Raw genomic sequence first — 60948 nt, forward strand, 5'->3', positions numbered from 1 at the left:
TAATATTCAAAATTATAAAAACTGATAATATTAAATTTGGTTTTTAACTATTTGTTTTGTACAAATAAGCACCAAAGTACTTTTACGTCTTAAGGAGCCTGAAACAATAGAAGAATGAACTACAGCTACCCAAAATAAAATGTTCCATATCCATTTAATAAATGCTTAATTAACATTAGTTGAATGCCCACATTAACCTTTTCATGTTGACACTCAGGATAACAAACGTATCTTAAACTCTTGCCTATTTTTCCCTTGTCAACATTACATATTCCCTTTATATTTGGATTATTTTAACAATACATATTTATTAACATTTTTAATTAAGAGTTGAGATTAAAAAAACATTAAATGCTGAAGGACCCATGGTTCATGTAACATGAAGGGGCAGTGAAGTTTTCTTGAATTTACTAATAGATATTTTTCCAGCAATGGTAAAGGTAAAAAAATGCAATTGCCTAATAAATATTCCATATCTTACAGTGATATGTGATATTAAAGTATAAGAGCCAAATCAGGACTGTGAAGGGCTGAATTAAGAGAGTTAAAAGTTGATCAATCTATATAAGCACTTTTGAAGATTGTTACGTTTTAGAAATTATTTGCAATATTTAATATGTCACAATTTGGGCCTTAATTATTCAGTTCTTAAAAATGAATGCGTGGATTTTAAACACTATAAATTCATAAAATCTTCACTTTTATAGTTTTATGTATAGGCTGGCTCCTTTTACTGAAGGCACAGTTCATACTTGGGTTAAAATAGACTAATATTCGATAGCCTATGCATGTACTTAAGAAATCTAATCATTTGGGTGCAATAAGCAAGAAGAATAAAACCTCATATTGCATGCACAGATTTAGATGCTCACTAGAAGCATTCACAAGTAAAATCAGGATTGCAATAGTATTTTCTAAGTAAAAGTTAAAACTGGGAGGTTGGGTCCAACTGACATTAAAATCTGCCATTCTTGCTTAAAATTTAGAATTACAGTACAGTAAGTTGGTTGTTGCAGATAATACCTACTTAACATAATGGTTTTTTAAGTATGATCCAAGAAAACATAGTTCTGAAGATTTTTCAAAAAAAGCCCCACTCTGCCCTATTTCAGATGCCTATCTATGGAAATCTTGCACTTTTATTGTCCTTTAAAGCTAGCATTAACATTAACACACCTAGTGAAAACAAAACAGCTGTTTTCTTTAAAAGTATATAGATGATCCCAAGGGATGCTTTGCAATTTTAGCAAGGGCAACAATAGTTGGGCCTGAGTCTCCTGACACTCTTGAGACACTCCCTCCCCTAGTTTCCATAGAGATGGTAGGAGCCACAAAGAGCTCCAGTCCTATTACTGACTAGGAGGGGGCTCAATTTGTATGCATGAGCCCTGCTGGGAATGAAAAAAATACAAAAGGAGGAGAGGAGAGAGAACAGAAAGGGGGGGGGGTAAAAGAGATTGGTTATAAGGAGAGAGGGGGGACAGGGAGAGAGAGGGAGAGAGGAGGGGGAGAGAGAGGGAGAGAGAAGCAATATGTTTAAAAACAAAGGAGAGATACAGTGAAGTAGAGAAAGAGAAAGAAGAAAAAAAAAGAAAGGGATTAAGAAAAGAGAGAATGAATTCATCTCCCCTAATACAGTATCTCTTGTCATTCACTGACAGGAAATGCTGTCCCCACAAGAGCTAATTCACAGGCACTGGAAATAGGAACAGCAGGGGTGCCTCCATCACATGACCTCCTCAGCAAAATCCAGAGGAAAAAGAGACATAAAAGGGAAGGCAGAGAAGTGAGTAAAAACACCGGAAATGAATGACACCAATTGGCTTATGATTAAAATGATTAGAAAGATTGATATAGTTAAATAAGAAGGTAATAATAAACCCTTGGATTTTCTTGCTGACTGATGAACCTGCCAGTTCAAGGCTAGGTAGAGCAATACATGTACACCCACATTCACCATCCTAACATTTTTGGGTCTAAGTGGCTTAGAAGTGGGGCTAGGCTCCTTTAGCACTTAGGAATTGACCCATATTCTAGAGGGATTTGAAACCGATCTATTCTTCATTATCATATTAATCAATCCAGTTAACACCTTCACAAATATAGATGGAATAAATCATCTTCCTTTCAAGATATCATTATTATTTAATGATAATAAAACCGTTAGCCTCTAGCACTTATAGAGCACCTTTTAAATGTTCAAAGCATTCTTCATATATTATTCCAGCAGTTGAATAAACTGTGCAGATTGGTATTATTTAAGTTGCATATCAAACAACTTAATATCATGGATAGGGGGATAATTTTGATTTCAAATATTTTGGGCATAATTATTTTTATTTAATTTGGTAAACAATAAAACATATTAAAACATATGACAAAAAATAAAAGTAAAAATAGATTATATAAGCAGATTAAAACCAAACCAAATAACTTCCTTCCTTCCTTCCTTCCTTCCTCATTCAAGTCAGTGTGACTTTTGGTAATTGTCTGAACAAGTTCCTGCAGTATTCTCAAGATTTTAAAAGTGGTCTGCCATTATCTTCTTTCCAATGCTGAGAGAAAATAATAACCCCAAGATCACCCAGCTGGCTTTGTGCTCAAAGTGAGACTTCAACTCACACTCTCTGGTTTCTAATTTTAACCACTACACTATGGGTAAGGTGATCAGATTTTCAGATTGGTAAAGAGGGACACCTTTGACCGGGGGGGGGGCTTGATTAAAAATTTTATACGGAGCAACAAAAATTTTCATATAAAGCAAAATTAGTATTGTAATATTTTTTTATTTCAACATAACTACAATTTACAAATATAAATTGTAACTGTTGCCAAACATCAAAATTTTGATCACATGACCATGAGGATGCTGCAATGGTCGCTAAGTGTGAAAATGGTCGCTAAGTGTGAAAAATGGTCATCAGACACTTTTTTCAATGCCATTGTAACTTTGGTCACTAAGCCCATTATACCACCTTCCTTGCCATAGTTCTTAAGTGAATAACTGCAGCTGATAAGTTAATAACATAAGTGAATCTGGTTTCCCCATTTGACTTTGTCAAAAGGTGATTATATGACCCCAGGACACTGAAACCATCATAAATACGAATCTGTTGCCAAACATCAAAATTTTGATCGCATGACCATGAGGATGCTGCAATGGTCGTTAAGTGTGAAAATGGTCTCTAAGTGTGAGAAATGGTCATCAGTCACTTTTTTCAATGCCATTGTAACTTTGGTCACTAATCCCATTATACCACCTTTCTTGCCACAGTTCTTAAGTGAATAACTGCAGCTGGTATTTTGTATTTTGGATAGAATCTTTTTTTAAATAGTCTAAGACAATTAAAAAAAAGAATCCACACAGAATAAAGCTATTTTAAAAAATCCTATGCACAATAAATAAAATATTATTTTGAAATACATTAAAAAAATAAAAGAAAAAAACCCAGCTCACTTACCAGCAGGCACAAGTCAATCCAGAATGATGTAGATGTTAATACAAAGAACTGATCAAATTAAAATGGTGAAATTAGTCAGGAAAATATTTTTCAAAGAAAATTTGCCACCATTTTTTCTTCCACACGAGCCGACCTCCAACCTCCATGCCCCTCCTCTCCGGAAAATCCAGGAAGTAACACTCGCGGCCCCTCTAGCCACGTATTTCCTGGAGCTCTATGGTACTTGGTCATTTTTTCTTATAAAATGAGGTAAAAGGGGCGGGGGGTCCGTTTTCTTGCTTTAAAGTTTTAATATCTTCAATGAAAGTACTGAGACAGAGAGAGAGGTTAGACAGGGTGTCTTTTGTCTTGCCCCTGTTAGGATTTCTTAAGCAAATCCACTGGGCTTTCAACATGAAGGCAGAAAATTGGGACTTTTTAAAAACGGCTCGGGACACGGGACAAATTGTTATAAAGCGTGACCGTCCCACTGAAATCGGGACATCTGGTCACCTTAACTATGGGTCCTCAAACTTCGGCCTGCGCGCCGCATGGGATGGGGCCCGTCAAAACCAGCCCACACAGGACTATGAGGATGCCCCACAAACATCGCCACACCCACCCTTCAGCCAATCACAGAACTTACCTTTGCGAGCCACATGGGCTGGAACTGTAATGTAAGACCAACAATTTTGGCCTGCAGAGACATTTTGGAGGCAATGTCTCCATTGGTGAAAAACGGGGTGCACAGATGCCCCGGGAGGCTAAAACACAGGCAAAAATGGCCCATGTGTGGCCAAAAAAATGGACCATTTTTGTCTTTTGGGGCCTGCAGAATGTTTCTGGAGGTGGGTGGATGTGGGTGGGTGAAAAACAGGGTGCACAGACATCCCAGGAGGCAAAAAAACAGGCAAAACCAGCCATTTTTCATCTCCCCCACCTCCAGAAGATAGATAAAGAGAGATAGATAGACACACAGAGATAGGGGGGAGCGAGACAGAAAGAGAGTGAGAGTGTGAGAGAGACAGAGACAGAGAGAGAGGGGGAGAGAAAGAAAGAGAGAAAGAGAAAGAGCCGAGGTGGCACAGTGGTTAAATGCAGCACTGCAGGCTATTTCAGCTGACTGCAATTCTGCAGTTCGGCTGTTCAAATCTCACCGGCTCAGGGTTGACTCAGCCTTCCATCCTTCCGAGGTGGGTAAAATGAGGACCCGGATTGTTGTTGGGGGCAATATGCTGACTCTGTAAACCGCTTAGAGAGGGCTGAAAGCCCTATGAAGCGGTATATAAGTAACTGCCATTGCTCCTTCTCCTTCTCCTTGGGGCTTAGAAGTATTGCTGCAAAACTGAGTTTCTGAAGTGGACCACTAAACTCCTAAACAACTGAAAAAATGATCTAGTAAAAAGAAAAGGCAACCAAAAGAGTAACATGCAAACAAAAGCAAACAATCCCCCCTAGGAGTAAAGCAAATTAAAGTTTAATTTGTGTGCATTGTTCAATGCTAAATTGGCCATGCCCACCCAGTCACATGACCTAGCCACACCCACACAGTCACATGACCACATAGCCACACCCACCCAGCCAGTCTGCCCCCCCAATGGTCTGAGGAACCGTGAATTGGCCCCCTGTTTAAAAAGTTTGAGGACTACACCAAACTGACTCTCACTTTGAATATATTCATTCATACATTGACTTTTTTCTAGATCCCAGCAATCCCATTCAAATACAAAGTAGTCCTGTCATCCAGATTTGTCATGACTAGGCTTCTATATAATCTACGTTATTGACTTTAATTCCAACCAATTTGCTATCATTGCAGATAATTCCTAAATCTAAGAATTCATTGTTGCATTTTAAAAATTATATTAGTTGAGTGATCTTATCTTTCTTCAGAAGATAAGCAGTATCAGGCCTGGTGGTTCTTGGCTGAGAAATGAGAATACCAGAGGTTTAGAATAATGGAATCTTGAAAAGGGTTAAGACATTATTGTGCCACAAGTCTATTCCATTGCACTTACCGAAAAGGGATGGAATGTGTAGGGCAGTGATTTAAGGTGTTATTAAAGTTAGAAAACAAGCATTCCACTCTGAATAACGCTAGAAGGTTAAATAAAGGGTTCTTTATTCATGTAAAGTTAAACATTGTTTTAGACTTCAAAACTTCCCACTGTTGAAATCAACAGAAGAGCCATTGAATTTAAGATAATTGGATTATTTCCTCAGGATAAGAAAAAAAAAGAAACCTCAAACCATCACAGACAAAATGATTCAGAAGTTTAGACATAACTCCTTTAACATCCAATTTTAAAATGTCTCCTATGGTATAGATCTTCATGCATGTACTTTTTCAGTTAATACTTTAAAACAATTTAACAACTCTGAATTAACTGTATCTAAATCCAACCTAATATTTAAAAGTACTTTTGTCTGAGTAAATCTGCATGCATAGGCATGTTTGGTGTGGGTGTGGGTGTGGGTGGTTGTGCGTGCACACACATGTATAAACACTAAGCACAATTTTTGAGCTCATCAGAAAGAGGTTATTTTACAAAATAGATGGTCAGAGGCAAACAATTACTATAGTTTATCCCAATTCAAATAAATGGAACTAACATTATGACTAAATATTCATTTACATAAATAAATATCCTACTTTGCTTAGAAAATAATGAAGATTCCAATATAGTTGTTTGGTACCTAATACATTTTAATAGGATGCATGAATATATTTCACAACTAACTTCTTTTAAACTGAAATGCAAGAATTATTAGAAAACGAATGTTGCAGTAGCATTAAATCCAAATAATAATAATAATAATAATAATAATAATAATAATAACTCCGCCGTTGCCGGTCCCAAGCCCGGATGAGAAAGGAGGAAGGTTGGGATCAGGTTGGCATCTGGTCCCGTAAAAAAAAACCCGCCAACCCATACAATATGGTGAAAAAAACGAATAAGAATTCCATACCGCATCGGTCGTCGCGCGGGTTAACAAGGGCCGCGGCGGATGTTGGGGTCCCTGGACATCCGTCGACAAGTGGGCTACAAGTGGACCAGCCAACAAAACGACAAAAATATAGTGCAGATGAAAACCATGCCATAATGGCCTGTTACTACAACTCAGAGCCAGAAAAAAGAGGATATTTAAAGCGAACGTATGAATTATGGAGACAACAATATCCAGATTCAAATGTTAGTGAACAATGACTAGCAGATCAAAGGCGATTTATTATACGGAATAAAGTGTTTAGTGAAGTTGAACATGAGGAAATTCAGGCAAATTGCAAAACCCAAAAAACAATATCACAAGCGGAAATAACTGATATTCAAGACACAACTAAAGACATTATAGTAGAACTCCCAGAAGAAGCTCTCGGGGAGGAAATAACATCACCACCACTAGAACCAGTTATCACTGAACCAACTGATGAACTAACTCAAAAACAAAAAGAATTGAAGGATAAGATCATGGAGCATTTTCTGCTTAATGAGGAAAGGCAACGTTTACCATCACTAAAAACTGTGCCTAAGAAAATTTTGGCCCCTATCATGAAAATGGTTAATGCAGTGTTTTCAACAATTGAACCGGGATCCATCTTGGAAACAAACCAGTTAATGTACAGCGCAGCTGTAATAGTCACTAATGAACTAGGCATTAAAATTAAAGTACCTAGTCACACAACAGAAAAAGCATCAAAGCCAAAGTGGAAAATCCGTCTAGAACAAAAAATCAAAAAATTAAGGGCAGATGCTAGTAACTTAAAGAACATGCATGAGCAACGGCTTAAAAACAACAAAATCATAGATCGGCTAATCAGAAGATATAGATTGGATACAAGAAACATCAATGAAGCTGTAGAGATTGTAAAACAGCAGATAACAGCAACAGCTAGAAAAATTGAAAGATATGAGGCACGAATCATCCAATATAAACAAAATCAGCAATTTCGATCAGACCAACGGCGTTTTTATCAAAGTCTTAATGTGAATGGTGACACCAAAAGTGAAAAACCAGAAAAGCAGGCCACAGTTGAATTCTGGAAAGAATTGTGGGAAAATGCAAAGGACTACAACAAGGAAGCAAAGTGGATACATGACTTTGAGAAAAGCATTGGCAACAAACAAATGCAAGTATTAGAAATAACAACTGAGATGATCAAAAATCGAGTTAAAAAGGTAAAGAATTGGACATCACCTGGAAAGGACCAATTACATGGTTTCTGGCTCAAATATCTGACCAGTTTACATGCAATATTGGCCAGGCAACTGAATGAAATTTTACAAAAGGGCCAAATTGATGAATGGTTGACAACTGGAAAAACATACTTGATTCAGAAAGATCCAACTAAAGGAACAACACCTGAAAACTATAGACCAATAACATGCTTACCAACAACCTTCAAATTACTCACAGGCATTATTGCAGATAACATGATGGATTATTTGGAAACAAACAACATCTTGCCAGTAGAGCAAAAAGGCAACAAAAGAAGGAGCAGGGGCACAAAAGATCAGCTTCTAATTGATAAAATGATATTAGAAAATTGTAAGAACAGAAAAACGAACTTGAATATGGTCTGGATTGATTACAAAAAGGCATTTGACTCACTGCCACATAGTTGGATCATAAAATGCTTAGAAACAACTGGCATTAGCAAAAATATTACATCCTTTACTGAAAAGGCAATGAAACAATGGAGAACTGAGTTGGCAGTAGGGAATGAGAGCTACGGAATGGTTAATATCAAGCGAGGAATTTTCCAGGGTGATTCACTTTCACCTCTTCTCTTCATCATCGCAATGATCCCACTATCAGTAATCTTAAAAAAAATGAAATTAGGCTACCAAACAGCCAAAAAAGCTGAAAAAATTTCGCATTTACTATATATGGATGATTTGAAACTCTATGGAAAGTCAGAAATAGAAATCCAATCATTGACAAATACAGTCCGAGTATTCAGCACCGATATTTCAATGCAGTTTGGCATGGAAAAATGCGCCACTGTATCCATAAAAAGGGGCAAAATCACTGCATCTGAGGGAATTGAAATGCCCAATGGCCAACTAATTAAATGCAAAGAAAATGAAGCCTACAAATACTTAGGCATTCTGCAGTTGGATAACATCAAGCATGGAGAAGTAAAAACTATTGTCAGGCGAGAGTACACCAACAGAGTTAGGAAAATTTTGAAATCTAAATTGAATGGTGGAAATACAATCAAGGGCATAAATACCTGGGCAATACCAGTTATAAGATACACAGCTGGCATAGTTAACTGGACACAAGCTGATTTGGACCTTTTGGACCGAAAAACCAGGAAACTAATGACAATGCACTACAGTTTACATCCACGTGGTGATACTGATAGACTGTACCTGCCCCGAAAATCAGGTGGCAGAGGATTATTACAAGTGAAGCAAACAGTTGAAGAAGAAAAACATGCACTGGCTGATTATTTAAAAGACACTCAAGAATATCTATTAATCGAAGTAAAGAACAAAAATCTACTGAAGGCCCAACAGACAAAACAAGAATACAGAAAAGATGTGATAAAATCAAGAATGGAGAGTTGGCAGAACAAAGCACTGCATGGTCAATTTCTGGAAAAAATAAAAGATAAAGTGGACAGTGAACAAACTTGGTTATGGTTAAAAACAGGTACATTAAAGAAAGAAACAGAGTCACTAATCCTGGCTGCGCAAGAACAAGCTATCCGCACAAATGCCATTAAGGCCAAAATCGAAAAATCCTCTGATGATGCCAAATGCAGACTTTGCAAAGAAGCTGATGAAACTGTTGATCACATACTCAGCTGCTGTAAAAAAATCACGCAGACTGATTATAAATTGCGGCACAATTCAGTAGCACAAATGATCCATTGGAATTTGTGCAAAAATTATAATATTAAAACAGCAACAAACTGGTGGGAACATCAGCCTGAAAAAGTCACCGAAAATCAGATGGTCAAGATCTTGTGGGATTTCCGTATACAAACCGACAAAATACTGGCGCATAATACACCAGACATCACACTGGTTGAGAAAAATAAGGTCACAATCATAGACATCGCAATACCAGGTGATAGCAGGGTCGCTGAGAAGGAACATGAAAAAATCGCAAGATACCAGGACTTAAAAATCGAAATTCAACGACTATGGCACAAACCAGCAGTGGTAATTCCAGTGGTAACTGGCACACTGGGTGCTATTCCAAAAGCACTGGAATTACATTTAAAACAGTTAAAAATTGACAAAATCACCATCAGTCAAATGCAAAAAGCCGCACTGCTTGGATCTGCATATTACGAAAATACGTTACGACGTCCTAGGCCCCTGGGTGGGGCCCGACTAGTAATAATAATAATAATAATAGAGCTTGTTTCATCTTGGAGTTGCTTGAAAAGTTTATGCCCTGGGAGATTTTTCTGTTGTACTGTTTCTAAGGAAATTACTGTTGAAATTATAAAAGAAGTTGTTAATATATATTACTCAGGATATGGCTGATCTTGGTTTATTAAAATATTAACCTGGATTGAATCTTAATAATATTGGATGGGAGATGATTAGGAAAATAGGATTGGGTTAAACTGGGGAATTAAAAATATTCCGGAAGAAGACAATACAAATTGCAAGAAAACTTTATGGGTGCATTCATGTAGTTTTTAGCAGCTGAAATTGATTCAAAGAAGCCCGTATCTTTAGATGGACTACAGTTCTAGAATTTCTTAGAAATTATTCTAGTAAGAATTTGCAAATAACTCTCAATAAATCTAAATAGTTCTCCAAACACCTCTTTTTAAACTGTCATACGTAGCTATAATGATGTTCTTAACATAACCCCCACTGCCTTATATTTCAAAAAACGTTACCGTCTTTTTACATTAAATTCCTAATTAATATATTTTTGATGGACCAAATAAAACAATGTTGATTTAGCAATTTTGCCTCTTGAAGTTTTATCAGGGGTGAAATACTCCCGGTTCAGCCTGGTTTGGCTGAATTGGTAGGGATGATTATCCCTGGTTCTGTGAAACAGTAGTAAAAAACAGCTTCCAAGGATTACACAGCTCAGCTGTGCAGCTCACAGCTGATTTGAATATATTCAATTATAAATTCATCTTTTTCTAGATCCCAGCTGTGAGCCACATGATCGTCGGAGGCTTCCCCCCCCACACACACACTTTTTAAAGCATTTTTTCCTGCCTATTCACCCGAACTGGCAGGAAAAAAAATGCTTTAAAAAGTGAAAAAAAGAACTTCCGACGATCGCGTGGCTCACAGCTGGGATCTAGAAAAAAGTGAATTTTTAATTGAATATATTCAAATCAGCTGTGAGCCGCACAATCGTTGGAAGCTTCACACACACACACACACTTTTTAAAGCATTTTTTTCCTAACTATTCACCTGAACCGGCATGAAAAAAATGCTTTTAAAAGTTTTTTTTTAATTGGCCACACCCACCCAGTCACATGAACCTCTCCCTGTTAGGGTCTGGATGGGGGTTAGCAAGCTTGTACTCAATCCGGATAAGACCGAGTGGCTGGTGTGTTTCCCTCCTACTAATTGGCCAAGGTTTCCATCTCTCAGGCTGGGGGGTCAAACAGTATGCCCCTCAGACAGGGTCCGCAATTTGGGAGTCCTCCTGGACCCACAGCTGACTTTCGAACACCACTTGTCGGCTGTGACCAGGGGGGCATTTGCCCAGGTTTGCCTGGTGCACCAGTTGCGTCCCTACCTGAACCGGGAGGCCCTCACAACAGTCACTCGTGCCCTTGTGACCTCTAGACTGGACTACTGCAATGTGCTCTACATGGGGCAGCCCTTGAAGAGCATTCGGAGACTTCAGCTTGTCCAGAATGCAGCCGCGCGAGCGATCGTGGGTGCACCTCGGTTCACCCACGTAACACCTATCCTCCGCAAGCTGCACTGGCTGCCTATTGGTCTTCGGATACGCTTCAAGGTGCTAGTCGTCACTTATAAAGCCCTTCATGGTATTGGACCTGGGTACTTGAGAGACCGCCTGCTGCCAATTACCTCCAACAGACCGATTAGATCCCACAGATTAGGCCTCCTCCGAATTCCATCTGCCGGCCAATGCCGGCTGGCGACTACCCGGAGGAGAGCCTTCTCTGCGGCTGCTCCGACCCTCTGGAACGAGCTCCCCGTGGAGATTCGAACCCTCACCACCCTCCAGGCCTTCCGCAAAGCCCTTAAAACCTGGCTGTACCGACAGGCCTGGGGCTAAAGAGCTTTTGCCCCCCCCCCTCGAATGGTATGGTTGTTGTGTGCTTTTAAATTGTGTATTGTTTTGTTCGTCTTTTTTATCCCTTATCTGTACCCCCTTCCCTGACTTGGATTGTGAGCCGCCCTGAGTCCCCTTCGGGGAAAAGGGCGGCATATAAATGCAATAAATTCAATTCAATTCCCTCCAAGTCATGCCCACAGAACCAGTGGGAAAAAAACTTAGATTTCACCACTGAGTTTTATGTGTGAGAAATGAACAAGTCCTAAATTCCTAGTCTTATGATGACTATAGAGAAAATATAAAATTAGAAACTAAAATAGCAAAATATGATTTGAAGTGAGAGGTGATTCACAATTTGGGTTAATAAAATATCTAGAGATAGGGCATTTACTGCAATCTGCATCAATGGAGAAACACCAGGTACAACATTTTCAACAAAACAATGAAAAAGAGTACAAAGAAATAACTAAATGTTTAATCTTAGAGTTTTAAGTAAAATGAAATCTACAGCAAAAGTTGTATTAAACTCAAAGAAAACTACAATATATCGGAAATTATACAAAGCACTATTATATTTTTCTACTGTTTTTTAATTTGGAGTAGTAAAATGGCATGATGCTCATAGCAGAATTCAACAAGAGCAATCAATAATCTAATTTACTGTATTGTAAATTACAAGTAGTCTTTATAGTCTTTATTCAATAAATGTATCTCATTGGGCTGAATCAAAGCATATTTAAATACAGAATAGAATTCTGAAGACTGCATTCTCCAATCTTCTGCATTTATACTGAGCTGAATTCAAATGCTTTTCCTCCCAAGCTAATGTGCACTAAAGTTTCTTCCAAACACATTGGGCATTCACCCTCATCATTCCTACCTATACAGACATAGTGGGAATCAATGCCCAACATGTATTTGGGATATTAGGTTGAATAAGGCTAAGGACTGCAATTTGAAATGAATTAGAACAATTGATATTGATCATAGTAAAATCTTGATGGGTGACATTTGTTGATCTGGAAAAAAGGTAGCTAATTATTGCCATGTCTGAAATGGATTTTCTATGCTTGAAAGCAATATATCCGAGATCAGCATACTCAAGAAAAAAATTGTGTCAGCATATCAATTTGATTAGCTTCCGGTTGGCAGGTGATGGCCATTTCTGGAGGCAAAAGGGCTGGATTAAATAGCACAGGCCTGCAGGGCACTTTTAATTGTCCAATATGAAATATGATAGTAAAGAAGTAAAATAATCTAAATAATCTAAAAAACTGGACTATGCGTAGAAAAAGTGAAATTATCTAAAGTCTTAGGTAATTGGGTTTGATAGTTCTATTTTATATATATACATAGAATAGTTGAAAAGCAGCAATACTAGGAAATTACTCTTAATTCATATGATATGTAAAGAACAACTTAGTTTTCAAAGGTTCTTTGATTGCAATATTTCACTTAAAGCTTTGTTTTGTATTTCTATGTCAAACCATTTCCATAAACAAGCTATCCAGAAAATTGGTTGAGTTTAGTTCTTAATATATTCTTTCTCTCCACCTTTCTCTTACCAGAATATTCAGGCTGCAACCTTTCAGTATGACTGTTTTTTTTTTTTAATGACTGTGTGGGTAAGAAAGGTTTTTCTTCTGGCTGTCAATTTGCAGATATTAAACCCTTACATTTACAGAGAAACCAATATATTCCAAACTGCCTTTCATAATTCATTTCCACAGATGTAAAAATAGAATGAGGCTAAATTGTAGTTTTACATTTATTTATTTTGAACTCAACTTAGCTATGCCTGATTTGAAATCATTATTTTAAAACTATTTTTTCGTAAACTATTCTAACAGGGAATTTCAATCTTTATTCTCTGACAAATGTTTTACAGTAAGTAATTGGCACTGCTCTTTTTGGCCTAGTGATATTAACCTTCAACATATCTTAGACTTTCAACAAGATATGGCATTTCAGAAAATTTTGAACTTGGCAACATATAAAGCCTTAATTTTTGATCTTTCTATACATTTCAAAGGGCCTTCCATCCATACTGAATCTTAAAACATTGTTGCAACTCAGCTGAGTTCTTTGCAGTCAAGCTCATGTTCTGTAAATGTTATCCTTATCAGCTTGTTACAAAGCACTATTTGTTATTTCTGAATTGAAACTTTAGATATAAAAACAGAAGAGTTTTCATATGCAGATTCTAATTGCTACTATTTCAGATACATTGTTCTTGTTTCTTGGTTTTTAAATTTTTAACATGCCATTGCAAGCTGAGTTGAATTTATTAAGGACATTAGTTACAAAATATGCAGATATTCTGGGAGCACACAATTCTTCATCCATAAGAAGTAAGAAATGTAATTTTCTTGTATTAACTGGGAGCTTGCATAGATTTTCACTAGTACTTTCTAGTTTTCACAAATTACAGTCCCAGATGCCAACACAAATGACATTCCTAGATAACTATGTAATTGGCCTTTATAATATCTAAATTTAAAAAAATTGTTCCAGATCAAACTTTTCAACCTGGATCTCTAGGGGCACGTCTAGATTGCAGGTACCATGTTCCCTAAACATGGTTTAATAAAATGCAGACATAATGCAGACCAAAATTTTGCACTGATAACAAGCAAATAACCTAATCATATTTGAACAAATATAAACTTTAATTTCTATTATGGTCTTGTGGGGGTCGGAATGCTCTGCATCAAATCTGAAATTCAAGCATCTGCAATTCAAATTTAAAAGAAATTCAGTTCATAATATTTAGCATTATATAAGATAGTGACTTCTAATTAGATGAAAATTTGAGGGGAAATCACTTTATAGCTATATTTGAACATCACAATCCTAATTTAAGGTGGTTTATTTGTGGCTCAGTTTTATGTAAATTCAACCAGAAACATTAGTTTATTCTCAAGTTGCTACACAATCCTGAGTGCCGGCTTATTCTCCAAGTAGGCAGAGACATCATCCAGGCATGGGTATGACTCCATCAGGATCCAATACAACTGGGTCTACAAGTATCAAAGACACGCCCACGAAGCTCCAAATTCCGCTCCTGATGCTGGAGCGCTTGACGGGCAGCCAATGGTCTGGCGATAAGCTGCCTTGTCAGCTCGCCACCTCAGCCCTTCCTCGGGGCCCTGTCTACCCAGACGGCAGTTGATTTTAGGCGCGAAATCTGTTGCGGCCATTTTGTTTGGGCGGGAAGCCTACAACAACACTTTGGAACGCATCGGTAACCATGAGTAATGGTGACCAACGAGACCATGGTTTCCCAGGAGGAGGATTCACCCATTCCAGTTGCTCCTTCTGTTCTGGTCCCCTCTGAATCTAGGAGCAAAAAGAGAGCTTATATCAAGTCTTCTGTTACCAAGCCTACTAAGGCCCCTAGGCCTACCCCTCTTCAGGAGGTCCAAAATGTGACTACTCCTAGTGCAGCTCTTGACAAGGCCTCTGACCCTGATCCACGAAAGGCCACTTCCAAAACCAATCATTGTTCTACTCCTATCCCTGCTCTTAGGGTTTCTCCTCCATCAAATTTCAATCCTATGGAGGATCTCTCCATTGATACTGATGGGGATATCTCCCCCCCCCCCCGGCTTCTCCCATAAATCCAGAGGATGGTATTGGATTTCAAGGGGATTCTGACTCTGAAGGGGATGGTAGCATCACTCCGGACATAGATGTGAGTTCCCCTGCCCCCAGAGCTGTCTCCATCAACCCTAATGATATGACTGACATCATAGCAGCTGCCATTGAGCGAGGCATCGCTGCAGGACTCCAACATTGGCCTCCGGCTGCTGCCACTCCTCATTGTTCCACTTCTAACAAATCAAATGATTCAGACGCATGCGCAAGGATGGGAATGGCAGCCAAGCTACATCGCTCAGGCTTGTGAAGACAAAAACGAACAAAACTTATGGAACTAAAGCCCTCGAAACTGTGCAAAAAGGGGTTCCTGCAAGAGACCAAAATTCAGAGGATCCAGGAAGGCAACTACCTGGGGGGGCGCCGCTTTTGGGCAGCTCCTGGACGGCGTTGCCACCCTTGGTGGCTCTTGCGCTGGTCGGTGACGGCGGCACTCTGACGGCGGCGATCTTGGCCCCACTGCCGTGGGGAGCCGTTGAACTTGTGCTGGGCTGTGCTGGCGCGGCAGATCGTGCTTCGTTCCTTGGAGGGGGTGATGAGTCTGCGGCGATGTGTGTTGAGACTGGGCGACTGGTTCTGTCTGCCACCACCGCAGCTCCTCCGGGCACCGCCCTTCCTTTCTTCTTGGCGCAGCCTTTCTTCTGCCCTGCCGTCGCCGCTGCGGGGCTTCTCATTGCCCAACACTTTGTCTGTTTTAACCTCGGCTCCTGGGTCTTTGCGCTTGGCCCCTTTTGCTGCGGCCATCATCATCCGCTGCTGCCCCAGGAGTGCCGCCTCAGACAGCCCCATTCTTTGGACCATCTTGCTTTTGGTGCCGCCAGTTTGCATAGGCGGTGCGCCTGGGGATTGAACAAATACCTCCCCCAGCGGCCACCATTTCTGGTCCCAGCTGGAGCCTCTGTCACCTCTTTTCTTCCATTTTATGCTTGTGTGGTATACATGAGAGGCTGAGAACGCAGCCTGGAGCCCCCTCCACTGAGTGCAGAAGCAGAAGTGGATGGGGGCCCAGATCCGCCTCTTGTCCTAGAATGAATGATATGTGTGGCCTGCCGGGAAGAATAGGGCCCATGGGAGAAGGGGAAGGGTCTATGGGGACAGGGGTGGGTCGGAGTATCTCAGTTACGACTGGGAGGGGCAGGTATGACTGGAGCTGCGCCAAGGTGGCGCAGTGGTTAAATGCAGCACTGCAGGCTACTGCTAGATCAGCAGGTCAGCGGTTCAAATCTCACCGGCTCAGGGTTGACTCAGCCTTCCATCCTTCCGAGGTGGGTAAAATGAGGACCCAGATTGTTGGGGGCAATATGCTGACTCTCTGTAAACCGCTTAGAGAGGCCTGAAAGGCCTATGAAGCGGTATATAAGTCTACTGCTATTGCTATTGCTATTGCTATTGCTGCAGAGCTAGCCATTACCGGGGAAGGGGGGCTCGCTACATCACAGCGATCCCTTGTTCCGGCCCTGCAAGCTCAACTCAAGGACCTAATGGCAAGGGAAGTCAGGGCCCTGGTCTCAGGTTACTGCTGCTAAATGCCAGTTCTATGATTCATAAAGCTCCCCTCGTCCAGGACTTAATATTAGACGAGGGGGCAGACCTGGCATGTATTACTGAAACCTGGCTGGGCCATGAGGGAGGAGTCCCCCTCTCAGAAATGTGCCCAGAAGGGTTTTAGGTGCTCCACCAACCACGACACCAGAGAAAGTGGTGGGGGAATAGCAGTTATTATCCGAAGGTCATTAGTTCCTCGCAGGATCCCTGCTCCAGAGATTGTGGGGTGTGAGTCTCTTCTCTTGAAGTTGGACCTAGGGGTTCAAGTGGGCTTGTTCTTGATGTACCTACCTCCCAGCTGCATCACAACAGCCCTGCCTGCGCTCCTAGAGACAGTAGCCGGGGTGGTGGTTGAGTTCCCCAGACTAATTGTACTGGGGGACTTCAACTTGCCATCTCTAGGCGAACACTCTGATGGGGCTCAGGAGTTCATGGCTTCCATGACAACCATGGACTTGACCCAGGTAATTCAGGGTCTGACTCATAGAGCGGGACACATGCTCGACCTTGTATTTCTCTCGGGGCAGTGGAGACGTGATCTTGAATTAAGGGGAATAGAGATCTCACCCTTGTCATAGTCAGATCACTCCGTGCTGAGGCTTGACTTTAGGAAGCTACTGCCCCATTGCAGGGAGGTGGAACCAATTAAATGGTTCCGCCCCAGGCGCCTGATGGACCCGCTGGGATTTCAGAGGGAGCTTGGAGAGATACCCGACTCCCTTGCCCACAATCCGACAGAATCCTTGGTCGCTGCTTAGAATACTGCAGCGACTGAGGCGCTGGATCGGATTGCGCCTTTGCGGCCTCTCCGCAACAGTGGATCCAGGAGGGCACCTTGGTTTACCGAGGAACTCCGGGAGATGAAGTGCCAAAAGAGACACCTAGAGCGACGCTGGAGGGCTAGCAACTCCGAATCGGACCGAACACTATTAAGAGCCTTTATTAGGACTTATTTAGTGGTGATACGGGCAGCAAAATGTGCACATTTTTCCGCTCTTATTGCGTCCGCAGAATCTCGCCCAGCCGCCCTGTTTAGGATAACCCGCTCCCTCTTGAAGGGTGAGAATGCGGGGGAATCCTTACAGGGAAGGGCTGAAGAGTTCGCTCAGTTTTTGTCGGACAAAATCACTCAGATTCGGGCAGACCTGGACTTCACTTGGACAGTACCAGCAGAGATGCTGAGGGAGGGTCTTGATCAAACTTCCTGGAATGAGTTCCAGCTTGTAACCCCTGAAGGAAGTGGACAAGGCCATGGGAGTGATGAGTGCCTCCACCTGTTTACTGGACCCGTGCCCCTCCTGGCTGGTCTTGACCAGCAGGGAGGTAACATGAGGCTGGCTCCAGATGATTACGAACACGTCTTTGCAGGAGGGATCTTTCCCGCAACCTTTGAAGGAAGCGGTGGTGAGACCCCCTCCTCAAGAGGCCTTCTCCGGACACAGCTATTCTTAAGAAATATCGTCCGGTCTCCAACCTCCCTTTTTGGGGGAAGATTGTTGATAAGGTGGTGGCCCTTCAACTCTGACGGACCTTAGATGAAGCAGATTATCTAGACTCCTTTCAGTCTGGTTTCAGGCCTGGATACAGCACCGAAACCCCTTTGGTCGCATTGACCGATGATTTCTGGTGAGCCAGTGCTTCTTGACCTCTCAGCGGCCTTCGATACCATCAACCATGGTATCCTTCTGCGACGACTGGAAGAGGTGGGAGTGGGAGGCACTGTTTTACGGTGGTTCTCCTCTTACCTCTCCGACAGGTTGCAGTCGGTGTTGGTTGGAGGGCAAAGGTTGACTCCTAGGCTCCTTAAATATGGTGTGCCGCATGGCTCGGTCTTGTCCCCCCTCGTATTTAATATCTACATGAAGCCACTGGGTAAGATCATTCGTCACCACGGGATTAAATACCATTAATATGCAGATGATACACAACTGTATCTCTCCGCCCCATGCCAGCTCAGCATAGCGGTGGACATGATGTGTCAGTGCCTGGAAGCTGTCAGGATCTGGATGAGAGTGAACAAACTTGCACTCAATCCTGACAAGACCGAGTGGCTGTGGATGCTGCCCCCGAAGGATAGCCCAGATAGTCCATCCCTAATCCTGGGGGGTGAAAATTTACACCCCTCAGAGAGGGTCCACAACTTGGGGGTCCTCCTGGATCTGCAGCTGACATTAGAACATCATCTGTCAGCCATGACCAGGGGGGGGCTTTGCCCAGGTTCGCCTGGTGCATCAATTGCGGCCCTATTTGGATCGGGAGGCACTTCAAATGGTCACTCACGCCCTCGTCACCTCAAGTCTTGACTACTGTAATGTGCTCTACATGGGGCTGCCCCTGAAAAGTGTTCGGAGACTACAACTAGTCCAGAATGCAGCTGCGCGAGCGATACTGGGTGTACCAAGATACATCCATGTTACACCTATCCTCCGGGAACTGCACTGCCTTCCTATTGGTCTTCGAACATGATTCAAGGTGCTGGTCATTACCTTTAAAGCCCTATATGGCTTAGGACCTGGATACCTGCGAGACCACCTACTGCCGCATACCTCTCAACGGCCGAGAAGATAGTGCAGGGTGGGCCTTCTTCAGGTGCCGTCAGCCAGACAATGTCAGCTGGCGGCTCCCCGGAGAAGGGCCTTTTCTGTAGCCGTTCCGACCTTATGGAATGAACTATCCCCAGAGATCCAGACCCTACCCACTCTCATGGCCTTCTAAAAGGCTATCAAAACCTGGCTATTCTGGCAGGCCTGGGGCTGTTGACCTCATGACTAAGGTCCAGCCCCGACCAGATTGGGTGCATGATGAGGTTTTAATCTATCTTCTCTGTTTTTTTTAATTCTTTATTTTTAAAATTTGTTTCTTTTCTGTAAGCCGCCTGGAGTCCTCTGGGATTGGGCGGCCTATAAATCTATTAAATACAATACAATACAATAAAAAGAGGGGACGTTCTAACCATGCCCAAGGGGCAACTTCTGCAAATGCTTCTCAGCCTTCTGCTGTGGACCCTGAGGAGCAGCAGGTCACTCGTGATTCCGACCTGTCAGAAGATGAGGACTTGACCTCTGCTCCTTCTGCCTTTTGGGGCCTGTTCAAGCCTGCCTTGTTTCGCCCCCTCTTGTTTAAGGCCAAAAAGGTCTCTGGTATTCCAGCCTCAAAACCATCTTCCTCCACAGAGGCTGACAAATCTGATACCACAGATCCCCTCTTTTTACGTCCTCCCATCGAAAAGGATATAGTTCCTTCCCCGAAACTATTTCTGGAGGTAATTCAAAATCAATGGGTTTCTCCAGGGTCAGGACCCCTCCCTTCTACTCTGGACATAAAGTTGTACAATCTCAACCCAGAGCTCTCTCAACCCAGAGCTCTCTCAACCCAGAGGTTCCTTCCATTGATCTTCCCATGGTTTCTCTGTCATTGCCTAACGTGGCCACCAATCCTACAGAGGACGCTCTCCGCCTGGAGGAAAAACGCTTTGAGCAATCACTGGTAAAGAGCCATCAGTCCACCACATGGGGGGTCAAGGCCGCCTCGTCTGCTTCTTTTTTCAACAGGGCTGCTCTTCGTTGGCTGAAGCAGATGCAGGACAGGATCCCTCCTGGCGATTCCCGCGCTTACCAGGACATCAACAACTCAAAGTGGCGATGGAATATGCGGCTGATGCCTCTCTGGATGTGGCACATTTCTCTTCCAGGTCGATGGCTTCTACAATTACCACGAGGTGTCTTCTTTGGTTGAAGCAGTGGCAGGCGGAAGCCAGATCAAAGTGGCGCTTGGCGTCCACCCCCTTCTCATCTGGTTCTGCTCTTTGGTCCGCCTTTGGAACCTCTCTTGGTAGAGTCCAAGGACAAACGCAAGGTGCTTCCTTCTGCAAACTGAAAGTCTGACCCTAAATCTTCTTCTTTCTTCCACAGATCGTCCTTTCATGGGACGGACAGGAGATTTGCCTACCCCCATCCTCAATGCCAGGCTCCCCCGAGACAGGGCCATCAGTTCCAGGACAGGTCCAACCTGAACTCTAGTGATTCTCCTATAGAAAGCCCTTCAAGGGCGACTCAAACCATACCTTTCGAAAGCAGAAGTGAAATCTCTGACAACCTCTCTATTGGGGGCCGCCTGTCTGCCTTCACTGATTGCTGGGATGACATCACCAGCAACTCCTGGATCAGGCGTACCATCCATTTTGGCCTGGCCCTGGAATTTCTTTCCAGCCCCCCACAGACTTTCGTACCTTGTCCCATCTCCAGGGACATTTCCAAAAAAAATCTGGTTGAATTAGCTATTAGTCATCTTCTCCAAATTCAGGCCATCAAGGAGGTGCCCCTTGAGCAACAAGAGTGGGAGTCTTATTCCCGTCTCTTTACAGTGCCTAAGTCTTCAGGGGGTTGGAGAACAATTCTCAACCTCAAATTTCTAAACAAATTCATAGTCTACTGGAGATTTAAAATGCATTCTCTGTTGTCCATTCTGGAGAACATCTGGCCCAATGCCCTTCTCTCCTCCATTGACCTCACAGAGGCATACTTCCATATTCCCATTCTTCCAGATCACAGGAAATTTATCCATTTTTCTTACGAAGGGAATCACTTCCAATACTGAGCACTACCATTTGGCTTATCATCGGCCCCAAGGGTTTTTACTGAGATCCTTGCTGCTCTGGCTGCCCATCTCAGATCTCTTGATGATATTTTGTTACTATCCAGGTCATCACATCAGGCCCACCAGCTCACCCTTCAGACCCTAGAGGACCATGGATTTCTGGTCAACTTGAAGAAGAGTCATCTGCAGCCCACGAGTTGTCTCATGCATCTGGGGGCAGTGATAGACACTTCTCTGGAACAGGTATTCTTATCTCCAAAAAGGCAGGTGAGCATTCGCGACCTGGTCTCATCCATCCGCGGCCAACAGACGGTTCCGCTTATTCAACTGCCTCAACTTCTGGGAAAGATGGTGTCCACTTTCCACATCGTGCTGTGGTCCAGGTTCCACAGTCGCCAGATCCAATGGTTTCTGCTCCCATATCAGAAGGCAAACTGCAGTTGCTCTACACAGAATTCACTGGACCTCGGAGGTAAGGCAATCCCTGCACCTGTGGCTCTCCCGACATGAAACTGGGATCTCTATTTCACAACACCCCCCCCCCCCCATGCATCATGCTAAGAGATGCAAGTCTGCAAGACTGTGGAGCTCACTCACCCACGGCCTTTGGTCACACTCCAACCAGAGGAACAGTATCGACTGGTTGGAGCTAAAGGCTGCATTTCTCACCCTGCTTCGGTTTGAATTTCTCGTGGCCAATGTGCACGTGCTCATCCTTGCGGACAATACCACCACCAAAGCCCACATAAACCAGTGTGGGGGACAAAATTATGGTGTCTAATGACTCTGTCTTTCCAACTGATATCTTGAGTGGAAACCCACCTGTTGTCGCTCTGGGACGAGCACATATCAGGAGCCCAAAACACTCAGGCAGACGTCTTCAGCCACATGCATATTGATCCAGCAGAGTGGAGCTTACATTGGCACATCTTCCAACAACTGATGGTCAGGTTCTTGACCTCTTTGCCGCCCAGGACAACACTCAGCTACCAAGGTACTTTACACAAACTATGCGACTCCATGGGCGGAGGGCGTTGATGCTCTGAAGAGTGAGTGGCCTCCGGGCCTTCTGTATGCCTTCCCCCCTACCCCACTCATTCAGAGAGTGGGGCGAAAACTGCTGATGGAAAGGACAGTACTAATCTTGATTGCTCCCCGGTGGCCCCGCAGGCCCTGGTTTGCCGACCTCATGAACCTCTCTGTAGCTCCACCATGCTAACTGCCCCAATTCCCCTCAGATCCCCAAGGGTCGTTCCAACATCCAGACCTTCTATGGTTGCATCTCACTGCTTGGAGGTTGAGCGGGAAGCTCTAAGGACTGCGAACTTGTCCGCCGAGGTCATTCGAACAATTCAAACCTCCAGGCGCTCTTCTACTAACCGCATTTATGATGCCACTTGGACTCAATTCTCTGTCTGGTGCCATTTAATTTCTGCAGTGGGGATTGGACCTAGATCTTTCACTGAATACTCTTTGTCGCCAGGTTGCGGCCCTGTCCTCAGTCCTCTCTCTGACTTCTGCTCAGTCTCTCTTTCATGAACCTCTAATCCGTCACTTTTTGAGAGGTGCCACAAACATCAAGCCACCAACAATACACAAATTCCCTACCTGGGATGTCTCCAAAGTCCTGGACTCCTTAACTCAGTCTCCATTTGAGCCTTTGCATTCTGTGTCTTTACATATTTTGACATTAAAAGTGGTTTTTCTTGTAGCCATTACCTCAGCGAGACGAGTTTCCGAGTTGGCAGCCTTGTGCATCAGACAAGATTTATGCATCTTTCATCTGGATAAGGTAGTCCTTCAGCTTAACCCGGCCTTTGTACCTAAGGTAAATTCTGTATTCCATAGAACCCAGGAATTGGTGTTTCCCGACTTCTGTCCTCAGCCATCACACAAGCTAGAACGTAAGTGGCACGACCTTGATATACATCGTGCTTTATGTATTTATATTAAATGAACTGCTACTTTCAGGCGATCTGAGGCTCTTTTCATCAAGTTCCAGCCTGGAAGTAAGAGGCTCCAAGGCCTCCTCTTTGGACATTGGTTGTTGGGTGCGGGCAGCTATTTCTAGGGCATATTCCGCCTGTTCCACCTCATATCATGGCACACTCCACATGCAGCGCAGCCACCTCTGCTTCGTTGGAGGAGAGTTGCCGAGCGGCTACATGGACCTCAATTTCTCCATTCATTCAACAAGCTTGATAGGTACGCCTCAGCAGATGCTTCATTCTGACGGTGGATGCTACAGCGTGTGGTTGCAACTTAAATTTCTTATCCTATTCCATTCCCTCCCAATGGGATTATTGGGCTTTGGTATGTCCCATGCCTGGATGATGTTTCCACTTACTTGGAGAATGGGCGTTGGTTCCTACCTGATACGCCCTTTCTCAGGACTGTGGAGACATCATCCAGCCCCACCCTGTTCCTTTGGCTTATTCCTTTCTTTTCTACTGTTTTCCTTGGGGAGAGATATTATCTATCATTTCAGATTGTTTACACAACGGTCTACAAGTCACTCCTTCATCTATTTCTGGGGAGAAGCTTCGTGGGCATGTCTTTAATACTTGTAGACCCAATCGTATTGGATCCTGACGGAGTCATACCCATGCCTAGATTATGTCTCCACTGTCCTGAGAAAGGGCATATCAGGTAGGAACCAACGCCCAATTCAGTGAATCATGGTTACATAAACCAGGTTTCACAGGCATGACTTATACTAAAATGGCTTTTATTCTTATGGGCCAACTGTGTGGATGCATAGAAATAAAAATATATCATATCATGACCAACAATTGTAGAATGAGAGAAAATTCATATTATAATTCTGTTAATATTAATTTAGCATTACAATACTTAATTTGAAGAGCTGCATTGCTCCTTTCAATCATTACACTTTGCTAACTGAATCTTTCAAATAACGGAATAGAAGCATTCCAAAATTAGCAGATCCTGCTTACTGTTAGAGAAACTGTTTATCATAAACTCCCAGATTTTTTTCCATAGGATTCATAATATATTAAAAAATGTTTATGAAATTGAGTAGGATAATGAATGCTGCAGGAAATGCTGGTTCTGTGCTCTGTTAGCTTCTCTCATACATTGGCAGGCCTGAAAGAAAATAATACTCAATGTGATTAGTTCATTTTAGAGATACTTAATTGAAGACCCAGTTATTTGTATTGTATTTCTGAAAAGAGCTCTACCAGGCCTTTGCTTTGCTTTGCCATGACTTTTCCTGCAAACCATTTGGTACGATAACAATGCAGGGAAATAGTTTTATTTTTTTTTATTTTCATAATATTTTTCGAAATGTTTGGTTAGATTTAAATTATTAAGTTTTCATCTGGCTGTGAATTTTGTTGTATATTACATGCACAGTAATAGTAATACATTTAATATTATTAAATAACATTTGCCTTATCCTAGGTTCCTGGGAAAGACTGGATAAGGGGACAAAATGCCAATTCTAAACATCTGGCTGACTGTACCACCAACCACAACAATGTATTTCATAGTACAATGCTCTCTGTCTAAAATATTTCCTTTCGTCTTTTCATTGATGGAGAGGACATTTGATTAAACCGCTTGCATTGATAACTGCCTGCTTCCACCCGTCTCAACAGGAGGCAGGACAAGGGAGTGACTGGCGACTAGCGCTGATCCACCGTCAGTTGGAAGTTGTTCCTGGATTTCGCAGCCCGAGCGATAACTTACTTTGAATAAGGCTCGGAACTTTGGAGAGAAATAGATCCCACTCCCCGCAACCAGCTTCCCTAGTGACTCTTCCGATCGAATTAACCCTGAGTCGCTCTTTCGCTAGGGCGCTCTCCTCTGCATCGCGGTCGCTGCCAGCTTCGGGAACCCCCGATGCTCGGCCTTCGGTCACGGTCCTCTAGGGTTCTTCGAGGCCAGAGAAATAGGGAGAATGGCTGCGCCGTTCCAGCGGGGAGGATTGGCAGAGAGAAACTGCCTTCTTCCCAAGGTTCTTACTCCTTTCTCGCCCACTTCTCGCCTTCTGCTTCCTTCTCATTTCCTCCTTCCTTCTCCTCCTCTCCACCCTCTTTCTTTTTTCTTCTTTTCTTCCTTCTGCTCTTTCCTTCATTCCCCTTTTTCTGTATTTCCTGTTTCCTTTTTCTTCCTTTTCTCCTCCTTTTCTTTTTACCATACTTTTTTCAGCTTTTCTATTCCCTTCCTTTGTTCCTTTTTTTACCTCTTCCTCCCTCCCTTCTCCTTTTCCATACTTTTTTCCTACTTTTCACTTTTCTTCTTTCTTCCTTCTCATTTCCTTTCCTTCCTTTCCTTTCCCTTCCTTTCCTCTTCTTCCTGGAAAGGGAAAGCTAGAATGAGAAGGCAGCAGATGTGGGAGATGCAGAGCTAATTAATGCTGGGGGTTACTATGCTAATAAGACTAAACCCTTGCTGGTCAGCAACCTTCCAACCTGTCTGAAGTCATCCATTCCTCCCAAGTCCATGCCCAATTTGTGGGAACTAGAACTCAGGATCTCCTTTAGTTCATATGTTTAACTGTAAAACGTATGAGGGGGGAGGGGGGAGAGAGAGGGAGAGAATAACACAATTGAGAAGAATCCTCAACCTTAGATCAGCTCGATTAGCCCAATTTTTCAATGGGTTAACCTACAATTCCCATCATATGCAGCTGTCTGCATCCAGAAGACACCAAATTAGGCAGAGCTGATCAAGGTTATTTAAAGTTGTTTGCTTAGGATCTTAAGTGCACTTAAGAGCAGTATAGAGAACTGAATGCCTCTTTTGTGGATGACTGCTGTACAATCTTCATCCCTTGCATCCTTGCCTAGTGTGAGAATTTGCAAGGATGGTATTCCTGTGTCAGAAAATCAGGAAGCAGAGAAGAATTTCAAGTCTTTTGAGATTTTGGTTTGGAGACCAAGACACCTGAAAGAAGAGGTCAGGAGGGGTGAATTTTGGGTATGTGTCTAGCTAGAAGTGGACAGATGGAAAATGTGATGAGGGATAACAATGGAAATGAATCAAGGGACACAAGAAACACAGACTTTGAAGAAGTCTCATGTGTATAAGTAGCTTTTAAACATTTCAGAACTTCATATTAGGCATCTCTGTTCCATGTCCTATAATGCTACACATGCTCCAGAAAAATATGAATATAATCCTGTCAGAGACCAGCATTTTCTCTCCAAAGTCAGTCAATCAAGAAAGGTGAACACTTCAGCAGCTGACTGTTTTGCACAATTTCTCTAAAGTGCCATTCTTTGCAGGCATTTATTAGAGTCTTAAAATAAACCTGTAGTCCTGTATAAAATAGGGATGAAATATCTGCTATAAAAATGAAAATGAATTCCATCCAAAAGCATTTTTCATCTACTTTTAGGTTTTAATAGTTCCTGGAAAATACATGTTTAGGCTTGACTCTTACATGTTTGAATTAAAAAATGCAGTGCCCTTGAGTGTAACATATTTTAAGTGAGTATGCCTTTAGGAATTCAGAAAGGACACAGCACTTTATGAATAGGGGGGATAATATAAATCAAATTAGGCATTTGAATGAATCTTCTCCAACTGGTGTTTGACTTCAGAAAGCTTATGTCAGCCTCCTCTCATGGCCAGGCACCTGTTCCATTCCTGCAATTTGGAAGCAAGAGAGTTACTTATATGTCACAAGTAGCTGACTCTCTTTTACCTAAAAAGTAAAGGGGGATAAATAAATACTTCTCTGAGAGGAACCACTGTGCCTTCTTAGGCACATCCATGTAATTTTCTTGCCAACAATACAAAGCAATATAGTGCATTTAATAACAAGGTATTATTAAATAGTGCTTTAATAATTTGTTATCTACTAGCCAAAGTTTACTGTTTTGATCTTGGAGCAGTTTGGTTGGGCAAACTGAGATGAGTAAGAAACACTACTATTATGAAAGGTATATTTGAGTCAGTTAAGGAAGTTTTGCAGACCATCTGCCATTAAATATATAAATTCTATAAAGTTACAGTACATCTGAATAGATTTTTTTGAAAATGTAGTATATCTTCTTTCTGGGCAGATTCTGGAAACATGAAGCCATTTTGTACAGATTGAAATATTTAAAAAAAGATTCTGAGCCAAAGTTTTCATTTTTAATTTTTAAAATATTTAAGATTCCCCCCCCCCCTTCCCAGCTAAGATGCGTTTTTGTAACAGGTAGGTTTCTATTTTAAAGACAGGTCCTGATTTTAAATGCATATGCATCTTTGTTTTAAGCCAAAGAGGGAGAAAATTAAGAGGCAGCTTGACAAAAGGGAAGAAAAAAAGGCTGGGTTGTGTGGGTAATCCCGAGTGCCAGAAACATTTTGGAAGAGGAGCTGAGTTTTTTCCAAAGATTGGGAATTATGAATTCGACGTTGGCAAGAAATCCCTGCCTCCTCTCTTACAATCACGGCAGAGTTATAAAATGGGATGGAAGAGTAGATTAGAGTCGGAAGGCAACTTATGACAGAGGAGGATTCGCGGGTCCCCCGCATTTATTACAAGGGAAAGAGGACTGGGAAAAGGCTGGACAATATTCGGTGGAAAGAGCCCTCTTTCCCAGGACGTTCAGCAGCTCTGCGGGCGGGAAGGAAGGGAGATGTTGCAACCGGGCGGGCCCTGAAAAGAAATTCAACTCCAGGGCGCAAAGTGCAGCCAGATCCAAGCTTATTCCGGCAGACAAACTAGAAGAGGGGGAGGGGAGGAGAAGGGAACACAAAACTAAAAGCCAAGTACAATTTTGGATCTGCCTCCCTCCCGACGCTGTTACATAATTGCTTCTCCTGTTGGCATCCGTCCCAGCGTTGTCTTCCCTCTGCCAAGTTTTTTTTTTCTTTTTAAAAAGAGAAATAGTATGATGCCCACCGAGAGTGGGGTGTGTGTGTGGGGGGGAATCTGTAACTGATTATTTGCCTGGGCGCTGCTGCTCGACTCAGTTTCTCGCTGGGAACTCAGGCGCTGCTGTTCTCTCTGGCAATGCCCAGCTCCACTGCCCTGCAGGAAGAAGGCGAATAAATCTGGCTGAGGCCGCAGCCCTCTCGCCCTGCGAGAATGTTTGCCAGACTCCAAAGAAGAAGAGGCGACGGCTACTGAGAAGGAGCCCCTCCCTTACTGGGGGAAAGCGCTGCAGTCCTGCGACCAGGGAGAGGAGCTGCGAAGGGGGGATTTGGAGTGGGAAGGCTGCTTGCTCTGGCCAGGCAAGAATAGGCACCCGAATCCCCCTTGCGGGCCTCCTCTTTGGAAGGACTGCTGCGGCTGGAAAAGTGGCGAGAATCAACAGTGCAGACGTAACTTATGCTGCTTCTTGGGCAGAGAGAGAGGGGGGTTCTTTCAGTAAAGCATTTTGCAAAGAACACGTGGGTGTTGCAAGGAAGAAGGCGAGGCACGGAAAGGGGTTTGAAAAGAATCACCCTTCAAACCGCTGTAGAGCAGATTTTATAATATTCCTGCACCGTATGGTTTTTAATTTCATGCACGTTTTCAATAAGCGGAGCGTAGAGTTTGTGTGTTTGATGCACTCAAATCAATCCCTCAGTCGATAAAACAGAGGCGCTTTTTTATGGTTCTACACATGAAAACAGTGATAATCGTCCCTGGGTGGTCTCGAACCACCAACCTTTCGGTTAACAGCCGAACGCGCTAACCGATTGCGCCACAGAGACACCTGCATTTTTAGGGTTCAAAAAGTTTGTTGATAGAATGACACTTCCTCCCCCCCCCTCTCCCTTTAAAAAGTCCTGTTGGTATATTCACTGTGAAATGGTTGTTATTTGGTTTGTTATTTGAAATGTATATGTCTTTAATAAGAGATAAGAGCCACATTTAAAAAGTGACTCTTATCTCTCTTGTAAGTAGTAAGTATTTACCTAGGTCTCAACACATTTGCTTACTATGTGATTGATATGATATGAAGTTGCTTGAGATAATCAAATGATGACATCATCTCTTCAGTAGCAAACTTTAATTACATGAAATACAATTTTATGTCTAAAGTCTTGTTTTCTATATTTCTTAAGACTGGACCTCCAGGCCCAGAGTGGGGAATCTTGCAGTAGGTCCTCCTTTTTTTGCCTCTGTTAAGAAAAGTGATATATTCTTTAATATATTATTTAGACTCGAAGTAAATCCCTACCAATTTACTTTCTCTGTATCTTTTTTTCCTTGGGAAATCAAAAGAAGTGGGGTTTGACTCAAAAGAAAATTCCCTACCAATTTACTTTCTCTGTATCTTTTTTTCCTTGGGAAATCAAAAGAAGTGGGGTTTGACTCAAAAGAAAATTCCCTACCAATTTACTTTCTCTGTATCTTTTTTTCCTTGGGAAATCAAAAGAAGTGGGGTTTGACTCAAAAGAAAATTCTAAAATTTATCCTCTATAATATATCCACTCTGTAAATGTTTCTAAATTCTTTAAAGTTTTTGGGAGGTACTATAGTTTCCCTTTTTAATACAAATCATGAATTCTGTTAGGAAAGTCCTACAGCTGTTTTACTTCTTGACCTTCTGGCTAAAATCAAGTCTCTCTCTCATGTCTCTCTGTATGTTCAGCTATGCTAGTTTTTATTTAGCGAAGGTTGCAAAATACCATGTTAGATTTTCTTTCTTTTAATTATCATTGCTTACACTTTTAAAGTTCTTTCCTAATGGTATATTTATAGTTAGAATGTATTTATAGTGTATTTATATGTAATGAAAATGAAATTGGGAAAAAAAAACATTTACAAAAGAAACATTCTTGGGTTCTGAAATACAGCAAAATTGGTTCCAAATGTAATTTGTATTCAATATTCCTGATGTTATTAATGTTATGCCTAGCACCAAAAGATGTGTCTGCAATCAATTCTTTTTAAGAAGCTCTAGATAGCTTTTTAAAAAATCTCTATGCAGCTACGGTATAAGTTTGAGTTTAAATACATAAGGACACTCACTGATCATTGTTGTTTGCTCTTCATTAGTTGTGCTTCTTATTGGTTCATGCAGATCACATATGATCTGGACAAAAGGCACACACTGTTTAACAATGCATTTCTTGATTTTCCAGCAAATTCTATCATTTAACCTCATTGTTTCCCATGACAGTATCTCAGCTCTTTGCGCTCAAAGGCAACTGCCCTTTCTTACCAAATACAGTTTTTAACCATTTTTAATGGTTGAATATGTTGATGACTTATGTTTTAATTGTATAAGCTACCAAGTGTCTCATGCAAGTGAAATGGGTAGCTATATAAATTCAATCAATCAATAGAGCAGAAAAGTGACCACAGGTTTTGCTTCAAAGATCAGCTTTTAGAAGATCTTTAAAAAGCTAGAAATCTGGTGATTACAGCTGTAGGACAAACTGCCTCCCTCCCATAGATTTTCATGTATTAAGAGGAGAAATAAAAAAACTGCAAATGTTTTTGTTTTACATAATTACATATGAACTCAGATTTCATTTCTCAGCATGCATGCATTTCTGTTTATTTATTCCATTAATTTCCCAAAACTGAATGTAAAGAATGCGATATCTTTAATACAGTAAATACACTTTTCATGAAGTACACAGAGTCCCTATTACATTATTCATCTGTAATATTACAATATTCTCTTAATTAATAACCTAAAAAGTAACCTTTAACCTTTAATTAACCTTTAAAAAGTAACCTAAAGTATATTTTAGTGGATCAAAAAGCTGTATGTTAAGTATTCTTGCTTTATCAAGATGGAAAAAGAATAAAAGAGGAGTTATAATGTTTCAGATAGTATTAGAGTGAAACAGGGTGGGTGTAATTAGATATTTGTAGGTAGATTTGAAATTAATTTACACAAACCTCTACACAAAATAGCTAATCGAGCACAGCCCCTAGGAAGTGCTTGAATTAAAATGTAATACTGAACTCAGCTTTTTACAACATTAAAATCCTGCAGGTAAATTTGTAGATCCTGAAATAATTATACATATAAATAGCCTACCCATATTTCTTCACAATTTCACCCTTATGTAACTGTACTTTTAAAACGTTTGGGGTGGGGTGGACTTCAAAATTTTCAGCAACAGGTTCTCTGCCCGGTTGCTGGGTGGGCGTGGCCTAGTCAGCCTCTGCACCATGGCGGTGTATGTGTGTGCGTTTTCATCTTTCCCAGGCTCCAGAGGCTTTCCTTAAGCCACTGGGAGGATGAAAACTGCCTTCCCTGGGCCTGTTTCCATCCTTTTGGAGCTTCTGGGAGGCCCATTTCCCCCCTCTCTGAGCCTCCATGAGTAAGGTGACCAGATTTTCAGATTCGTAAAGAGGAACACCATTGACCTGGGGGGGAGGGGGGCTTGAATAAAAAATGTATATGGAGCAACAAAAATTACATGACCCCAGGACACTGAAACCATCATAAATATGACTCTGTTGCCAAACATCAAAATTTTGATCACGTGACCATGGGGATGCTGCAATGGTCACTAAGTGAGAAAAATGGTTGCTAAGTGTAAAAAATGGTCATCAGACACTTTTTTCAATGCCATTGTAACTTTGGTCACTAATCCCATTATACCACCTTTCTTGCCACAGTTCTTAAGTGAATAACTGCAGCTGATAAGTTAGTAACATAAGTGAATCTGGTTTCCCAATTTGACTTTGTCAAAAGGTCACAAAAGGCGATTACATGACCCAAGGACACTGAAACCGTCATAAATACGAATGTTGCCAAACATCAAAATTTTGATCACGTGACCATGAGGATGCTGCAACGGTTGCTAAATGTGAAAATGGTCACTAAGTATGAAAATGGTCATCACTTTTTTCAATGCCACTGTAACTTTGGTCACTAAAATTATACCACCTTTCTTGCCACAGTTCTTAAGTGAATAACTGCAGCTGGTATTTTGTATTTTGGATAGAATCTTTTTTTAAAATAGTCTAAGATAATTTAAAAAAAGAATCCACACAGAATAAATTGAAGTAAAACATTTCAAACTATTCCACATAGAATAAATTGAAGTAAAACTATTTTTAAAAATTATATGCACAATATATTTCAAAGTATTGTGCATAGAATTTTTAAAATGATTTATTCCAATTTATTTTAAATTGTCTAAGACAATTTAACACAGAATAAAACTATTTTAAAAAATCCTATGCACAATAAATAAAATATTATTTTAAAATACATTTAAAAAATAAAAGAAAAAACCCAGCTCACTTACCAACAGGCAGGCACTCCAAGTCAATCCAGAATGATGTAGATGTTAATACAAAGAACTGAGCAAATTAAAATGGTGAAATTAGTCCCGGGGAAATATTTTTCAAAGAAACCTCGCCACCATTTTTCCCACATGAGCCGACCTCCAAACTCCGTGTCCTTCCCCTCTGGGAAATCCAGGAAGGAACAGTTGCTACTTCCCTAGCAGTATTTCCTGGAGCTCTATGGTACTGGGTCATCTTTTCTTATAAAAGAAGGCGGGGGGTTCCGTTTTCTTGCTTTAATGTTTTAATATCTTCAATGAAAGTACTGAGACATAGAGAGGGTTAGACAGAGTGTCTTTTGTCTTGCCCTGTTTAGGATTTCTTAAGCAAATCCACTGCGCTTTCAACATGAAGCCCGAAAATTGGGACTTTTTTAAAATGCCCTGGGACACGGGACAAATTGTTATAAATCGTGACTGTCCCGCCAAAATTGGGACGTCTGGTCACCTTATCCATGAGGGCCCTGCACTTACCTTGCATCCAAAACAGGCTGCTTGGAGACTCCTGGGAGGGGAGGGGTGGGATGGGATGAGCAGGTTGGAAGCAGGGCCAGCCAGGGGTGGGATTTGGAGGTTTTCCAAACCAGCCATAACATTAGCTACAGGTTCTCCAAAACCCTAGTCCCCCCACCTGATTTGGGGTACAAAATTGAATCACAGAACTGGAAGAGGCCACTTAAGACAATTGACTGCAAGGCTATCATATTTCTTGTCACTCACCTTTTTCAAGCCTAAATATACTGGTTCCTAAAAAAAACTCTTTTTTTGTAAGGCTTAGTTTCTAATCTCCTCATTGCTGTATCCTGCATCTTTTCTTATTTTATGAGTTTTCTTTAACAGGTGGGCTTCAGAACTGGAGTATTTAAAGTATTTAAAGGGGATCTGATCTGTTCAGAACCAAGTGGAATTATATTTTTTAGAAATTACAATATGTAAAGTTGCATTTTTGGCAGCCACATCATGCCTTTACCTGACTCATAATCAGCTTGTGATCAGCTACAATTCCAAAATCATTTCATGCATTTGGTTTCATTTTTTAAAATGAATCACTTTGTATTTTTCTCTGTTAAACTTTATTCTGGTAATTTCAGTCTTTTAATCAAGATAATTTTGATTTTCATGTGAGCAAGTTCACACCTCTGCGCAGAGGTGGGTTCCTACCAGTTCGCACCTATTCGGTAGAACCGGTTTGTCAAATCTACCGAACCGGTTAGAAGAGGTTCCACCACTGGACCTGGAAAGCAGGCCACACCTACGGAAGAGGTTCCAAAATTTTTTGAAACCCACCACTGGTCCTTGGATATGATTATTCTACACTATCAAGCTCATATTTATAAAACTCAGTGCCTCTGTGAAAGGTAAGGATGACTACTGCGTCTGTGGTGCAATCAGAACATTGCATGTGTTGAAGTTGTTTTAACGCAAACCAAAGATGCGTTTTAAAAAACAAGTTTACATCCTATTCTTATGCATGCCAGTGATGTGTGTGAGGTAATTTAAGGTGGTTCTGACAAGTGTCGTCGGCATCTTCATATCCGGTCACATGGGCAGCAAGCCACTCCCACAAAGGAGGCCACACCCACAGAGTAGGTTCGAACAATTTTTGAAACCCACCACTGCCTCTGCGCATGCATAGGACCTTCAATTTCCAATGATTAGATGTGACACACAATTTAAATTAGCTAGAAAGCAGGAAATCTGATGATTCTAGCTAATATAAATCGTGCATCACAGTTGATTGTCGGAATACCGGTTCGCCTAAACGGGCAGTATTTCTTTTACTACCGGTAGCATTTCACCCCTGATTTTATATTTATCCCTATATAAGGGGGGGAAGCAGTAAAAACGTTTTAAAAATTGAAGAAAGGAAGAAAAATATAAAGTGGCTTTCAAAATTCTTCACAACAGTTTTAATTACAAACATCTTTAGAATATCATGGGATACTTTGTATGTTAAATTCTTTATATCATTGATTCTCAACCTGTGATCTGCGGCCCTTTAGGGGGCCGCAATACCATCATAGGGTGTCCATGAAGGATTGAAGAAATTTTGTGATTTAAATCTTGAATTAAGACTTGGGGTTCTGTGGCCATGATCCCTGGCCACAAAAAGTATTTAAAAGAGGGGGCCATGGTGAAGAAAAGGTTGAAAGAACCACTGCTTTATATTTTATACTCAGAAAGCATTCCCACAATCAACTAAAGAAATTCCTGGCTTAAAATATGTTTTTGATCCATAGTAATTTTTAATAGCAATGCTCTTATTTCAAGATAATTAACAGATTTATCATTTTATGATCTATGGGTGTACTCAAAATTTCCCTAGATATAAATATTAATAGAGATTGTCTTGAGATTGTCACATCTTCATCCTTCCCTGCCCACATTTTTTTGAACTTCAAGCCAATATTTGTTCTCTCTCAATCACTTGGGATTTACTTATCCTCATTGCATAATCTCAGGTGTGATCATCTGTGACAAATGTTGCAGAATATAATTCCCAGATTCCCTTATTATTGATTAATGGTAGTTAAGGTTAATGGAAGTTGAAGCCCAGCTATATCTGAAGTGCTATAGGTTATCTTCTTCTGCCATAAACCTAGAAAAAGATTGGGAAGATACAGAAAACAAGATTAATGCAAGGATACTTTTTATTTGTGCTCTAATACTTAAATATGCCTCACCTTTCGGAAAGCATTATTACTGAATCTGAAAAAGAGAAATTAGGAAAGAAATAGCCAAGGAAGTAAAGGAAGGGGAGGAAAAGAGAAACAGAAAGAAAGAAAAATAAGGAATGCATATGTGAAGGAAGTCATCTAGGAACTGATTCTTACAACTCTTTACTGCTGTTAAAGAATACTGACTATTTATCGCGCATTATATTGCTCTTCCCTTTTCCATTTTATCCTTCCAGGAATCTTGTGGGATACATTAAGCTTAGACAGTGACCCACTTAAGGTAAACTTCACTTTTGAGAAAAAGTGCACCTTGCACCAACCCCAGTTGTACCGACACCCAGTTCTATCTGTTATGTACCGTATTTTTCAGACTATAAGACACACCGGAGTATAAGATCCACCATGATTTTGAAGAGGTAATTTTTTTAAAAAAGTTTTTGCACTCTGAAGGCCTCCAAAACCTTCTGCATGCCTTGTTTTTTAAAAAAGAACATGCATACCTTTGGCAAGCTTCTAGAGTGCTCCTGGGGACTGTGGGGGGGGGGGGGCAAAAACAAGCAAAAATGGCCCATTTTCTGCTCATTTTTGTCCCCTCCAGCCAGGGTTTGGTTCCTCCCAGTTCTAACCTCTTCTATAGAAGAGATTCCATAAATCTACCGTGCCATTTAAAACCAGTTCGAGCTCCCCCCCCCCGCCTGTATGCACCATGCTTGCCCCACCCGCTGCTCACTGATTGACTGGCTCACCAATCACCCCACCCGCCTCTAAGAGTCCTATCTAAACCTTAAAGTCTTAAAGCTATCAAGTGGTCCAAAGTCCTCTTTTCTGCTGAGAGCAACTTTGCATCTCATTTGGAAACCAAGGACCCAGAGTATGGAGGAAGAATGGAGAGGCCAATCAAGGACAGTAATCCCACTGTCATTGAACCAGTTTTTGGTGCTTTTGGCAAAAGTTGCTCTTTTCAGAAAAGAGGACTTTGGACCAAGCAGCAATAGGATTTTGGACCACTGTGCTTCATTAAGACCAGGGTCAACGCAGCCGTCTACCAGGAGATGTTGGAGCACTTCATGCTTCTTTCCGCAGACGAGCTTTATGGGGATGCTGACTTCATTTTCCAGCTGCCCACACTGCCAAAAGCACCAAAACCTGGTTCAATGACTGTGGAATTATTGTGCTTGATTGGCCAGCAACTCGTCTAACCTGAACCCCATAGAGAATCTATGGGACATTGCCAAGAGAAAGATGAGAGACATGAGACTGAACAATGCAGAAGAGCTGAAGGCCGTTATTGAAGCATCCTGGTCTTCCATAACACCTCAGCAGTGCCGTAGGCTGATAGCTTCCATGCCATGCCGCATTGAGGCAGTAATTGCTGCAAAAGGGGCCCAAACCAAGTACTGAGTACATATGCATGCTTATACTTTTCAGAGGTCCGATATTGTTCTATGTATAATCCTTATTTTATTGATTGCATGTAATAGTCTAATTTTCTGAGATGGTAGATTTGGGGTTTTCATGAGCTGTACGCCATAATCATCACAATTATGACAAATCACGGCTTGAACTATCTTGCTTTGCATGTATTGAGACTATCTCAAATATTAGTTTCACCTTTTAAGTTGCATTACTGAAATAAATGAACTTTTGCACAATATTCTAATTTTTCGAGTTTCACCTGTAAGTGAATACCACCCCCGATACCAGATCAGAAGCACCTCTATCAGCCCCACTTCATTACAAAAGATATGTGTCCATTAGAAGTATATTGGCATCAGTTTAATACCCTGTTTCCCTCCATGGCTAATAAGCCCAATCAGGCTTTTGAGTGCATGTGCTAAAATAAGCCCTCCCCCCCAAATAAGCCCTCTCCGAAAATATTGCAAGATAGCAGCAGCCATGAGGTGACCACACTTGCCGCCTCCTTCACCCCCAAAATAATAAGACCTCCCCAAAAATAAGGCCAAGTGCTTATTTTGGGGGGGGTAAGAAAATAAGATCCTGTCTTATTTCCGGGGAAACATGGTATTTACTTTGAACAAAATAATACGTATATCATTCGTTTTATTAAAGCAGATAGTTCTACTAATTTGAGCCAGTTTGGTATAGTGATTAAGATACCAGGCTAAAAACCGGGAGTCTACAAGTTCTGGTCCCACTTAGGGATGAAGCCAGCTGGATGATCTTAGAATAGGCACACTCTCTCAGCCCTAAGAAGCAAACAATAGTAAACCACTTCTGAAATCTTGCCAAGAAAACTGCAGGGATTGATTGAGGCAATCTCCAGGAGTAAATATTGATTTAAACACACACACACACACACACATGCACCACAATAATTTAAAGCAACGATATTATGGATAATTTGCATATGGTGTCTAATAGGGAGGAATTTGAGTTACATAATAGTTCAGAGTCCCAAGGGAGTGACCAGCATACAAATCTTATTAAAGTTAAAAGTTAAAGTTAAAGTTGGTGAATGGGACCATAGGATATGATTGCAAAGTAGAGTGAGTAACTTCACTCATTTCATTTTTTCTCTTTTGAGGAGGTTGTTTAAAAAACTGAGTTAGACTTCTTTATGTTAAACTCTGTAATTGTCCTGTTTCCTGCCTTAAAATGATAGCAAATAACATAGCCGATTTGCAACAACTATGTTTGATCCTGTCATCTGATTAAATGGGATTATATGAGGCAGGCTAGAATAAGAGTGTCTGGTGATGGCCCTGGACTAAAATTTAAAACCAAGCATGAAGAAAACAAAAAGTAAAGTAACTTACTTTGTATGTCCAACTGATGATCTTGAATTCCATTTTTTCTTGAAATACCTGATACTGCTTGAAATAAAACACCAAGCCCACATAATTAAGCCCACTTTTGCATCTTAATTGAATGACAGTTTGCACAAATATATACTTTTAAAATCAGTCCCAATTATTGTCTAGCATCCCTAAAATAAAAACACACTTTACAGCTGTGAACTCAAGCTTCATCTTATTATCTCTCTAAAAATAAGCCCTAGAAAATGAATATCCTGATGTGCAGTGTCTAGTAAATTAGCTGACTTGTTTGGTTGATAATCTACACTGTTCCATATGAATCAGTCTTTAAAATGGCTTAAATCAAAGCAGTTTTCTCAACACAAACAAACCTTGTGCAATATCTTTTATAACAGATAATACCTGTTATCTCAATGACATCAATATGCTGATTGATTTTAGCTTTAAAACTATCTGGTGAACTATTATTTTTATAAAATAAAGCCATTTTTTATTTAAAACAAAACGTTTTAAATTAAAATGGTAAAGAAAAACTTAACTATAAATCAATTCACAGCTCTAAAAAATGAATCAGGCCTTTTCTTGAAATGTTTATGCATGCGTGAATTGAGACATTTTATTGTTTAATCAAATGTGGATGTGTCAAGTACTTATCACCTCATGCTGCTTTGTTCTTTTGGGAAGGGTCCAGTTAAATTATCACTGTTGCTGCTGTATTGCGCTACCACCTGAAGTTTCTACCACTGACATAATGGAATAGAGATGTCCATTAGTCTGTAATTGCACAGAACAGGAGAGATTTCATTGGCTATTTGCTGCTACTCCATGAACTGGGGCTGGGAATAAGATATACTGCAATCAAATGGCAAGTGATCTTTAACAAGCTTGAAAGTTTGGAGATATAGTAATCACTTCTGCTGCTTTCTTTTTAAAGTTATTAAAATACTTAAATTTTAAACATTTAAGTATATTTTAAGTGTGTTGTGTAAACCCAGGCAATGAATCATGTTGATGATGATGATGATCTAAAGTTGTATGTTACCAGACATTCAATGATTTTAAGAAGCTCACAACAATCAAACAAATTATAATCAAATTAATAAAGGATGGAAAATGTGATAGTCAGTTGGACTAAAGAGAGGGATCTCACTCTCCCTTTTGAAAGGCCTTCATCGCCCTTTGGAACAGCAGCAGAGTTGGGTCCATCTGGATCTTTAACAGAACTGGGCATTTTACACCCCCCAGGACTACATCTGGCTCTTTGGCTATCTCTGTCCAGCCTGTGTGAGATCAGTTGGAAATTAGAATGTATGTAAGCGTATGCCATGCACACAGTACAATTGAATTGCTTTTATTTTGAAGGCAATTGCTTTTCTTTTTAGTTTATGCATGTGTACCTATGCATCTTCACAACCTTATTGGTTTGGCCTTCTGCAAGAATCCCAGTTTCTCCCGTGACCCCTTGGGAAAATTAATTCCCCACTACTGATCTTGAGGGAACCCTCTGCAATTCTGAGAAATGGCTTTGAGAAAGAACCTGGAAAAATTCCAATGGCCACACCCCAATGGTCATTGAGCATTTACTTTCAGTTTCTGGCAAAAATGTTTCACAAAAAATTATAGTTCACTTAATGAATGTGATGCTCATATAATGATGTTATTATTTGCTTAATGATCACTACAAAAAAGGTTGTAAATTTGGGTGTGGTCACATGAAATTCGGTTTACCTGAATTATCATAAAAATGTCAGAATTAAGACAGAAATGGGGAGCCTATGATTCCAGATGTTGTTTGGATACAATTTACACATCAGGTGGAGATCCTGGGCATTCAACAACATACAGAGGGCTTCCAAAGATGCTTTTTCAAAAGACAGCTGCAGTTCATTTCTCTTTGAAGATATTTTGCTTCTCATCCAAGAAGCTTCTTTAGTTCTGACTGAATGGTGGAAAATGGACGGATTTCTATTTCTTGTAGTCATCTGGTCATTAGCACTCTCTCTAAGAGCTGTTGAGGCCATTTGAATGTTTATCTATGCCTTCTGGGTCGCCTGAGTAGTGTAAATGGGATGTGGAATCTTTTTTATTTTCCATCTTTGCTGATAAGCAAATCTTCAGCCCAAAGGTGTGGGGTTCTGATCACTTCAATTTTGTGCTGCAGTGGGTGGAAAAAATCAGAATATTAATAATGATTTCTATGTGTGAGTTTTAAGGCTTCTGTCTTCCGTAATGTGCACTGTACAATTCAGGAAGGACAGACAATTTTCCTTAACATCTTTCAAGTGAAATTAATGTATCAGTCTGCAGATTTGATGTTTTATTGAAGACTTCCTTTCTTGTGTTTTAATCTTGACCCAGGTATTGTCCACAAGCTTATACCAATGAGTGGGTGGAATTTTTGTGAAGGAGTTTAGGGCTTTGGTTTCTACCTCTTCCATGTAGAGATTGACCTCAATAGGGACACAGATGAATCCATGGCGAAACTTTGTTTTTGACTGTAGAAACCATCATTGTATTTAAAAAGAGTGGTTTAGCACAACAAGCACATCAGCTCTGTGGAAAGATACATTAAGTTCACTTGAGAACATGTTAAGGAAAATAGTCCTGCCTTTCTGAACTATGCCATATGCATTAAGGAAGGAAGAAGCTTTAACATTAATGTTTACAGAAAACCCACCTGCATAGCTCAGTATTTACATTTTGATTCTCACTGCTCAATGTAAGAATCAAAGCACATCAAGGAATCCTCAGAAACTTGTGACTATCCCAACTGGGCCTTCATTGAATACTTTAAAAAAAAACACCCAGCAGGAGTTCCTCCATAACAGTCAAAGACAAGAAAAACAAATGAAGCAACATTGTCATTCCATCCATAGCAGGAATATCTGAAAAGCTCAGGAGGATTTTCAACCAACAAAACATACAAACACACTTTAAACCCAACAATACACTAAGGTAGGAGCTTGTCTACCTCTAGGATAAAACACCCACACATAAACTGAGAAATGTGATATATGCAATACAATGCAATGTTACATGTGAACTATAAATTGACGGTGTCAGCTTCATTGGCAATAAAGTTGGCTTTTATATTTTTTTAATTAGCAAAGTAAAAATGTTTGTGAAATCCTAGTTTTAAGAGTCCTTCTCCTTTATGCAATTTAGGGACTAATTTTTTAAAAAATGCTCAAGTTATTATCTGAGGGATTCTTATAAACAGAAACGTAAGTGCACAGTGCACATGCTAGTAGCCTTCTTCTTTTGAACGTCCCTAAACCACCTACCCCATCAAAATATACTTATTAGGTTTATATATGACAAGCATACCAAGGATATTATATTCAGATTGTCTGAACTTTTCAATAGAAGAATGTGGGGAATTTGCTTCTACAATAACTTCCTATCTTAAAAACAAAACTGACAGAGATTTCTTCTTAAATTTGGAGTCAGATTTAGATTATAATCTAAAGCAAAAACTAATGCAGCATTCAAAATGTGATCTTATTTGTGTATTGAATCCATATTTCAATTTCATGGTTATTTACATCAGAATATATATTTTGGTAATATTGATTGAATTTACTCTCATTACTAAGTGGAAAATTTCATTTGAGTTAACCATGTTTTTATTTTCATTTTTAATTTGTTTAATTATTCATAACTAATTAATTATATTTTAGAAAATTAGTGTCTCCATTTTAAGTAAGATTATTTATTTTAATTACATTCCTCTATTCTTTTTCATATATATCTTATATTTGTTTATAACTTTCTTTAAATGTTCAATAAAGAGAAAATGAATAAGTGAAAGAAACAAATAGACATGTCTGGAGTCTATGAAACAAAGAAAAAGAGGAAGGATCTAATAAATCTTTGGTTTAAAATTATGCGTGGGTCTAAAACCCCTTTTTAAGCCTTGTGCTTAAAACTGAATTATGAATGAATGTAGATTGTAAATTTGAAATTAGGAAAGTATTTAATATATTAATATCAAATTAGTGATAATTCAGATTAGATGAGTATGAGAGGACTTGCACAAGTATTTCTACCTGATCAATTGCATCCTTCTTTTAAGTAACCCATGTTTGCAGCAGGGACTAAACTTTTGGTAAGCAAGTGATTATAAGGAAAAAATAGAATGCATTCTTCTTGCTAAATCATTCAAAACAAGGTGCTCTCATCTCAGTCTACCTGGATTACAATTCTGTATCATACCTGTGGTTCAATTAAATCAGTGAAACATATTTCTGAATAGGCAGAAAATAGGATGAGAATTCACCTGGAAATCTCATCCTTTGGCATAAAGGAAGAGATTTATTTCTCTTCCTTGATAGCCAGATCTAACAGACAACATGGCATCATTATTTGTTATCTTTTTCTTAGATCATATAGTGATGGTACAGGATTTTATGAACATATTACATGCCTTTTTAAACAATGCATTTTTTTTTACTGAGAAGAATGAATATCATGGAAACATAATGCAGCATTTATATTTTTTTCTGTTTCCTTTCAGTTTAATCCACAACTGCCTATGAAATATATTGAAGGTAGTCTTAATTCAGTTTATCACTAAGAGGTCATTGAAAGTAGATATAGTATAAAGCCAAGCAATACTAGTAGAAAAAAGTTGAAACCAAAAGAAAACATGGGCTGCAAATAAATAATGGTTCCTACATCATTTATCTTTGTGATACATCAGAGTAAGAACTATAAATGCATTCTTAAGTTTTAAGGGTAGAAGAAATTTAGAGGAACATGCTAGCTATCATTCCTTGGCTGCAAAATTATATGGTACCAAATTATTAGACTTGTCTCTATTCCTGGTCATCTTGTGACCATCCAAATATTTGCTCTCTATAAATGGAAACCCAATTAAAATTTGACTTTCCACTCTTTCTTTCCCTTTCTGTCCTTCTTCTATCTTCCTTTCCTTTTCCTTTTCCTTTCCTTCTTTTCCATTTCCTTTCCTTTCCTTTTTCCTTTCCTTCTTTTCCATTTCCTTTCCTTTCTCTTTTCCTTTCCTTTCTTTTCCTTTCCTTTTTTCCCTTTTCCTTTCCTTTCTTTTCTCCTTTCCTTTCTCTTTTCCTTTCCTTATTTCCTTTTCCCTTTTTTCTTTTCCCTTCCCTTTCCATCCCTTCTTCATCCTTTCCTTTCTTCTTTCCCATTTCCTTTCCTTCTTTCCCATTTCCTTTCCTTCTTTTCCATTTCCTTTTGCCTCTTTTCTAGATGTCTGCATGCTTTCTTCCAAGGGAAGGTTATGAAATCGATTGCTAAATTCCATTGGGGCTGCACTGGAGTGGGCTAAGTTAGACAGTAAGGGCATTACTTTTGGTTATTGTTTTCCTTTATGAATGACATGTTTCCATCACTCTTTCTCTAAAAGTTCGTATACAGGGTTGTTTTTTTAGAAGTGGTTTCTTCTTTCTTATGTTCAGTTTGGGTAAAGTCTTCTTGCTTACTTTGGATGAAAACATTTACATCATAATTTAGTTCTATTATTATTTTATTTCAAGTTCTAAGCAGGGACAGAATAAAAAGGGTAAGATAGAATCCATTTCAGAGTCAATCATTATAAGAATAGATAACTTTTGGGGAATTGGGATCTGAGAGTTGGGGTCTGAGTTTGCTTTTTCATTTCCTATTTATGTATATGTGAGCCTGCTGTTTTAAACAGTTAAGTTTGAGTCTACAAGGCAGGCACTGTCTTGTTTTTACTAGCAAGATGCATAGAAGCCAACCTGAGAGTCTTGAAGACTAAAGAGTGGGAAAAAATGCTTCTAATTCAGAAACAGGCATTCTTACCTAGTTCAGTCATAGAATATTCCCCATCTTCATCTAGGCCAGTGGTTCCCAAACTTGGCAACTCCACAAGTCTTAAAGTTGCCAAGTTTGGGAACCACTGATCTAGGCATACCTCTATCATTGTGGTGTTTGTGTGTTTTAAAATGACAAAATATAACAGATGTTTATGCTGCAGCCATAGAGATTGTTCTAAATATTTTATTTTTAATGAGAATTGGCAGATACTATAAAATTCAAAAACGTATTAGAAATCAATATGTACAATAGCATTTAAATACATTCAAATACACATTGTCCTATAACATTATAAAATTAGATTAAAAACTTGATATTCACTTTTCTGTATAGGAAATGCTGTTGTGCCAAACATGGGAAAACAAAGACATGGGAAAATCTCATTTGCATCTTCATCTTTTGAAGAAGAGATCTGTAGCCCCTCTAACATTTTATCTGAGGTCCCACAAGATGGGAACCAAGTAGCCTTTATCCAGACTTAAATATTGAATTACTGAATAGTAATATATTTCTCTTTCACTTGGGGTGGAGCTTGATATTAAACAAAGGAAGTAAACAGAAAAGAAAAAAAATATCTCATAAGTAAAAACATGTTTGATTTTGCTGGCAACCTAATCTCTTTGTATAAAGATGCAGGGAACATTAACACTGGTAGTTTTCAGCTATTTCCCTACTCCAAGTTTGGATTAGCATAAGAAACTGCAGAATGTACCATCATGTTCCAGTGCTTTAGAATTCTGTGCATAAAAGAGGCAGCATGTACATGCTTCAAAGAGCCTTCAATGTTTGATTTTCCTTTCTAAATGCGTTGCTATTTTAATGGCAAAGATGGATGCCAGGTGCTTACCAGCTTACCAGGTGGCCTACTAAAGGCTAATGTTCAATTGTAAAGAACAACAGGAAAGGAAAAAGAGATAGAGAAGATAAAGGAAAGGAATGTTCCGTCTTGCAGAATAGGGTCTTCCAGAAAGTCAGCAATAATTGCAACATTTGAAAATCAGGAAGAGACACTCACTGAACTTTAAAACATCTTAAAAAGTGTCAGCTGCACTGAGATCATTTGGAGGGAAGATTGCATTTCATGTGAAAATATGTGTAAATCATAACCACTACCACCAAACAATATATTGTATATGAATCTTTTTGGCTCTTGAAGAGGGATTGAAGGGATCCAAAGGGAAATAGGAGTTACAAATTAGAACTTAAGGATTGTTGAATATTTTTAACAGTAAGACGTTTGACAGAGGGACCAATTAACCAGAGAAGTAATGGGTTCCCATTCATAAGATAGCTTCAAATATAAAAAATATGAAGCATATTTTATTTTCTTCCATTCAATCATATCCAATTCTTAGGGACTGCGATGCCTATAGTTTTCTTGGCAAGGTTTTTTCAGAAGTAGTTTACTATTACCTCCTCCTTAGGGCTAAGAGAAAGTGACTAGCCCAAGATCACTCAGCTGGTTTTGTCCCTAAGCAATTAGAACTCACAATCTTCTTAGTTTCTAGTGTAATGCCTTAACTACTACAGTAAACTTGCTTTCAACAGATATATAATACTAATTGTTAATAAAATATTAGAGAAAAGTGGAATGACTACACTTCTGTGTATCTCTACAAGTATGGCAACATTGAGAAGTCACAATTTAGTTAGCCCAAAACCCAGCACACACTTTATAAAGCATGTTATTAAGGCTGAATGGATGCAGTGGCTTAGTGGCTAAGACTCTGAGCTTGTCGATCAGAAAGGTCGGCTGTTCAGCAGTTCGAATCCCTAGTGCCACAGAACGTTACTTGTCCCAGCTTCTGCCAAACTAGCAGTTCAAAAGCATGTAAAAATGCAAGTAGAAAAATAATAACACCTTGGTGGGAAGGTCACAGTGTTCTGTGTGCCTTTAGCATTTAGTCATACCGGCCACAGCACCACGGAGAAGTCTTTGGACAGCTCTGGCTCTTTGGTTTTGAAACAGAGATGAGCAGCACCCTCTAAAGTCGGGAATGACTAGCACATATGTGCGAGGGGAACCTTTACCTTTAAGGCTGAAGCCTCTCAACAGCTAAACCTACTTTCAATTCAGAAGCATAGAGTGCCAGCTAAATCCTGTATTGAGAATTAGATAAGGCTAGTGTACTGTGTTGAAGGCAAAATATTGGATGCAGGGTATACAGTACTCCTCTGAGTTTAACCTAGAGGCGAATAAAACGCCAAAGAAGAGTGGGAGACAGTGTGTGTGTGTGTGTGTTATCTTCAAACACAGAGAGGGTTTTTGGTTGTTTTTTGCTTCAGAGTAATCTAAAAAGAGTTAAGGGAATCTTTTGTTCAACCATTGCAGGCTTAGACAATAAAGCTCTTCTGAGAATACAGGAAAATAATATGAAAGCCAGAAGGCCAAAATTAGCTGTTTGGGTCATCACCTAAAGACCAGCCAGCCAAAGAGCAAGTGTTATGGCACCTGTAATGCAAAACATCCAAAAGGCACCTATTTGACAGTCCTGAGCTACTATTGCCTAATCTTCCTAGATGATGTTGGAAGAGCTATAGTCACAAATCATCTGAAGGATATCAGATTGAGGAAAGCTGCTTTGACATGGCTAAATTATGAAAAATGAATTATCCAGGCAAGAAATTACTCATATTTGCAGCTTTGTATGACATCTATTGTTGCATATCAATTCTTGGCAGCTTTAAGTTATAATCCCTGAACATTTCCCAGAATTTATTCAGGTCCATGTCATTGTTTAATGAAAACATTAATGATTCAAAGTGTTTTCTGATGATAGTCCAGTTCTTACACTTCTAACATGTTTGTCTTTAGAGAACATTTTCAACAGGACTGTTTCTTTCACGAGATGGTATATTAAAAAGCACATTAGCGATCAGCCAAAATTCTGATGCTAGAGCAGAATGTTTCCATGAATGCACAAAAGGAATTGTTTATTTAGTTAGCCTCATCAACTCTCTATTATTAAGATATTATTAGAGGCAACCAGACATCCATAAATAGATACAACTACTAAAAAAACATGGGACATTTTATCTGAAATATGAAAAAATAAAGATGGTGTTTAAATGAAACTGATCTGCGAAATAACACATGAAAATTATGAACTCTTTTCCCTCTCTTTTTCTCCCTCTCTTTGTTTTGTATGCTGGGAAAATATAATCCACTTATAATTAAGAAGATGAGGAGGAATTAATGCTTAAAATATAATTATCATTTGAAAACTTTTCCTTCTGCATTAAAACAAAACATCTTAACATTGCCTTTCTATTAAATGTAAAAATTATGTAACAGTGTTATTTGAACCAGCTGTACAACATAGTTTTATAGAATCAGGAAATTAATACAGTCTTCAAAAGTAGAGTACCATAATAAGTTACATTAACATGCCTGCAGAATGAAAAAAGATAAATTTGGCGAGTAAAATGCATATGATGCAAGAAAAATCAAACTTTCATGTTTGACTGAGAGTAATACTGGAGATTTCTCTCTCCTGGTTTATATATATACACACACACACACACACACACACACACACACACACACACAGGTAAATGTTCCCCTCACACATATATGCTAGTTGTTCCCGACTCTAGGGGGCAGTGCTCATCTCCATTTCAAAGCCGAAGAGCCAGCACTGTCCGGAGACGTGTGACTAAAAGCCAAAGGTGCATTGAACACTGTTACCTTCCCACCAAAGGTGGCTCCTATTTTTTTACTTGCATTTTTACATGCTTTTGAACTGCTAGGTTGACAGAAGCTGGGACAAGTAACGGGAGCTCACTCCATTAAGCGGCGTAGGGATTTTAACCACTGAACTGCCAACCTTTCTGATCAACAAACTCTGTCTTAGCCACTGAGCCGCCGCCACCACACACACACACACACACACACACACAGGCATCATCACCGCAATTTTACAAGAGGAAGAAGGGGATTGGAGGCTCTGCTCCTAATATTTTTTTCCTGAATCTGTAATAATCCTAACTTTTTCAAAAAAATAACAATAGCCTCCTTTCCAATATTCTCTTTTATCTCTATGTAAATTTCTATGTAATATACATGCCAAGCAGATCAATCTCAGCTAAACGAAAAAAGTTAAATCACTTCCCTTTTCCAGTTAAATATTCTGCTTAAAGAATCAAACAAAGATTACATTTTAAAAATCAGTTTTTTAAAAAGATTGAATGAAAGCAAAGTAACTCACTTTTTGTTTTTAAATCAGAACTCTCGATGCTAAGAATGATTTGCCAAAACACGTTGAAGAGCTAGGTAAGAAAAGAATAGAAACATTGGGCTGAGCTTTAGTTAGTGGCCATGTTTTTCAAACTTAGCAATTTTTAAGATGTATGCACTTCAGCTCCCAGAATTCCCTAGCCAGCATGCTACCTGGAAAATTTTGGGAGTTGATGTCCAAGATTCTTAAAATAGCCAATGTTGAAAAATGCTGATTTAGAGCAATGCTAGAGATATGTAAATGTATGTTACCAGATTATCAAGGATTTAGAAGACATTATTATAAACAACATGTTGAAGCACCTTCATTATCTGAAAGATCCTCAGGTTTTTTTAAAAAAACTATGAAAAAGAGAATGAGCAACGTATGTTGATGATTATGTTGGCTGCATCTTAGGAAATATTGTAATTGCTAGAATTGTACCTTCCTCCTCAAGACAGTCTTGCTATAGAAACTGATGCAGAATGTAGGAACAATAACAAATAGGAAACATTGCTGATCTAGAAAATTCCATCTGGTGCGCAATACAGATTGATTAAAAGATTAGTCAACAAACCCTAAAATTAGTGTATAAAATTTTCTTCTCAGATATGAATCTTCCTCAATATCAGATCCCCAATAAAAAGCTTAGGAGCTGAGGCAGGGGTGAGATCAACTTATCTTTGCTACCAGTTTGCAAATGTGTGCGCGCATGCGCGGAATGTCAAAAATAGCAATAGCAGTTAGACTTATATACCGCTTCATAGGGCTTTCAGCCCTCTCTAAGCGGTATACAGAGTCAGCATATTGCCCCCAACAGTCTGGGTGCTCATTTTACCCACCTCGGAAGGATGGAAGGCTGAGTCAACCCTGAGCCGGTGAGATTTGAAGTTCGAACTGCATATAACAGTCAGCTGAAGTAGCCTGCAGTACTGCACTCTACCCACTGCGCCACCTCAGCTCCCACAAATGAGATGTGATGACATCTGGGCGGGTGGGCGGAGCCTCCCGCCACCACCACTACTGGTTCACCTAAACCGGATAGAACCAGCTGAATTGCACCACTGAGTTGAAGGTTCTGAGCAATCTTACCTTTGCATATCCTCTATAGTTCCTCCTTCAACTCCTATTACTTCTACAGTTTCTCACACTACCTCTTTCTGATGTTGCTATCATCAGTGTTAGTGTGTGTATGTGTATGTGCGCGCAAAATAGAAATGGAAAAGAGAGAAAAAGAGATATTGTTTAAAAAAAAAGCAGCTTCCAAAGTTCTTAACAGAAGTTACAGGTACAATTATACATTTTATACGTTACCCTTTGTCTCTTAACATTACAACATATTTTCTTTCTTTTGATAGTCTACCTTTTCTGATATCAAATTAATAAATCTCAAGTTCATTTTTTTCAGCAAAAAGTCCATTAGGCATTTCCAGTTACTAATAAATGTAGTTATTGTCCTTTCTCTACTCAAAAAGTGATTTTTTCCATCTCTGCTAATATTGTTGTCTTCAGCAATTCCTCTTTTGTGGATATTTCAGAGTCTAAACAATTAGTTTCTATTGTAAAGTATCCTCTCCTTTTCATAATGCTGCCTTCATTGTTGACTTGTAGGAAGATCCTTGTTAAGCTGGATTTTGGCCTCTGGAATGTTCTCCTTCCTTTTCAGGAGGCACCTATGCTGGTATGTTTAAATATCCTCAGAGCTTTGCAGCACTTTTAGTTTCAAAGGCCAAAAATTATTTGTGGTGTACAAGAACAATAAAACCTCTTCTTCAGACAGCAGGTAAGGAAAACAACAGTGAGATCTCTGCAAAAGGCAAAGCTTAATATGAGAAAATTTAAACAACAAACAAATAAAGAAATAGCTAAACATCATCTTTTGTCAGTTCAAGAGGTTGCTACCATTCCATTCTTCAAGCAGACTGAGCTCTGTACACAACTTGAATTATTTGACATTACATTCAATCCCAGCTCCTTTCCACTGCAGTTGCAAAGTTTTGTCCCAGCTGGAAGTTTTTATTTGTAAACAGGATTGTTGCTGCTGTAGCAGTCCACAGTATTATGTTTAACTGCTCTGTCAGCACAGCCACACAGGAGGGCATAGCTAGTTTCCAGTTCCTGCATTTCTAATGAACTGACAGGTTGTCAGAACATAGCAAGAGAACAAAATGCAGAAACAATACACTAGGAGACTTGCCACCACAATGAGCATATGAGAAACTCACAGGCTTGATTTTTTTGCCCCCTTTTACAGGGAGATTTTTATTTTAGGGAAAAATTGAGGAGATACAGTTGAAACATTTAGTGCTTCCAAGAGATGGGTAAAGTATGTATTGTGGAGGAAATGATTACAAGTAGTCCTCAATTTACAACCAAAATTGGAATCAGGATTTCCATTGCTAAGCTAGGCAATTATTACGTGAATCAGACCCAATTTTACATCCATTTTGTCATGGTTGTTAAGCAAATTAATGCAGGTGTTAATTGAATCATGCGGTCATTAAACAAATATGACTTTGCTTGTGAAAAGCCAGCTGGAAAAATCACAAATGATGATCACATGTTCCTCGGACACTGCAACCATAGTAAGCACATGCCAGCTGCCAAGCATCCAAATTGTGATTGTAGGGTGGCTACAGTGGTCATAAGTACAATACTAATCATAAGTCAATTTTTGCAATGTCATTGTAATTTTGAATGTTGCTAAACAAATAGCGGTAAGTTCTACTACCTATAGTAGTTCTCATAAGCATTACAGACTCTTACCAGACTAGGGCCTGGAGCATCGTAGAATTAAAATAATCAAAATGATCTGCTTAAATTCTGCTCCATTTCAAAGGGCCTTAAAAAACTTGAAAAATAGAAAGCTTGGCTCAATCATGTAAAAATTGGTTATCTGCTTTGGCTCCTCCATCTACTGGTGGCTGCTTATAAGCTTTTGCTTTGTCTGGACTGACCAGCACAATTTAAGGTAAATGCTATGGAAATAAAAGTGGGATGGTCCCTATATCTATATTCTTATTGTTCTTCAACCAAGGAATGTCCCACAGGCTATGTACACTGAAGCCCCCATGGTCTGACTGGAGAATCTAAACAGGTATGATTGATAGCCATTATGTGACAATTGATAGTTAGTGGCAGCAAGCAGAAAGAGATTTGCTTTACAGCATCTCCAGTGAAGGGGTTAAACAAAATACAGATGATAGAGCAAATAAACTGAGTAATCTGCAGATCAGATGGAACTTGATCAATTGAAAAGCAGTTAACATCATATTCAGAACCTATCACTACCATTCAAAGAAGAGAAACTGAAGCCATATTTGTATAAATATTATTTGATTGATGACCCAGGGCAGCCTTTGTAGTTAAAATGCAAATTAAACAATCAATTAAATTCAAGTATTAAAAACTGATTTACAGACAATTCTTTTGATCTGAATTTTCCACAATTGGGAGTTATGGAATTACAACTCCCACAATTCCTAGAATACAAGTAGAATACAAGTACATTCCAGACATTTCAGTTCCAATATATAAAGAGGGGGCATCAGGTTAACAAAATCTGATCTAGAATGTAGCAATGTGGTTACAGGACTAATTTTTACAGCTTATCTTAATTACTGACACATCATTTTCTAACAACATCATAACTATGAAATCTTTTTATATTTTAGTAGCAAACTTTAAAAATATTAATAATTAATGGCTAATGGTATAATTTATATCTTGAAGTGCTCTTAAAAGAATATCAAAAACAAAGCATAATAAAAGCAAATTGTAGCAAAGGAAAACTGTACATTGCATAATTTATCTAAAGTAAAGTCAATGCAAATATTTGATGCTACATGAATTAAAATTTCTGTATATGTGTACGTATGTGTGTATGTGTACATACATGTGTGTATACACATACACATATATACACATATACATACATACATACATACATATATACATACATACATACATACATACAACTCTTAGACCTTTTCCTGAAAAATATGAATAAGAAATAATAGTTGGGTTTTGTCTAGTATCAGTAATTACTTACAATTTGGTAGGAAAGTGATGATTTCATTACTTTGGGTGAGATCATCCAGAAGTCTTCATGATTCAAGATATATTCATCAAAGGGTTGATAAGACAATCTGATTTATAATCAGCCAACTGACCTTAGAGTTGTTCTAGCCTCATCAAGCTTTATAAAACCTCAAAATTAAATTTTATTTTTCAACTTGGAGAGACAGTTTGGTCTAGTCTAGGGATTAAGGCACAAGGCTATAAACTGGGAGAGCATGAATTCTAATCCTGCTTTAGCTGTGAAAGCCAACTGGGTGACTTTGAGCTAGTCACGCTCTCTCAGCCCAACTCACCTCACAGGGTTATTATGGTGAAATTAGGAGAAGGAAAATGTGTTGAATATGTTTGCTGCTTTGGGTTATTTGTAAAATAATAGAGACAGGAATAAATAAAAATAAATAAACTTGTTGTAAGGACTGTACAGAAGTCAATATATTTTGACAGGTATACAATATGATTCATAGGCACTGTATCCATTTTTCCTATTTTTTACCCTTTTTGTGACTGAAAGTTTCTTTCATCGTATATAATAAATAAGATTCTAAGTCTGAACAACATATACCAGTTTTTCTCAATGTTGGTAACTTTAAATTGGATGGAGGTGGCTAGAGAATTCTGGTAACTGAAGTGCATCTTTGGTGCTAATGAAATTCTAATCAGTTTATGAGATCTTTTATAAATAGTTTTGATATGAATCAATCTGGTATTCCATTGGCTTATCTTTGGCACAATTTATGGTAATAATTTTAAAATAATCTCATTGCTTATCTTTGGCACAATTTATGGTAATAATTTTAAAATAATCTCATTCCTGCCAATTCATTGTTTTTTTTAGAAAGCTGATTTTTGGAGACCTGAAACAATGAAGATTTCTATTATTATCAGTATCAGAGCCAATTTTCTTTAAAAGAATCCAAAGTGGACCCAAATTAAAATATAAAGAGCAAAAGGGGGGGCTGATAATTAGTAATTAGGATGAAAGTGACCTTTATCACTGCAACTATTACAGTAATTCTAAGAGCACTCCCCCAAATTAATGTTAACCACATAATGAAGTACACATTGAGACTTGTTTTTAATAAAGTTACAGTGCAAGCATGCATTTATTTAGAGTCTTCACCAGCCTTTCTTCCATATTATGCGCTTATAATTATGCCTTAAAAGCAAAGCCAAGTAACCTTTCCTGTTGACTATTTCCTACAACATACACCCAAATAGCTATTTTTGGTGCTTCAGAGAAGTTTGCTTTAACTGAATTGCTTTTCTTTACTTCAGAAAGAAACTTGCTTTACACCTGCAGGAAGCTCCTATGGAGATCATATGGTTATTGGTATTCATGCTATATTAATAATGTTCTACAGATTAATATAATTTGGTCATAAATCAGTGTTCAATGAAATTAGAAGCCAGGAAATATGAATGTAGTAGAAATCCCAGAAACTCAAGAGAGAAGAACGCAGTTGATAAAACATCACAGTTATTAGATAGTTGTTCATTTGTCAGAGGTTGTATTTCCCTACAATCCAACAGGGCATTCCTAAAGAATTAAGAAGTCCAGATAAATTTTTAAGATTTTATTCTTTTTTATTGTCATTAGTTCAATGCTTTTTTTGTGTGCAAAATTTGATATTTAAAGTGCATCCTTTTTACTTGAAATTTAGCGATCCTCTGTATATTTTTTTAGACTAAATTACTTAACAGTGTTCAGTGTGACTTTTCTTTGATGCTACCTCAAATGTATTTTAACACAGTAGCTATGTTTGATCTATAGGATCTAAATCTTTTGGAAATAGTACAGATGAGATTATAATCCCCATGAGCCCTTCAAAAGCACCAAGATGATGGCTTTGAACTTTGAAGTTAGAAAAGACTTCTATATATAGCCATGAAAATCTAAATCATAGAAAAATCAATGCAGAATTCTCACTCGATACACAAATGACCAGACTGAAATGATCCTATTTTGGCTTTTTGTGGGGGAAGTCAGTAATGCCAGGAAACATGGAATGAAGAAAAAGAAAAAAGCAGCCAGGAGCAAAATGTTAGACTGTATTTACAGATGGGAACATTGTCAGAAAAAATGGAAGATAAGGATTGATGGAAGATTACCCTGGAGACAGTCTATTTATGCCATCAGTAATAGGCAATATAAACCTGATAACAGATAATCAAGGGCTGGGATTGGGCAAGAGCCAGAAAAATGCTTCTGAAAATGTATAGGCCAGACTCTTTCTGTGTAGTCTTAACAATCTCACACACTGATTTGAAATGATTCTTTTGTTCTACAAAATCTGTAGAATTGGGTTGGACTGAAGCAGTTCATGTGTTGAAATAGGACTGGGGAGGGCCAAGCTCAGTTTCACTCTCAGGAAAGAAGACCTTTGGTCAATCAGTTTCAGCCCATCTTTTAGGTTTAATTAGAAGGAAGGAATGTGGGAAGAGTCTTGAACTCTTGCAGCAGTGGAGAGCTAACATACAAATCCTCCCTCCAAGTAGGGTGTCAAAACCCATTGTTTATTTCCAGATTTAAATGAACAAAAAAATAGTAAGAAATTGGTTCCCCAAGTCATGTGTGGTGCTTAAAGCTGGATTAAATAGTGCATTATTTCACTAGAAAACTTTAACATGAAGTCATAACAAGATAGCTAAGTTGATCACTTATGTTTTGCCTTTCAAAATGTTGTATTCGGCATTATACCCATAGGTGTAACTATTTAAAAGCCTGGAGAGGTGGTGCTGATCTGGAGGCCAGGGATGAAATACCGGCACTCCATCCTTTTCTGCTCCAGCTGAATATACTAAACCGATCCATGTTTTCAAAGTTCACCTCTGCATGGCAAGGGGCGGGGGGAGAGAAAAAGATGGAAGTTGCAAAGCTGCAAGCAGAGCGGAGAGAAGCATAAAGAAAAACGCTGGCCTTGCCCATTTTTGGCTCTGGCCTCGCCCCTCCTGCCACGTGTCCTCAGGCTGATCAGATCCTAAACTCCTCCCTCCCCCGTTTTTCTTGGCAGAAGAAAAGTGGTGTGAAACAGAAGCGCTTTGGATAGTTTAGTTGAAAGTGGCATGTTTCAAAAAAATAAAGTGAGCAACCAAAACTGAACATTATTCCACCTTTTAAAGGTAAGCACATTCTGGGATAATGCCAGGGGTTCACAGTTCAGTTCCCAATGACCGATGTATCTAACGTAGGGAATGCATTTCCTATCCTGTTTGCAGCAATTTTTGTTTGCTGCTCGAAACAAAGGATTGACCACCACGTGGCTCGGAAGCACCGAGCAAAAGTTTCACTTCCTTCTCTTGCTTCTTTTATGACCCCTCGGGCTTTCTCAGCCAGGCCTGATCAGAAGCAGATCTAAAACGAAAGACCAAGGACCTTTCGCCAACACGTGTAGGATCGGCTGATCTAGGAAGGAAACCAATTACCTGTAGTCAGCAAAGCTGGTTCTGAATGAGGCGCGGGAGGGCCCCAGCCGGATAAACATCTGCAAGTGAACAACTAGGGTTAGTTAGAGAGCGGCAAGGATTCCGGCAGCAAAAGCAAGAGCCATCGATTGCTGCAGGAACAAAGGGGAACGAAGAGCTGCACCCGTCTTTTATCCTAAATCGTACCTTTCCAATCTTAGAAGGCAAAAGATCAGTTTAACAAATTCAAGGCTTAGGAGTGAATTAATCTAGGCGCATCAATACTACCTTTCTTTTCTCATGCAAATTGGGCAGAGACAGCTTTATTCCGCCCGTCCCGTTAGTATTCAGCGCGCCTTGGCTTTGCCCACCTTTCTACTCGCCCCGGCTCAGCCTCCGCCTCCTGCACCCCGTGCTGATGCATTTCCCGGGTCCCCTTTGTCTCTCTTGCCTTTGTTCTTTGCACACACTCGCCTGCCTACGTAGTTCTTTGGCTTGGTTTTTTCTCCTGCTCTTTGCGCTCAGTTAAAGGAAACCCGAGCTTTTTCGCCCTCGCTTCCAGCGACCCGTCTTTTTCCATCTTTTGGGAACTCGACGCCTTTGTAGGTTTGTTCGGCTTGAGGTTTCTCTCCGTCCATTCACAACAGAATTGCTACCGATGTTGGCTTTTTGGAAAAGCCGCGATTTCGCTTAGCAGACCTCCGAAATGGCCCTAGCCGCATCATCTCTGCTATCTAGTGCATTGTTTCTTTTCCTTTGGAGCCATTTCAGCTACAGCTCCGAGACATTTATTCCTTGGATGCACTGGTTTCCAACACGTGTGAAAACGAGAACTCCTATGGCAGTTCTGCTTCCATATGGCCGAATTTAAGCACATAAAAGTCTACCTCATGTATTAGATCAAGGGCAATTCACCACCGACTGGTTGGTAGCCAAATGCAGTACAGTGCCTTATTTTGGAAGCTGCTAAAGTAGGCATTTTGTAAGCTAGTTCCTACAAGCAATAATGAGCAGGTGGATTTTTAGAAGAGAGAAATAAGTGGAATTCAGCCTTGTTACAACCCCAGGCCCTGTCCTTTATGGCAGCGAACACTGGTTGTTACTTTAGTTTTCAGAAAATTGCAGATAACTTTTGCTTTGTTTTAGCACCAAATAATCATTTTTCGGATAGATTACTTCATTCCTGAGTAACCAGTATATAACAACTGAAAATGTGTGATGTAATAAAGTCAGCTCTATCTAAACGTAACACAAATTTGGAAAATGCATATGAGATACAGAATTTATGGTTCAGGTTCCACAATAAAATTGTTTTACACTTTCTTTCATGACTGCAAGCAGCAAAGATACTAAAAGTTGTTTCAAACTCTATAAATAAAAATGTTATATGCACAAGACATTTGAGGAACAAAATAATAGTACCACATGCAGATGTTATTTGGATCAAAGTCAGTCTGTATACTGGATTTCACCCCCATGAGTCAGTCCATTATGTGCAGTTGTTCCAATTAACAATCTGGGTACCATATGCTGGGAAAGATCCATACCTCTATTTCATACATTGGAGTAGCATCATTTCAATGCCGCCAGCTCCAGAGTAGCTTAATTTGACTTTTTTTAAAAAACTTATCCTTTAACAAGAAGGATACTTTCTCATACTATGGAAGGAGAAATAAAACATTTGGGGACCACGACACTAATTAGACCATAGAAAGTATACAGTAGAATGTGCAGAAATTTGAATAAAACATGGACTTCCTAGGAAAATTAACTCCTAACCCTCTTTCCAAATGTAGTCAGGTCAAAAACAAGGCCTAAATAGGATGCCTTTAATGTTTTTCAAGCTGGGCAACTTTAAAATGTGTGGATTTTAGCTCTTATGATGACTGGGAATTCTGGGAATTGAAATCTACACATCTTAAATTTGCCCAGATTGAAGAACACTGCTTTAGAGCAAAACTAACCTAAGCCTAAGGAACAGCTGCTAAGCAGAGCAATTTCAGAACTCATTTTCCCCTAATTTGTTTTGGCCATGGAAAAAAAATCAAACGTGCATATGAGAACATCTCCTCTCTACATCCAAATTCTAATATTTCCTAACAATACAAATATCAGGAAATCAATAGAGTTGACATGCTGTGCCTCAGTATTGGATTTCTTGGAGATACTTATCAAAGATTTTGCCAATGTCACAAAATCTAGATAGAAGCCACCTCAGCTGACAGTAGACACTTGTTTCATGAGTTCATGAGAGACAATTTCTACCCCCGTGCGTAAAAAGGAGCAAATCCCCAAATCTTTCTGCTGGTTCTCACATCTGAACATTATGGGTATTTGCATAAAATAGCTGTCATGGTATGTAACCACATATAAATACTGCAAATTGGCATTCACAACAAAGGTTACTGGCTTCAAAATGTCAGTGTGACTTAGATGTTGAAAGCCCCTCCCTATTTTAGTATCCTTCACTTGTTTTCTATGCATATAAGCAGGGTTATATCACCTTTGCTGTGTGTGCCCATGCCAGAAAGCAAACTATTGAAGTCTTATCCCATCATTTTTTTTCAAGTTTCCCAGAATACTGCCATCTGGCTTACTTTAACCTTTTCTGGATTGTAATTACCCACCTTTGAGTTCTAGGAATGCCTCACAGATCTGTGGGAATTGACATTTTCATATTTTGGGAAATATAAATTATATCTGAGGCTGAAATGTTGGTCTGAAGCATGCTAACTTCCTTTTAAAAATTAATAAAATTCAAAATAAAAATGATTTGAGATTTTAAAAAATCTGGTAATGGTGGTGGCCGTAGTTGTGGGAACACATTGAGGATCCAGAACTCAGAAAGCAAATCACATGCCACATACTATTGAGTCCTGCGCCGTGGATTACTTTCTTATTGTCTTTCATCTATACCTAATCACTCTTTGTGCCATCTAAGCTTGCAGTGGTTTCCACATATCCTTTTTTCCAAAGCTAATTGTTCATTTTACTAATTTTTTTGCCAGGCTGTATTTGTATAACAATAAAGGAAGGTGCAAAGTAACCATATCTACCAAACTATATTTAAAATTAACTATTGTACAAAAGAAATATCATATAAAATGAAACCTAAGAAGACCTCTTTTTCATCAGATCAACATGCTGTTTCCAATGGTGGCTCATAACAGCAATCCAAGAATAGATCTTGAGAACAATAATTAAAGCTTTGAAGCCAATTTGGAAAAAAAGCAATCAGTCTAAAAGGAATTAAAATCTTAAATGATCAAACAGAGCTGTATGTCACATTTTAATTTTTAAATGCAATTTATAATACACCTTTCAGTAACATCAGTGGAACAAAAATAAGCTCTCAAATTATTGTCTGTTGGACTGCAGCCTCATTAGATATTCAAAGAACCATGCACCTACAGCTACACAAACAGTTTTAACAATATCTAACAGCAAAAAGGGGAGGGAAGCTTGACAGTCGAAGAAAATTTAAACGTATCTCTGGGGACATCAAGGCTTTTAAATAGGCCTAATACTGTGGGCCTTTCTCTATTCTTTCTGGATGTATTATGTTAGCATTGTTTCCAGAACAATAGTTATAGTAAATAATAATAAATCAATCAAGGATTTTCAATTCATTAAATGTTGATTTTTCAGGACATATCATTTGTGTATGTGTGTATTGGGTTCATTTTTTCATGCATAGGTGTTCTCTTTATAAAAATTGGCTCTAATCAGGCTACATCTGGTCCTGATTAAGGCTTTTAAGGGGATGCAGTAGTACTGAAATTAAGAGTCCACAGCCAAACTGACGTTGATAGAATTAAGATGTCATAAATTATTTTACTACTTTTCATTGAACCGCCTAATGTTTTGCTAATATTTTGTCTAGGACTACTTTTAGCAATTGTTATTATTTATCAAATGTTTTATATATTTACTAATTTGTACATAACCTTTCTTAATCTGAATTCAAACCCAAGGTATTTTACAATTTGAATTCAGTAACTTGAATTCAACTTCAAGTTGCAAATGAAAGAGTTACTTTTATTCTCAGAAAACTTGATATCTAGTACTGGAGCCTACTAGCAGAAGGACAGAACAGAAAAATGCAATCCATTCTTTCTCCTTTTTCTGCCATTTCCTTCATCCAGCAACTTTTTCCATTTTTCCCTCTCTATTGCAGATTTCCAGAGGAACCAAAAGATGGGAAAACTTTACCAAAAGAAAAACTCACCTGGAGAGATTTCCCCACTAATTAAGCCAGGATTGTTTAAAAAGCAAACAAACTCAAATAATTCTATGCTCTGCATAAACGTTTCTAATGTAATAATATAGATTCGGCTGATTTTTCCGACATTTGAACAATTGCAAATATATTGTGGCAGAAATGTCTTAAAAAGTTACATTTCTTTTAAAAGGTTATTTTGAAAATGGAAATATTAAAAAATAAAGTCATCTCTCTCCCTTCCTCCCTCTATACACACACAGACACACACACACTTATAGTTTACAATGTACTGTAATGTATTGGAAAAATTATTAGAAAGAAATATATTTAAATGGTCATCTTTCTTTTTTTCAAAATCAGGCAAGGAATGAATTTATATTTAAATAATTATTTGAACCATTCAAGAACATTAGGGAAGCTGCTAGTTTGTCAGATTTTCATAGTTCCATATGGAAATAGAGAAACAGGTGCATTTTAAAAATCTTGAAGATTTTACTTCAGGAAAATTCTTGTTTCACAGCACAGAGAACTATTCAGTTAAGTCAGGATAGTTTTTTTAAAAAAATAAGCAGATTCTGGAAAATACTATACTACACCAATTAAAAATCATCGCTCAACACCAATTTTTAAAAAGTGGAAATTTCCATAGTACTTTCTTCCTATTATATGTAGTATTTTTTTAAATAATGCCCAACCTAATTACAAAAAATAAAAAAATGAACATGAATTTGCTATGTTACCTTTTATACTATTGATGTTAATCAACTTGAAAACTGTAGTATATTATGATAATTGCAGTGTATTCATTAGCATAATTTTGACAAGTAACCAATACTGCTTTATATTCTATACTGCTTTATAAATGTCCGTCTTTCTTGCAGAAAATATAAGCATGCGTGCAAATAATCTCAAACAAATTCATATCTTGATATTTCCATCACCATTAATTATTTGTATTTTAGGGATTATGTATAGCAGACACCTATGTACTGTGAAGCAAGCCTGGTATAAAATAAAATATAGACCATAATATATAACAGGATAGCTAATGTTTT

The 60948-nt window shown here is 39.2% G+C and overlaps 2 long non-coding RNA genes and 1 other non-coding gene across 4 annotated transcripts; 1 reads left to right on the plus strand and 2 right to left on the minus strand.

The window, feature by feature from the left end:
* Nucleotides 1–29074: 29074 nt before the first annotated feature.
* On the minus strand, nt 29075–29148 carry TRNAN-GUU. Its single transcript has one exon. It is a non-coding gene; the product is annotated as a tRNA-Asn (tRNA).
* An 8202-nt stretch (nt 29149–37350) lies between these two features.
* Nucleotides 37351–52322, minus strand: LOC116521516. Of its 2 annotated transcripts, XR_004256924.1 has the most exons (4): nt 52241–52322; nt 49553–49996; nt 48181–48241; nt 37351–40307 (listed from the first exon to the last, which is right to left on the minus strand). It is a non-coding gene; the product is annotated as an uncharacterized LOC116521516 (long non-coding RNA). The 2 variants fall into 2 exon arrangements; XR_004256923.1 differs by lacking the exon at nt 37351–40307 and having other exon boundaries at nt 47938–48241.
* Nucleotides 52323–55300: 2978 nt separating this feature from the next.
* Nucleotides 55301–59940, plus strand: LOC116521517. Its single transcript, XR_004256925.1, has 2 exons — nt 55301–55389; nt 59849–59940. It is a non-coding gene; the product is annotated as an uncharacterized LOC116521517 (long non-coding RNA).
* Nucleotides 59941–60948: the final 1008 nt, after the last annotated feature.

The sequence above is a fragment of the Thamnophis elegans genome, chromosome Z (assembly GCF_009769535.1).
Source record: "Thamnophis elegans isolate rThaEle1 chromosome Z, rThaEle1.pri, whole genome shotgun sequence".
NCBI lineage: Eukaryota > Metazoa > Chordata > Lepidosauria > Squamata > Colubridae > Thamnophis > Thamnophis elegans.